The sequence below is a fragment of the Coloeus monedula genome, assembly GCF_965178545.1.
Source record: "Coloeus monedula genome assembly, chromosome: 1".
NCBI lineage: Eukaryota > Metazoa > Chordata > Aves > Passeriformes > Corvidae > Coloeus > Coloeus monedula.
Window position 1 is genome coordinate 115102089 of NC_138781.1, and position 72089 is coordinate 115174177.

At 38.0% G+C, this 72089-nt stretch overlaps 3 protein-coding genes across 3 annotated transcripts; 2 read left to right on the forward strand and 1 right to left on the reverse strand.

The window, feature by feature from the left end:
* Positions 1-3460: 3460 nt before the first annotated feature.
* Positions 3461-11099, forward strand: LOC309576358 (transthyretin; the record flags this gene model as incomplete). Its single annotated transcript, XM_082287595.1, has 4 exons — positions 3461-3529; positions 4306-4445; positions 9020-9155; positions 10992-11099. The coding sequence occupies 4 exons, from the start codon at positions 3461-3463 to the stop codon at positions 11097-11099; spliced, it is 453 nt and encodes a 150-aa protein (XP_082143721.1).
* A 2262-nt stretch (positions 11100-13361) lies between these two features.
* On the forward strand, positions 13362-19782 carry LOC309579964 (transthyretin-like; the record flags this gene model as incomplete). The annotated part of the gene is made up of 4 exons (XM_082293584.1): positions 13362-13430; positions 15134-15264; positions 17821-17956; positions 19675-19782. 4 exons carry the CDS (start codon positions 13362-13364, stop codon positions 19780-19782), a joined length of 444 nt encoding a protein of 147 aa, XP_082149710.1.
* A 5020-nt stretch (positions 19783-24802) lies between these two features.
* On the reverse strand, positions 24803-51327 carry B4GALT6 (beta-1,4-galactosyltransferase 6; the record flags this gene model as incomplete). The annotated part of the gene is made up of 9 exons (XM_082278411.1): positions 24803-24950; positions 26205-26306; positions 27091-27213; positions 29415-29602; positions 30421-30537; positions 31032-31156; positions 35272-35385; positions 35743-35859; positions 51213-51327. The coding sequence occupies 9 exons, from the start codon at positions 51325-51327 to the stop codon at positions 24803-24805; spliced, it is 1149 nt and encodes a 382-aa protein (XP_082134537.1).
* Between the last annotated feature and the right edge of the window lie 20762 nt (positions 51328-72089).

The window sequence follows — 72089 nt, forward strand, 5'->3', positions numbered from 1 at the left end:
CCAGATTACTGAATGGTTTACCATCTATCAGGCCCTTTCATTCCAGTGTCACAGGAGAAGCTTACAGGTTTTTACGGTCAAAGTCAGGTATTCCAGGCTGTCTGAGCATTTTGTCATGTTGAAGCAGTTGGCTTTCTAAAAAAAGTCAAATAGAAGGGAATGCAGCAGAGAATAAGGAGCTTATCTATGTGAAACAAGCCTAAGTGTGTGAGACTACACAGAAGAGAGAGAAAAACACTGTAGCACAGTGGGAAAAATCCCTGACATAAACAAGAGTATTAATGGGACATGTTTGCTCTTGACCTGAACACTGTAATGCTTCCAAGCAGGGAACATGCTTTCATTAGAAATAGGCATTAATCCTAATTCTTCAGAGATGAACTTCAATTGATTTGGAATTCAGATAAGCCTTAAAGCATTCACATATTTGAAGATTATCTAAATTTTTTCATAACTGGGGGTCTCACGCTTGTTGGCTTCCATAAAGCTGAGGTGATTACTGGGCACACCAGGGGCTCTTGGCCATTCTCTTCTACAGCACCCTAATCACCCTGTATGCTGGGTGACCACCTCTCTCCTGGGTTTCATGTGTCCCCTAGATCCCAGGTACTTGCACTACTTAGCCTTATACTATCTCTGTTTTAGCTACGTAACCCTACAGCATCTTCCACACCAGGATTCCTAAAAATCTCTTTCTGTTGAGTTGTCAGTAACTCTGTTTACTCTTTTCTTACAAAAGGGCATTTATGCTTCTGCTCTGTGCTAAAGCTCCGAGTTGATCACCTTTCTTGTAGCATGTATCCTGCTAGCAGTCTCTGGGAACTGCCTTCTTTCCTGCTCTTCATGGCAGCTTCCCTGCTCCTTCAGAAAGCCTTGAGTTTCCCAGCCCCACTTACATCTCAGAGCTCAGTCCCTTTTCATTTCACCTTCTCTTATTTTTTAGCCAAGTAAGTTATTCAGTTTATAAGCTTCAGAATCCCATTGTACAAAAAAGGTTTAACGACAACAACAGACAACAGTCAGCACCTGTTGGATGCTCAGCAGTTACCCATCCTCTTTCTCCTTTTCCCTCCCACAATCAAGTTTCGATTCTCTACCAAGGGAGAATCATCATTCTCAGCCAGCTGTTCTGAAGCCCTGAGCCTTCACATACATTTTATGGAAAATATTACCATACTGTGGTACTTGGTTGAGACTGACGATGGAAGGAGGAAGGTTTACCTAGCATTGCTTTCACTAGGCTGTAGTAATTTTAAATTAGGTTTACATGGGATTTTAATAGAATTCTATATAAATTCTAGATGCTTCATGATCAGAGATTTAGTAGATTTTTTTTTTCCCTTCTCGCTGAGTCCACCTGTATCTTTGAATTTATAGAAATAATCTAGTTGTGTTCAAAATGTGTGAATGGAGATTCACAAACAGACAAAGTCTAATTTCCACTCAGACTGGTGTCCCTGTTAGCAGTCAAAGAATCACTGCCTGGGTTATGTATGGGATGTTGAGAGTTGAAAAAAACAGCAAATGAAGGACAAGGGAAAAAAGTCATGTTGGGGTTAGAATTTTTCATGCTCATTTTTCAGTCTGAAAAACAGCTGCCAAAGGTCAATGTTATAAGAGGGAAGCAAAATAGATAATATGGACAGCTGAAATCTACTATCCCTGTAGACCTGATTTTTCAGAAACTGCTACTTTGCAGAGAAACCTATCAGAAGAAAATCATTATTTTTTAAGTAATTTTCCCATAGGAGAGCAATTTGTCCTGCAGACAAGTGCCAATATAATTAACTCCTTGGCATTATTTTCTTGAAGAACAGCTGACAGCAAAACACAAGACAGCCTACTTGCCCTAGAATACAGATAATTTCTCTTCCAGACGTACAAAGCTGCATTGCTTCAGAGAAATATTCACAAATAATGAGAACAAAATAATGAAGTAATGTGTTGGTGCACAGATCTAGGAGCAGTATTTAACTTTCCAGGATCTGAATACAACCCACAAGCACGAGATTGCAGCATGGCTTATCACTGCTGGGCACCTTGCACTGACTTTTAGGTGCAGACAAAGTGTGTGTAGAATGTTACCTCCCTATCAGCTTGCTTTGCTGTAAGGACAAAGGGCACTTTGATCCCAGTGCAGGAGGTTACTGTATTATAGATTTTTTTCTCAAAAACCAACTTTGCCTAGAGAGAAAAACTGCATAGCGCAGCCTGAAGGTATGAGAGTCTCTGGAGAATATCATTCATGATCTCTCTCTAAGACCTTCATCATATCCTATTCAAGTTAAGGGGGAAAAACTGCTTTTTGTTAGAATACTGTGAATTCAGTAAAAAATGAGTGCCAGCTCCTGAGAAGTGTGGGCTCGAGGTTGTTTAGGATGTGGGGACAAGGAACAGCTAAACAGGGCAGTTTCTTTGTCTCTCAGCTAGCACAAGGTACAGTATGGACAATTTATGTGATGCAGCTGGAGAAAACCAGCTATACCTTGCCATCTCCCCCAGATGTCTTCTCCCAATTTATGCTGGGGCTGGGTTCACCCCTGAAAAACCTCTGAAATGTACATTTGTACTTACAAATGTAGAAATGAAGAAATGTAGATGTAACAGTAACGTTCCCAGCATTATAGGGGTTTGGCTACTAGAACCTTAGCCAAATCTTAACAAAAGCTACCAGCCTTTGCTGGCTGCCTTGGCTCCTTCTGGGGTACACGGTGCAAAAGAGGGCTCATTCCACTTTTCTGAGACCTTTAGCTTCCCAGGGGGACACATCTCTACAGGTCTTTTCCCAGTGACTAAGAGGAGACCTCAGTGTCTAACTGAAGGTTGGGCAAGATCAATCATTAGGAACTTGGGGTGAGTGGCAGATTGTGTCAGATCCCATCTAAATTTTGTCTCAGAGACATTTCTCCTTTCCAACAAGCAGGGAGACTGATTGGGAATCCAGCACTGCTTGAGCCAGACAATGAACAAAATCCATCACCCATATACTGAGCCTGAATCTGTATGTGGGATCTGGTCCTCAGAAAGCACTGGATATATTGAGAAGACACATGGGGCAGGTGCAAAGAAAGCATTGGGGCATTATCATGCCCAACCTGAGGGCAAGGTAAAGGAGTTCTCCTAGAACTGGTTGGATTTCTGGGTAAACAAAGGTCATTTGTGTTATTTTGTGGAGGGCTTTCTATGAGTGCAATCTCCCCAGGCAAGGGTCATGTTTGTGTCCGTTACATATTTTCTTTGCTCTAGCGATCCTGCAGTCCTTCCATTGACTTCAATGGCAGTGCTATTCATGGACTGACTCTAGGATTGGGCTATTTACTAAGCAAATAATCAGAATCAGCAGTTTTGGAGTCATATGGGCACCCAATAAGCAGCCTGTTTTGTTGTTGGATTGGCTATAAAATCCCAAATCCCCTCAGCTCCTGGCTGCTGGCACCAAGGCTCACTAACAGCAAGCAGAATGGCCTTTCAGTCTGCACTCTTTGTTTTCTTAGCTGGACTGGTATTTTTCTCTGAAGCTGCACCACTGGTGAGTCTCTTTGTATTCAAACTCAATCATTACAAGAATGATAATCTAGATTTTCTAGATGACTAGCATCCCCCTCATCCATGAAATTCTGTAACAATTAGGCTTTGCCAGAATGCTATTTCTGGGTGGTTTTTTATAGTAGCATCTTCAGAATTCTTAAAACTTTTTATTTTCTTGCCATTTACCTACCTATTTTAAGGAATTATGGAAGGGTCAAGGACCCAGGTGGTGTGACCTTTCTTTCTCTTCCTTTGTGTCTGTTCATGACTCACATCCCGTATCCTCAAAAAAGAGGAAGCTTTGCCAAACAAGTGCTTCTCTGAAGCACTAAAAAATATTTTTTAAGCATGACTAAGGATTCCTTATAGTGTAATGAAGCCTAAGAGAGGGATATTCTTTCAGCCTTAGGATATCATATGTATTTCTTTGTTGGTTTCTCTAGCTAACACACTTTGTCTGCACTTACAAGAATTTATTATTTTCTTATTTGTGATCTCATTATAGAGGTATAATATTATAACATTTTCCTAGAGCCATATGCAGCTCTAAATATTGAACAAGAAGTCTGTGTGTGTGCAATAAAGTTATCAGTATAAAGCTCTAAGATGCTCTGCTTAAGAAATAGATGTTTGTAAATTAGCTTTGAATAGCATTTCACGAAGAACTTATTTTAAAGTGAACAGTAATTCCGCAATTAGAATCCATTTTTCCTTTGGGAGGAGGTTTTTGCAGGCTTGGTGGACAGCTCCTATACAACTTCTCCTCCTTTCCCCAAGGTCTCCCATGGCTCTGTTGATTCCAAATGCCCTCTTATGGTGAAAGTGCTGGATGCAGTCAGGGGAAGTCCTGCATCTGATGTAGCTGTTAAAGTTTTTAAACAGGCTGAAGATGGAAGCTGGCAGGACTTTGCTGCTGGGTAAGTTGTGTGTTCTTCTGGAGCCAATTTCAAGGTGCCTTGGCCAAACAGTTGAATTAATGGAACAGAGCTCTGATCAGAATAGCAATGTGTTTTCTGACGTGTCACACTATCAGTGTTAACAGCACATGAATTCTGATCTAAAATCCATTAGATTTAAGTGGAACTTACCCATGACATTTAAGTGGAACTTACCCATGACTGAAATGCTAATTGCAAAAATATGTTCAGGTGCTCATCTTATCTTTGTAAGGGAGTAGTTTTAACACTTAATTTTTCTCCTAACTTCAGTATTATCTTCCCTTCCTATAGAGAAAAAAAAGAAAAAGGAAAAGCCTATTTACCAGCATTTTGTAGGTAATCCAGACTAACTTATATTCATATGCAATGGATATAGAGCTTTATTTGAAGCAGTCACATACAAAATCCTCTCTGTAAGATTTGTCTGCACACATACAAATAATAAGTGCATTATTCATCTTCTGCTGTGTACCAAATGTGCTGGTTGGAAGAAACTCCTTGACCAGAAAGTTTTAGAGAGTCCCATTGTAACACAACACAGAGGCAGAATCTCAGCATTTGTTTGTGGCCATTGCTATAGCTCTGAATGTCTTTTGCTAGAATGACAGCCCAATACCTACAACTACCTAGTGTCCTTAGGACATCACAGAGGGTCAGACAATAATACCTTCGGTCTGTGAAAAGTGGATGAGTAACAGAAGAACACAGTTTACTAAAATTCAAATAGCTGAGGTATTCAGACATTTACCTTTCATTGCAACGACTTGTTGAATCAGATTTTTAAATAACTCAAGAGAAGCCTCCAGTAGCAGCAGAATATTCAAGCACTGAATGAGAAGCAAAAGAATGGACAGGAGTCAACAGCACATTTAACTGCCTTTCACTAGGATTTTCTATAGCATTATTTACATAAACCTGCAGAAAAAGAAAGAAAGAAAACTCTAGAGGAGAAGACTATAAGGAGAGATACTTTTCTCTCCATCTGAATGGTTTCTTTTTATATAATGAAAAATGAAAAACACTTTTCCCCACTGAAAAGTAGCAAGAAAATTTGCAAGATTGAAAGAGAAACAAACAACTCTGCTCCCAAATGCTGAGTGTTAACCTAGGAACAAAAGCCTCTTAAAATGGATTTATGTACTTTAACGAACAGAGAAACTCCATGAAAAATGACACATTTTTTTCAAGAGACAAGGATAATGTCTTATCCCTAGTGAGTATTTCTTTCATTATTAGGAAACCAAATTATTTCAAATGTTTCATCAAGTGCTGTGTAACATCTAATACAAAATACAATTTACAGAGGACTAAGATAAATGTAATGTCATTGTTAAATCCCCTTTATGTGGGGGGCATAACAGTGTTTTCTTGTTTAGTTTGCAATGCTGCTTTCAACAAGCCCAAGGAGACAAATCCTGTAGTTGTTGGGCAGCTTCTGTTGAAACTTTAGGTTAGTACACTCAAGAAAATCAAATCATTTCTTCTTAAATATAAATTGAGAAGATTAACCCTAGGCAAGTGAGAACCATTTTGCTGGGGGATGGCAGTGAAGGAACATTAAATCACAATTTTTATTGCAGGTAAAAATTTTGACCTTTTCCTTGACTTGCATCTTAATCAAGGCTGCTTTCCTTTCAAGTGATACCATTGACTTTAGCTGATGACTCTTGTTTGAACCAGATTTTCATATGTATTTACAATTTTATTCTTTTAGAGAAGCCAGACTTTCCCTGTGTTAAAACAGCTGAAAATATGAATGCAGTCCAGGAATGCAATATGTAAATACTCCTGTCAGGTGCATAATATTTTGAAGTTACAGTACCTAGCAGATATGTATGGGAAAGTTACATTTTGTACAAATGTCTGTTGTAGTTATTTTTTCACCTCTGTGTTTGCTTGTTTTCACTTTGCAAGCACACTTTATGGAATCAAGAAAATGTACCTGGCAACTGTTGAATTTGAGTAATGGTATTTAAGGGGCAGTGGGGGAGTTGGAATAGTAGCAGATTACTTTACTAAGAGGCTTATTTCAAAATGACTCCAGCTAAAAATATACAAGAAGAGATAACTTGAGCTGAGACACATACTGAGGAAGGGTTTAGGGCACAGAGCATGTGATTTGGATTCTATATGAGCTTCTCCCATGACTAACTTTGACCTTTCCGCTCCTCACAAGTTTTTGGAAATCTAGGTCTTATCATGTGGTTCAAGAGTTGCAGTCACCAAACATAGTTTTTATGTGACCTAGGTTACAAGTCATCAAAAAGGCTTCTGTGTATTTGAAGTGGCTCCCCAACCCTCATTTTTTTTTCTTTTAACTCCAAAATAAGAATTCATGCTCCTGAGATATTTCCTCATCAGTCTGCATCTGAGAGCACAGTTTATCTCAATGCAGTACGTGTCCTAAGAGTTAATAAACATCATTGTATAGACAGTGTAGATTTAACCTTGCCACCACATACAGCTAAGGTCCAGGTAGGCAAAAAGAGGATCAGGATTGCAGTCTAGGCTGGCACTGGAGTAACTTAACTGGAACAGCACCGCTTTTTAAACTTAACTGTCCATCTTACAGCAGATGCTGGCAGTCCACATCCTATTAAGAATAAGGAACATGTTATATTTACTCCCCCACTCAGACAGAAATACAAGTGCTGTTCAGAAGCAATCGCAGCATTTTGCTACCAGCGCTGAATGCTGAGCATCCTCTGCCTTGTGCTGATCCCCTCCAGGCTCTGAATCACACACTGTCCTGTTGGCTGTAAGTGCAGCAGTAATGCTGAAAGGTTTCCTTGTGAGACCACTTACAGTGAATGGCTACCACTTAATAACTAAAATAAAGAAAGTGCCAGTAACTTCTGGTAGTGGGCATGCCTTTTCAAGTGAGCTCTTCTTCCCAGTTTCCCAGCTGTTCTGGATGGTTAACATCTGCCACTGGGGCAGCACCCCTTAGGGAAAGAATCATTCCAGCTGCATCCACATTTTCCTCAAACTAAAACTAATTTGTCTGAACAAAGATTTTGAGACAGACACCATTTTTCCTTTTAATTGGTTTGTGTCTAGACTACCCAGCTTATAAGCAGAAGTACATGGATTGCTAACCTCTTCTGCAGCATCTCAGTAATTCTGTTTCACAGCTTCAAGGACACTCAGAAACAAATTACTTCTCCTTTTATTAAAGCAATACAGATTAAACAGGAATTACTAATTAAACTAAGAGAAAGCAGATGCACACACTTTACAAATTGACTGTGATACATGTTTCAAATAGGACGTGGATTCTCTGCAGGTTTGGTCTGCCCTGGACACAGTTGATTACACTTGTACTGGACCAGTAAGATTTTGTCAGTCTTAACAAATAAAAAAAAAAAAGAAAATTAGCGTGGGATTTTCAATCCTGTTGCCTCTTAATTTAAGCAAAAGCTCTCTCCTTCAGTCATTTTTATTTACCACCATTAACCAAAGATAACAAATACGGTGAAGGAGGAGAAAGAGACTGGGAAAGAAAATCCCAACATCACAGCTGATTCCATCTCAGATAAGCAACATGCCACTGCTTTCTCCACTTTCTCTCCTCCTCCTCCAGTTTGTTTTCTGCCTAGGCTGTTACTCCTTGCCATGAGACAAGAAAGTTCCACTAGTTCTTCCAGTCAAGGCTTTCTTTATTTTTCCTTCAACTATGTCATGTGGTTATGAAGCACTATAAATATTAAATAAACATTTTCAGAAGAAAAAGACCCAAACAAAAACAAACAAACAAACAAAAAAGATTAAAAATTCAGAAATTAAATAAAAGGAGGGGAAAGAGATAAATGGGATTTAGGAGCTAAGTATGTAAATATTTAAACAGCTGTCATACAAAGCTTGAACAACTTCCTTTTTGAACAAATAGGGTGCAATACCATCTATACTTCCTTCTTGCTGCTGGAGTTTCTTCATCCACAGATTTTTGTTACAAGCTGAGAACATAATCTCTGAGCTGGGAATTCCTATTGCTCATTTATATGGTACCCAGTGGAAGAGGCCCCTGCTCTTTGACCAAGGCATTGTAAATCAAATTATTAAAATCTCGTGATGCTAAATTGCTTTTCCAAGACATTACCACTCAGGGTCACATAAAATCACATCAGTGTATAGGAGTAAACCCCAGAGCCTCAGTGCTAATAACTGGAGAACAAAATGATTTTCCAATAAAATTTCTCTTCTCTCCTTAGTTTGGTTTTGAGATTTTGCGTCTTGCCTGTCATCATGGCAGTCCTCCTAAGACAGCAACCTTTGGTTCCAGAGAGCATTTGGTACAAGTTAACATGATACTAAAAAGAAGGACCTTAAACCAGCCAGCTTTGATTTGTGATGTATATGGGTGAGTTGGTAGCAAGGACAGAATCTGCAATATGGAAACATACACTGCATAGAGAGAAGGAACTATTTCAGATGATTGGAAACTGCTCAATGTAGAATTTGGCACCTCTACTATTTAATATTCCACACTGACTTTTCTGTTTAGCATCTAAATGACAATATAAAATATTTACATAGATATTTAATCATTACAGGAAAACCACAGAGTATGGAGAGATTCATGAGCTCACGACAGAAGAACAGTTTGTAGAGGGAAAATACATGGTGAAGTTTGAAACCAGCTCTTACTGGAAAGCGCTTGGGCTTTCTGCATTCCATGAATATGCTGATGTAAGTAGTGGCAAATATCCTTAATAACATGTACACACTGCCTGTGCAGCAGCAGCAGCTGGGAAGAACAAGCACAGCCCTTTGATACTGAAGGAGCATCATCACACAGTGAAGTGGTTCACTGCCACACAACATCGGGCAAGTAAAGGCAGTAAATGGCCAGCTGAGCCAAAGGAAGGAGCCAGCTTCCCTGCAAATGCTGACACAGCTCTTCCAAAGTGTAGCTGTGCCCATTCACCCACTCATTCCAGTAGGGAATCTTGTTCAAAAGAGCTACATTATTCAAAAGTAGAGAGTGTTCATAAAAACAAACAAGAAAAAAATGTACCGAGAAGAAGAGACTGCTTTTACTGCTGCTGAAGGAATGGAGGGATTTGAAAACCTTAATTTTATAGGAAATAAGCTATGCTTGAATCAGAGGTATTTCCCCCATATTGATCACATGAAAATCCCTGAATTCTAATATGACATGTATTTACCTGAGAAAAACAATTCTTTCTGGTGTGCCTTTTTTAAAATTATGTTCAGCACCAAAACATGCAATTAAAATAAAAAAGGTATAAAAATGTAAAGAAATAATCATAGTGGGATAGTTGACTATTTCAGTGATACTCAAATTTCATAATCAGGCCAGCAATATAATCATGTCCTGTCTCTCCCTTTGCTTTCAGCCCTACACTGATTTATTGTCTGCTCTATCCTATTGTGTTTGCTTAGCACACCCAAAAATCTGTTTAAATTCTTCAGGCTTAATCTGTCATTAAAGTTTCCCCAATTTAGTTAGTCTGGAACAGCTACTGGTACTGTTGTAGAACATTTTAAACCACAAGTTCATGGAGCTCTGTGGAAGATTAAACCCAGTGACTGAGTCCCAGGTCCATAAAAGTCTGAGGTGGTTTGGGTGATTTAGGTAAAAAAAGAACCCTCAAAAATATTCCCTAACCATTTGGATATCTGAAAGTTGTAAGGGCTACACCTCAAAAGGTGCTTAAAAATGTCTGACTGAGACTGTTCCAACTAGGCTGAAGAAGCTTTTCCTTGACATAATAGCCTACAGAACAACAAGGTAGCCTGGGAAGTGGGTAGAATTTGGTGACTGACTGTGTACAAGGTAACTGAAGCCTACAGTCCTCATGTCCCAGCAGCTTAGACTTTGGTCATAGGAGAGAACTCTCTAATCCACTTGTAGAAAGTGCATCATGGTTTAGAAAATAGATCAAATAGTAGGCTAAAGAAAGCTGGAGCTTAACCCAGGTGATGACGCTTTCCTGGGAATCAGATGTCCCAAGTCCCATTCAACTGATTTGGAGAGCAGCAGATTTGAATTTTCTTAGGGCAAGGGTCTGTCCTTTTACTGGCAAGCCTAGCCACTCAGTTCTCAATGCAAAAACTGACCCACCACCAGTGGTGTTAAAAACAGGAGGGGGCACTGAAGCACAGAAAGCAGCTTTGGGCTCCAACAGCCTGTCTTGTTTGGACACCTCACACAGGGGGTTTATTTAAATTCACCAGGTGGAATTTCACCCCTGTCTTTCTTACTGGTCATTTGAGATACCTCCCCCTCCAATTCCACATCCCAAAGCAGTTTGCCTGGCTCAGGTGTGGGTACCTCCATCCAGCTTCACCGCAGCTGAGGCTCTTTGTGAACATCGGTCCAAATCCCACAAATACCTCAGTACTTGGCAATCACAGAGTAACAGGAAGCCTTAGCCTTCAGAAGGGTAAAAGCATTGAACAAAGTGCTCTGCAGATGAAGTGAGGTGTGCTTCTTAATTGTTAATAAGGTAGCTTTGACTGTATGTTGTTGGTCATGACCACAAATTTTCTCTTTTCCAGGTGGTCTTCACTGCTAATGATTCCGGTCACCGCCACTACACCATCGCCGCTCTCCTCAGCCCTTTCTCCTACTCAACCACTGCTGTTGTCACTGATCCCAAGGAATAAACATGTTTATTTTCATGTTTGTTTCACAAACACTTTCCTCCACTGGAACTATCCTAGGCTTTTAGGAGGAAGGTTTTCCTACTGCTAATGCATAACTTTTTGCTACATTAGTTGGTTTTTTTTCCATTTTGTAACCTGGCAAACTTCCAACAAGTCAATAAAATATTACTTCTTTAAAACAATTTTTACTCCATTAGTGATTGTTTTCTAAAGTATCATGATTTGCATTGAAGTGCAAAGGATAGCTGAAAAACACATGTGGGATGACTTTTGATTTAGTTTTCTTATCTTCCTCCACTACCTTAAAGAAGTTTCTCCAAAATACATTGGCTCAAACCAGGAAATTCACATAGTTGTGTTACCTTAAAAAAATTACCAAATAAATTTACTCAAAATAAGAAAGTTATCTGTGCTTCTCCAAGTTTACACAAGAAAAGATGGTCCCACTATCAACCAGGTCACAAGGTGAATTGGTGAAATTGTGAATACCTAGCAGCAGAACAAACAATGCAGAAACCATTGAAATAAATATGTCCACAGAGCTGAAAGAGTCAAAATCTGTGTTCCTTTACTTAAAACTTCAGGTAAACCTCAACACTTTGATGTTTCAAGAGGAAAGCTGGCTGCTCAATCAATCTAGGAAGTACTGAAATAATTTCAATTAGCACATTTTTTAACACCTTTGATATTAAAGTAATTATCTGACATCACACAGCTCGCTCCCCTACACAGGTGCATTTGAGTTTAATAAGTCAAATCTGTAGCCATCATTAAAAAGAAGTCCTAAAATAGAACCATAATCTTAATATTTTCTTCATATTTTTAGAAATGGGAAAAGGTAAGCTGTAAAGTGACTGTGATTCGAATAAAGTTGCTGATAAACTGACTAAAGACTTTGAGGGCTTTAGCAGTGATTTCTGTAAACCCCTGGCCTATTGTATTTAAAATATCCTGAAGCAGAGGAATTGGTTTTTAACTGGATTAAATAAATTACAGAGAAAGAAACTGAAATCATGCCAGTCAGAAACCTTCAGCACTCATTTGCCGCTGACCTTGGAGTTTATACCCAGGGCCTGCTGGGATGACAGCATGGCAAGTGAATTCACAGGTTACAGAAGCTTGCCTTTAACATTTCACTATCTGGTTACTTTTTCACGGATTTCTAGATGGTACCATAGTTGCACAACTCTTGTAAGCAGTGCAAACAGTTTCAAAACAATGCCCATCATAAAGTATGGAGATTTCATGGGATCCTCATGTTTCTGGAGCTTGAAAACCAGTAGATTTCATTTGAAGGGTGTTATGCTAAGCCCTCAAAATAGGACATAAATTTGCTCATATAGATATACTCAGCAAAAAGCAAACAAAAAAAACCAAAAAAAAAAAAACCCCAAAACCAAAAACCAAACCAAAAAAACCCACCAACAACTACAACAATAAAAAAACTTACTCTTGCAGTCATCCATCTGGTGAGATGTAGTAAAAGAGTATATGGATATATGTCTAAGCAAAGATCAGAAAGACAAAGTTTCACTTCAATAAACAACATTTCCCTAAAATGAACTAGATGCTTCTGGTAGGAATTGACTTGCAGTTGTACAGGGAAAGTCCTGAGCTTGTACTGAAACTAAGGGACAAGTGATACAACTTAAGATACTGTTTAACTGTGCTTCAGAAGTCGGTGTGTAGGTATCTTGATGTCACGCTGAACACCAAAAGTAGTGTATTTTTCTTCCTAGGGAATGCATAAGAAAACTAAATAGCCCACAAATTATCCACCTACCTTTTATTAGAGGTGGGGAGGAGATCAACACAGAGAGAAATCTCTTAATGTATAACCATGGATGACTCAATTAAACCAAACCATAACCACAGAGAATTTCTCACTGAAATTGCTGGGTTGACAAAAAATTTGTATTTCTCTCAATTATATGAGGTCAATACAGCACCATTCCTCAATAAAAAGAGAAAAATAAAACAGAATAGATATTGTTTCCAAGAAAATTGACACTGCAGTTGAACTAGGCAATGTCCACAATCTTTCCACAGAGAAGGATAGAAAAGACTTATTTTCACAGACAAGGTTCATGTTTGTATGGGTTACTTATTTTCTCATTATTTACTAAGTAAACAGTATGAATCTGTGTGTTGAAAGTCATAAGGGTTTTCTGATAAGTAGCTTCATTTCAGAGGCCTTGATATAAAAATCATAGCTCCTACCCATTTCTGCTTGCTGACACAGGCTTTCTAGCGGCAGGCAAAATGGCTTTTCATTCTGTATTTCTGGTTTTCTTAGCTGGCCTGGCACTTTGCTCCGAAGCTGCGCCATTGGTAAGTGTCTCAGGATTGAAGTCATTCTACTGATGTAGTCTCAATGTCTTTTTTCCTTTTATTATTTTTTAATTAGTGTAAGCAAAAAAAAAAAATAAAATAGACTATTCTATTTTGTTTTGATTATTTTGATTTTACAGTATGTACAGCCTGTAGTTCTCTGCTGCTGCTCTTTTCTGGTCCTTCTTTCTCCTTCTCTAGTCATTAGTGAGAGGACTTTATGGGTAGAGAAGCAACACTTGTCATCAGGCACAGAAACTTCATGAAAAACAATGTGAGATGAGAAAGGAAAAACTATCATATTCACTAGACAAAAAACCTTGAGCATTCATAAAATAATGAACAAGATGTGTCATGATGAATTTCATCTCCTGTTGCAAAATCCATGCTGGAAAAAGGCCTTCTCTAGACTTCTGCCTTACTGCTCTACCCACTACAGCTTAACCCCATGTAAGCAAAGAACAGAGCCAAAGTCAGGATCCTTCTTCCAAAGGGCTCGTTAATCCCAGGAGAGCAAGCTGAAGACACAGATGCTTCAGCCTGAAATTCTCCTACAACAGCCTTGTCTCTCTCTCCTCAACTACTCATTTTTCCTCTCAACTCTGATCTTTGGGAAAATAATATCTGACTAACCTTTTTGAGGAATAAGACTTTCATTGAGCTCCCAGGGTGTAAAAGTCAGGAAAAATCAGCAGTGGCCTTCCTGCAAGGCCTCACTAGTGAGGAGCCCCTGCCTTCCAGAAAGGGAGCAGGAGGAATCTGGGCATAGAGGCACTACAGATACGTGCTGATTGGTATGATACCAGACATGGTTCCTGACCCAGGGAACATCCCAGACTGTAAGAGGGCATTAAAGGGAGGGCTCTTAGTTTTTAACCATCTACATCACAATTCATTTTACAATGATTAAATGGATATTAGTGACTGCTATTTTGAGACCATCCCCAATTAGCACCTTCTATAAAGCTCTGCTTTCTCACTCTTCATCTGCAGAATTAGGTAAGGTCAAAGCCCTCATTCAACTCTATTTTTGAAAAGGTAAAACATCAGGGCATAATCACTACTTGTGATGAATATGTTGGGATGAAACTATAGCCATCCTGTATTTGAAGGAAGGTTTTCCTCTCCTGTGCTTGTGTAGATGCCAAGGTTGACGAATCTGATTCAACACACTGTTAGGAGAGAGTCTGTATGTGGTGCTTATCATGTTTACAGCAGAAACGCAACTCTGTAGCAACAGAGATAACTCTATGGCAACAAGGTATCAGAGGCTTTCAAATCCAGAAAGCTGTGCTCAAACTTAAGGTCCAAAATACAGAGGAGGAGTTGGCAGATTTTTAAACATTCCTACTACCTTTAAGGATGCAATTATTTCCTGTTGAGGCCACAATTTAGTTACAACTTCATGCTGGAGATGATGTGTAGCTAAGCCATGAAAAGGAAAAATAGAAATATGGTCTCACACCTGCTGTTCCTCCCTGGTGTATATGGCTCCATGCCCAACAGCTCCTGAAATCTTCCTTCCTGGCCCAACCATATCCAGCCCCCAGAAAGCTTCAGATTATGATTCTTCAGTACACAGCAGTCTTCTCATGGAAAATATGGTCTGTACTGTAGATCTAAAGAATAGTATTCCTTGGTGTTTTATGACGTACTGTCACTTACCCTTCTTGCAACTTAAAAATTCTCTCTTCCTATTGAAGGACCCTCTTGACGCCAAGCATCCTCTTTTCGTAAAAGTTGTGGATTCAGTCCGAGGAAGTCCAGCTCCAAATGTTCCAGTTAAGTTATATAAAGAAGCAGCAGATGGATCTTGGGAACTGTTAAATTCAAAGTAAGTCACACTAAAATAATGATTGAAAGATGGGAAAGGCAATGGGAAGAGGCCGAATAGTTGAAAGACCAGTTTCACATTCTCTAATGTGAGATGTCTTTTTGCTCAGAGGAAAAATAGCATACAATTGAATTAACTTGCTGCAGACAGTCCTTTAAATGTACTACAGTTTCAACTACCAAAATGGTTTTATAATTCTTTACAGTTCCTATGAACACAAGAAAGTATTTTAAGCTATCCTTCAATTCAGTCATCGCTTCTCTCTAATTTCATTGCAAAGGTCTCTATTACTTTTTAGTACCCAGCAATGAACTGCTGCATTGTTATCAGAAGAATCAGACAGACTCTTATATTTTGAAACCAAGACTCTGGTTGAGAATCCTACCTTTACTGGCCATTTTCCATCTTTCTAAATGGATTTTCATTTCTTACAACACCACAGCTATAACAAGAAACTGTTTTGAACATATACCACATCACATTTGATAGCCTTCTTTACTTCAAGATAAAGGACTTACCCAAAAGGAGAAAATTTGGGGATAAAGATTTATCACCTCCTCCTCCACAGAGAAGAAATCACACCTCAAGTAACAAAAAGAATCTCCAGATATTTAAATATTGCCATGTCTTTTAAAAAATGTAATTGTAGAATTTCAAATGCAGATGACTTTTTTTTAATTGCCCTCTATTTTAGTACATGTTAACGCTTAAAAAAAATAAAAAGCAATCTTTATTTAAAGTATAGTCTGAGATTAAATTGGAAAAATTCTTAGGTGAAACACAGAATGAGCATTCTTTATTCACCAAGCAATATCCCACTTGCACACTTAGCTCCTTGTGATAGTTGCAAAGTCTCACCTGAGACCTTTCCATGTATGTTAACAGTCTATTCCACCCAAAAAAAAGTGAGGAAGGGCTCCCAAGGGCTAGAGCTGGTATAGCCCAGGAACTTCGACAGTGGAATCCCAGACTCAGACGCATTTCTAGAAATTCCAGTAGAAACTGTTCTCTTTGGTGTCGTGGAGCAGTGGGCTGGCACAAGCAACACTGCTCTCATATGTGTCCTTGAAAAATATAGCTACAGTGAAGGCCACACACTATTGTACAATGTGGGGAAAACAATCTATTCATGTTGTGCTACTTAAATTGCCTCACACTCTCAAGTGAGAAGACAATTTCACACATATTCTGTCACTGGAAATGCGTGAAATTTTCCAGTAAGTGTTCAGTTTACTCATCTTTACTTCTGAGCTTAGAAACTCTATATAAAGATACTCATCTAAACAGCTGGATAAGACTGAAGCCTTAAAAACACGTTTAAACTTTGAGGAAAGTAACCTCAAGATAAGGTAAGCAAAAGTCACGCTAATACGAAATCAACCTCCCCAGGCTTGATAATTTTTAAATAATTGAATGCTAGCAAGAGATCCTGTAATATTCTCAACTGAAGATGTGTTTGTTATTAACTGGAAAAGCTTATTAGAGAAGTGACCAGTTATCTAGCAATGATCAATCTATGACGAAGAAAAATAGAGAAAATTGAATGGATATAAAACTTCTGATAACTGACTACAGAGCATCTTGTAAAATATAAATGGTGTTCTATACTTTATTTTCTAAGCTATATGAAAAAAAAAATCCTAAGTAATGCACTGGACAGTGACAATATTTTTCTCTGCATGCAATTTGAGGAAAATTCAGAAAAAATTTGGTAGATAGAACAAAAGACAGTGGATTTTAGATACCAAAATCAGGCACTGGCAGATCTGTTATTTGAGGATAACCTACCTAATAAAAAAACCCTAGTAATATAAAACCAATTTCACAGAAAGATGTTTCAAAAAAAAGGGACATGTTTGAGAGACAGCATTCAATATTGCTTCTGGAGTCCTAAATGGGTTGGTGCTCAAAGATGTATGGTTTCAAACCAGTACTAGAGCTTTAGATAACACTGATAGTTTCTTCAAATCAAACAAAACCACCTGTTTGTTCAGACCAATATAAACCACAAGGAATTCCATGAGGCTACACTGCTAGTTGACCTATGGTCATTTCAAATAGCAGATCTCAAATTTCTAATAACCAACTGTAAAAAATATTTACACTGATAAAACAACTCCATACATTTAAATAAGAAAGAAAACCATGGAAAAATCAGGACATTTGATCCTGCTTAGTTGCACACTGAGTGCATCATAGAGCTTCCACATTGCTTACAGCAGTGGTGAAGTTTTCCCTCTGAGTGGGTTCATTTAATTAAGTCCAAGACTCTGCCAAGAGTCTATGAACAATAGTGCCAGTTTTTGGCTCACCCCCAAACCATGCAGAGTTAGGGTGGTGGCAGGTAGCCATCTGCTGTGGTCGCTGCAGAAGTAGCAAACGCCAAGATAAGCTTTGAAGCATCCACACTACAGATGGACGTAAGACATTCCAGATCAATAAAAGTATTCATCATATTACTTAAGCCACACATCACTCAAGTTCAGTTGCTAAAAACTGCATCTTTCTCAGGCTTTTAGCCAAACTATAAAAGTGTCTTCTTCTACCATAACACAGACAAACCAATGACAGAGGAGTGCTCCCAGAGCTTACAACTAAAGAACAATTTGTAGCAGGCATATACAAGCTTGAGCTTGATACAGCCTCTTACTGGAAGAGTATGGGTTTGAATCCCTTCTACCGTCATGCTGATGTGAGTATTCATTTTCATTTCTTCCTCTACTTCAGTTGCAAATAAAGATACTTTATATGTGTAGGCTTCAGTTACTCACTGCATATGTTGAACTTCATTTTCACTTTAAAATATTTTCACATTAACACTTAAAATCCACAGTCTCAAAGCTTTGTAGCAACATAGTCATGACAGAACCTAGTTACTAGCTCCCCCATAACTCCCAGAGCTCCTAGATGTGTTACTTATGGAGAGGTTTTCCATCCTTCTCCCTCTACTTAAGCCCATGATTGTTTCTGTACTTACTCTAAGTGTTTGAGGGACAACAAGTGAAGTACTCTTTGAAGTCTCCTGGGAAAAGCATTTACCTGCCTTTTGGAGCCAGTATTTGTACGGCTACAGACAGAGTTCATAATTTAGATTTTTAAAGACAACAAAAGTATGTACTGTGTTCTGGATGCTTGGAGCCCCAGTTAACAACAGAAAAAAAAGGTACAACGTGCCTCTTTAATTTGCATGGGACAAATAAATTGGTTAGAGGAAGGTGTTCCAGACCAGGTACCAAGTGAGGCTTGCTGAAGGATTTTAGACTCCCTGGGGACTGTCTCCTTCCCCCTCCAGAGCATCAGTGCTTTCCAATGACCTTTCAGTAGTAGCAGTTCTATATTAATTGTTGGCTGGACTGTGACAGATCTGCTCAGCTGTTCTTATTTTCTTGAAGAAAAGGTGGCAAACACCTGGATTAAATTTTCTCCCTGCCTTCCAGAGACACCTGAAATATGACATTCTTATACTAAACAATAATGAAGGTTAATGCTGGATAGCCTTGCCTTCTGTGAGAACTGAAATAAAAAAGGGAAGATGAAAGATTTACAACATGCAAGTAAATTGATTGTATATCAAGATGATGTTTGACTGGACATTAATTTAATCTACAGTGCAAGAGCCTTCTTTCTTCAAAATAAGCCTCAGTAGGGAACACATTTTTCTCAGTTCACTGGTTGTTTCATATGCATCTTTTTTATTAATGTTGAAAGGAGCACAAGCTGTGCATCACAGAATGCTATTAAACCCTCTATTTTAAAAGTTGACACCTCTCATTTCACAACACGAAATAATGTACTATGTGGAGTGAGAAATCAAAGGACAGGATGTGCTGGTCAAGGAGATGTTAATAGGGCTGTGCTAAATCACTCATATGTAAGGTTATTATGCTGTGGCCAGATAACTAATGCAGTCCTTCTCTAACTATTAGATTTTGAAGTAGAACTAAAGAAACCCATTGTTTTATACTCTGGCCTAATGATGTGTAGCACTGTTTAATTCTGTTGCTTGAAGTACAGAACATGATGAGCAACAAAAACATTCCAACACTTGAAAGAATGGGCTAGCTTTTTTTTTTTATTAATAAAGACAATGAATAGGGTTCATACTAGACCTTCATAAGGGAGGAATAAGGAAATTAGAAAAAAAGACTTGTTGCCATTTATGAGTACCAACAAGGAAATGCCAGTTTGTATAAAAAATAAATTGTATAAAGTCTTGAATAATGTGGTATTTATACTTTTAACAAATGATATTTAACCAGTGGGAAAACTGTGTGTTACAGGCAGTCACAGCTCAGAGTGAGAATATTTCTGAAGTTCCATGTGAAGTTGCACAAAATGATCACAGTGGTTCCAGCTAAGCCTTTATCTGGAGATCACTTCTCATTTGTCTCGTATTTTTCTTTTTTCCAGGTGGTTTTCACAGCTAATGATGTTGTTAATCGGCATCACACCATTGCTGTCGTCCTTAGTCCCTTCTCTTACTCAACTACAGCAGTAGTTAGTGAGCCAGTGGAATAGAAGCTGACATTAAGCATGAAAATTCGGTTGTGTAAATTAAAATTTCCATAAATGATAAGAACTTAGTATCTGACTGTATCAACAGCTTTAGATTTCATAGTAAATTGTTGCAGATAAGAAAACTTTATAAAAGGAAGGCCTTGTAAAATCATGGCCCACTTCTGCTACTTCGGCTAACTAGAAAAGGATTCTGGGTAGTGACTTAGCTGAAATAGAGGAGGAAAACAAGTTACATAACCATAGAAAACAACTTATATAACCCTCACATGTTTACATCGTGGTTTATGGTCGTTGGTTGAGCTATGGTTGTTGTGCTTTAGTGGAATGTTACTGATAAAAGCCTAATTGCTTAGAAAGGCCTGTTTTCTTGGAATAAACGAGCTCCCTTTTGCACCTGCCTGAGGACTCTGCGTCGCTTCTTACTGCAACAGTAAATCACGAAGTTTTTTATTCACTTTGTTAACTTCAGGAAGAACATGTATTGACTTTATTTTCAAATACTCTTCCTAATAAAAGTATTCTGCATTTCTGTATTGTCATATTGCCCTTCTGAGTAAGTTTGGGGGTTGAAAAAAACACATTAACCTTAGGAAAAAACTTATTGAAGTTCCACTACGGGGACTCTGAGAATAAACCAGTCTTCCATTAAGTTGATAAACTAAATTTCTTCTTGCAAAGGAATTGAACAAAACGCGTCTGTGAAAGGCGTCTCATGAAAAGCAAGCACACAGAAAAGACAACCCACCACTACCATCTCCAGCGTTTTATTAATGAAGCCCACAACCAATGAAGTCACATGGGATTACTAACTCAGGGCCCCACACAATTATCAGATAAACTCACCTCTCAATTCTGATTTTGGAGACATAGAAGTGAAAGAAGGTAAAGGTGACAGTATGGTAGAACAGCATTTAAAGATGCTAAGAAGGCTACACACACTTAAAATGCCTCCTTTCCTGTTTTCCAATATATCAGAACTGGTGACACTTTCAAAGACAGACCAGAAGCCTTTGTTTCAGAAAAGTATGTCACTCAAACATACCTGAAGAAGCTTATTCAGGTATTTGCAGAAAATTCTGCAAATAAATTTGTCCCCAGTTAAAGTACTCCCCAGAATTTCTTGCATACCTCAAACCATCAGACACTTTCATAATAGCTGTAAAATGCAAATAAAAATAAGGATAACTGATGAATCCTGAGAAAATCAGTGTCCTATTTAATACCAGGAGAAATATGGATGAATCCTTCTATTCCCATTCTAGTAATCCTTATATAGGGAAGAACCATTAGGAGATTCAACACGACAGCGACCCTGTCTTGGAAAAGTATGCAAAAAAGGTTGAGTCACTTAGCCTAATAAAACCAAAAGCTGAAAGCCTATAAATACAAAGAAAAGGAAAACACCCTGCTAGCCTAAGGCTTGATCCCATCACAGCCCAACCTGATGTATTTGGACAGGTGTGTCGCTTCCTTTTGCTGTTACTTTGGGGTACTGAGCACTAGAAAAATGAGCATTTTGTCTAGAAACAAAACACAAAGACGGAATCTTTTCCACAAAATCTCAGAATAAACGAACCAACACAATCTTTAGAACATTATATTTCATAAAAGACAATGATAAAAAAGTACAAACATTTTCATGAACAACAAAAAACCCCAAAACTATGATAGTACACAGGAAATTCCCAGCATTTGTTTCAGTGCATTTTTCATTAAGCCTATCTTACATACCACTACAAATAAAATAATCTTAAGTACACTTCCACTTGCTGATATGCAATGGATCCTTTTAATTTTTTTAAACAGCTGGCTCATTAGTAATCCACTATAACACAGTCATTAGTAAACATAACAATAGAAAAATAGAGTGCCAGGATCCAATAAAAAGGACATTTTGCACTTGCTTTTCAGTACACTGCCTATTTGCAAAATGGACTTTATATTTTATATTCTCCTACTTAAATTTGAAATATAGAAAATGGGCTTGAGAGTATCTTAGCATATTAACCAGATTCTACTCTTAATATTTCTGTAATGTTTTACTTGCTAATTTGCAAGACCTTCAGAATCTTGTAAAGCACTTCTTCTTCTCCTCCTTCTTCTCCCTCCATGTTCACTCCTTGAAGACGTCCTTTATTTGCCTTTGTCAGCAATGCAAAAGCCAATGTGATCGGCTTCTCTCTACATTTTACAAGAACCATGAGATTATCAAAAGGAATGTGCACAACTCTTAGTTCTGCATCATATTTATTTTGTTTGAAGGCACTGTCTATGTTAAAATTCACTACAGAAGAGTACTGAGTTCAAGCAGGTAGTATACAAACACTATTTTGATGTAATTTAAGATGGCAACTTCTAAAACTTCCCAACAAAGTGATAAAAGGTATTTAGAGAAGAGTGTTGGTCAACAATTCATAATTTAACATCCATCATTTTGGGGCACCAAAACGTAAACTTTTAAAGAACTCAGCTATATGTCACAATCCATTCACATACTGGTTTAATCACATTTTTCTAGGACCATATATGATCAATCACTTAAAGCTGTAAAGTTATATTAGTTCAGCCACAGCATATGTGTAATATAGTATGTATATATGTAAGTATATATACATATGTATGCATTCGATTTTTTTTTTTAATTGCACATGAATTTCACAGAATGCCTAAGAAATGGGCACAAAAGCATGCTTCAGAAAACAGTACAGACCTATGGTACCAAAGGATGTTTCATAATCTTAGGTGTGAAATTGTAGGTGAATTTGTATTGAAAACCAGAAATCACTTCAAAATTACATGAGGGACTTAAAAAATTATTCTACTGTTCTTAAAGAACCGTATTAGTCTGCTATGAAATGACTATTTTGAAGATAATTAATTTTACATAGAGTGTATTATCTCCCCTTTTTCATATGCTTCTGAATGTTCTATACACTCAGAGAAAAATCTATCAGGAGGTGATCAAACCACTTAAGCATGCTTTTGAAGGATGTTTTCTTCACTTTATGCTTTTAGTTATTTCCACTGTATTACATCATTCCTAAAGCATATTAGTTTAACTGGTAGATTTTAAGGTAATTCCAGTATGGTAAAAAATATCCCTTATAATTGTTCTCAAATACTTAAATAATAATATTTCTACTAAATACTTGGGATGCCTACAGCTATGCTCATAACATTACTGAATGATGGCTAAGAGCAAAATTTGCTGCTGGGATGCCAAAGAAATAAAACGTGTTTATGGCAAACAAACTTAAAATATACAAAGCACCACACCATCTGTGGCAGCAATTCAGGAAACCAACATACAGTAATGACTTAAAGATAGGATTCTTTGTCAACACTCTTACAGAACACTCTATGGGTAAACGATCCTTATTATAGATACTGCTTTCCATTCATTATGGGAGCAGAAGTCAGTCTTTGGTTCCTAAAGAGTTGAATAACTGTGACAAACAAAACAGTTTAGTATATCTTGGTCAATATCTTTGCATTAACATAGAAAATAAATGACCTGGTCCTTTTCCTTTGTATTAACAAGGAATGTAAAAAAATATTAAGAAAGATAATAATGCTTAGCAGTGGGATACTTACTTTCAGGTAGCATAACATTACAAGTAAAGAGAAAATAAGAAGATAAGGAAAGAGGCTAGTTACTTACACGTTTAACACCACAAAAATAGAGAAACAGACAGGACCAATCCTTAGTGGGACTGTGCAACCTCAATCTCATTGACAGTCATCGACTTGAGGATCCTCAGTGCATCATAGAAGCACTCAGCACTCTCCCAGAATCGGCCCTTAAATAGCTATATTGAATAATAGGAGTGAAATTTCAAAAAGCACTTGGGATTGGCCTGCTTTCTGTTCCACTTATGTCATCACCATCCTCATCAGCAGAACAGTGTGACCAACGCCGTGCTGCTGAAAATCCCACACGGCAAGAATTAGAACTATTAGAACTATGCTTTATTATTCTCTTAAAAATCTAACTTTAATATTCTTCCAATGAAGACACATTTTTGGCTCTTCTGATTTTGGAGGAATAAAAGTGCTGTTCACTAGAATTTAAAAAAAAAAAAAAAGGACAATACCAAAATACTGTACGCACCCAGACACATCGTTTTAGGCATGAAAATCCCTGACATTGACACTAGTGGCACACTTGGAAACAGTTAAGAGTTCCTGTAGATCATAATATGCAACAACTGCAAGATTTTCTGTAATACACATGCAATATGCATATAAATACGATTCAGATGGCAGGCAGGGTATCATACAATTTTGCTGGCAATAAATAAAATTAAAAGCTTTCTTTCTAGCAGGTTCATATAAGAAAGTGATTTTTCTATATAGATATGCAGGAGGCCTAGAGCTCAAAACTAGTATAACAGTTTACAGTCATAGCTGGCCAACAATTAATATTTCCTTCATTTCACATAAGGTATAACCTTTTTATAAGCATACTTACATTTTACACTTGTTCTTTCATGCTAATAAAAACATTCCTATAGAATTCAAACAAGAACACACTCAAATACATACTGAAGCATAAAATATTGAACAACTGAAAAGCAATATACACACATTAATTTACATCACATATTTACAAAACACATTTTAAAAAGAAAAAAAAGCATTCATTTAAATACGAGGAGGGGCAGTTCAGTATAAAAAATTCCTGGAAGAGGCCTCTGCCCTTATTTCCGGAGAAGCTACAAGTCTCATTTCTGCAGTTTATTTAGTTGAGTAGTTAAGATAGAGAGTTTGAAGAATGAAGGCTTGAACAGTAGTCTCATGCTGTAAACATCTGAGTGGTAGCTGCTGGCTTTTCTTTCAGAACAAAATGCATGGTACATACAATCACTTTACTTCTCATCCCAAATATGCATCATCAATTGGTGAAAAAACTCTAATTCTAAGCTGCTGTTTGTTGGTTTTGTTTTGTTTTACAGTGTTTATCAGTAGCTTCCAGTGTTAAAAGTTTATTCTGGTAGGATATCTTGCCATTCCACTTCCATCAATAGTCTCTAACAGGAGCGAGTTCTGGCATGAGATTAACAGTTATATTTTTATACAATCTACTGACAAGTACTTTAGGAGTATATACTAAATTGTTCAACCCATCAATATACTGACGTTCTCTGGAATACCTCAGAAGTTTGTATCTGCAGAAGGAGTTGGAAGAAGAAAAATGAGAAAGATTTGCAAGAAACAATTCAATTGATGTTAGAGACGATACTGTGACAGTCATTTAATTTTGAAATATACCTTAAATTCTGAAATTACCTTTCAAACCTTTGAAATTACCAAATAACCTACCTAAGCTTTAAAAGCAAGCTTTTAAAGATTTTTACTACAGTTAGATTTTATGGTTGCATATACAAGTTAACATTAAGACTATATAACAAAGGAGGCATTCAATATGTAAACTTTTTATGGTCCCAAACTAAATAGATTTTTAAAGATTATTCAATTTCTTCATGTTCTTTTGCTATAAAATTAAACTAAGGAGCCTAGGGAAGATTTGGGAATCTTCACTGTTCATCATTATACATTTAAATGTCTGAATTGATTTTCGTTTCACTCTTGAGACTCCTGCATGTGCAAACATCTAAATCTGAGGTGATTAAAAAACAGTTCCCATCCCCCGTATTACCCACATATACATTTTAGTTTCATAGAACAGATTTACTCATCTCTACTGCATGTGTCTATTCAAAATTATGAATAAAAGAGAAAAAGGATGTTCCCAGAAAAAGACATCCATTGATAACAGAATTGAGCAGTATTTCTAGTTACAGGAAAACATATATTATAAACCCTTTACTTTGTGTTTCACCTTCTAAGTTTTACATGTAGGTCATCTGCTGCATTCTGGTTTCTATTCAAATCCCAGGGCAGGCAGAACTTCCTGGCCAGTTTAAGTGTTTTGTAATTTTGTAGCAAAAGAAAAGAATCCCAAAAGAAAACATTTAAGTCAATGTGTGCAAGAAATGAGAAGACTTGTATCTCAGAAAAGAATAAAGTATGAAGGAAGAAACCAATCCTTGAGGAGTTCTAAAGTCTGTTTTTCATGCAGGAGTCATTTGCCCTAGCTGCATTGCTTCCTTATGCAAAATATCCAAAATAGCCAACTAATGGAGCCCTGCCAGCACTAATGCCAAAACTATTATGGAAAAATAACATTCTGGATCAAAGATTCTGATGATAATATCTTCTGACACACAAACTCAGTCTCTCTCATGGTTAAATAAAAAACATCTGAACAGCAAATATAATGTGTTTTAAAAAATAGGAATTTTAGCACCAAAGAGGAAATAACACCGATAAGAACTGACTGCTTATTCATACGTGTGGATGCAAGAAAAAAATTTTACATCTTTAGCTGTAGTATTTGAACATTCCTCTGTTTTTCTTACCGTCCCAAAAACTGGACTTCACCTCTGTGATGATGAGGAATGGATTTGTACTTCCCTAAATCGCCTTCTGGTCTTGTTACATTGTATCCAGCATAGTGAACCCTGCCATAAAATACATAAACATTTGTAAAAACATCTTCTTACAACTCACCATACAAGTTCAAGCAAAAGTGAAAAATACACATCAAATATTTTAAAACTAAGTCTTTATGTTCATTGACATTCTCTTCCTAAAAAAACCCGTAACACTCCAAACCCAATAACTGAAAAAGCTGGCAAAGTGCAAAATAATAATAATTTCATATTTAATATTTCCTGCTTGTTCCAGCATGAAAACGTGAAAATAGCAAGAAAAAAGTATAAAATTCTTCCTTTAAAAGATATCTCTTTATATAGAAACTCATTCAGAGCCTTTCAATAGCTCAGTTAGAACAGTTTAGACTCATTCACTGGGAGCAATAGGTAATGCCACGAGCAGTGCTGTCCATTGTCCAGTCTGGGACTATCAGTGTATTCACAAATTAACCTCTCTCTCAAACACTGCTCCTAAGATATGAAACTGATGCTTACTCTACATGCCTGTGGAATGGTATTTCATAATGCTAGCAGCAAAAGTGAAGCAACATGCTTAGTGTGATTACCTGTTGTTCTTTCTGTTACTTGTCACAAGGCCTAGCTTTTAAAAACCTGCTAGCTGTCCCCAGGCCAAGAAAAAGGAACATCATACTTATCCCTTCAAATGGTATATTCGGATATTTCTGAAGCAAACTATGCAGAATTTGTCCATTTAAAACAAGTTATGAAAAGGTAACAAGTGACAAGAAAACACACCCAGCTGGTCTCAAAGGGTGGATGGTACAGAAAGACCTAAGCACTCAATACTCACCTGTTCCAAAGATCATCATCTTCTCCACCCCATCCCCAGAAGGCATTGGGAAAACCATTGATCTTCTTGAATTGTTCCACTGTCAGGCCACTTACACCACCAAAGAACTCATTGTATGGAAGGCTGGAAACAAAAGATAAATTCTGTATCGTTAGCTGAACTTTGATAGGTAGCCCTCTCTTGAACAATACCTTTCCAAAAAGCAAGAGCCCCAAACTAAGGACATGAACAGAGGCTGAATGTATTCACTAAGGGAAACTGGTTCGCAGATTGCCAGCATTAAGTGACATACAGCAAGCTGAACAAAAGGTTTGCAGTAGTGTCTGATTTGCATAAAAGGTGCTCTTAAACTGTAGCTCCAAAGAGTATCACCCATAACAAACAACAGTCTACCAGGTATTTCAGATGGCTGATTTAGACCCATAGCTGAAGTGTTAAGTGAAGCCCTCAAACTATTTATGTTGACACTACTCAACTGAAAAAACCTCTTTAATCAACTGAAAAATTACAAATCAGTAACGCATCAATTAAATAATTTTAATTCTTTACTATATTCTACAGAACTGTCAAAACTTGAGAGAAACAGCTTAAGAGCACCTATTAAACAGTGAATGGCACACTGATTTAAAAAAACATTTTCCAGTTTTTTAAAGATAAACTTCTGAATCAAAAGGTTCTACATGCTTTTCTTTCAGTAAGCAACAGTAATTGCTAACATATATTATTAAGCAGTAAGCAATTGGCCAACATGAACAGCCACAATATCTATACAAAATACTATGCCCCAGCCAATGTCATTTCCAGTCCTCAAAACACTCTGTCAACCTAGAAAAAATAAATATCTATATTTACTTCCATCAATATTAACTGGCATCCTTAACCCAGAAGCTGCTACAGTAAAGCAGCTTTCTTTCAGAAGCAGCACACAATTCCATAAAACAGAAGTGTCTCAGGAGACACTTCCAAATCTGGAACCTTCAAGGAGTTAAGACTATCTACAAAAAGATTTACCATTGCTTAGGACACAATTGCCACACTGAAGGACAAATAACTCCAGAATGCAAGGGGAAAGAAAAATATAAAACCATGTAATTTCTGATCTCTGTGGAAAAACAGGATTCAACCAAATCTGAAAAGCATTTGGGGAAGGTTGCAACTATATTTGCCTTTCAACATTTAACTGAAGTAGCAAGTGTTCTAACCTCCCTCTCTCCCTCTCAGAAAAACCTCACATACATACCTCCAAAATAACCAACGAAAAACCACTGTCAACCCAAAACAAGACCACCAACCAAAACCAACTGGAATATGACAGTTAACGGGACTGTTTAGAGGTTTATTTATTTTTGTATTTTATAAATCTGGTTCATTTATACATTCATCAATTTTGTAAATACTTACCTATTCAGACATTTTATAAATGTATATATAAATACATAAAGTGTTTTATAAGTACATATAAAGATAGATGAAATCTCTTATCTATATTCATGAGCGCTAACTTTTGTATTTTTAAATACACATGAAATCTTTAAACATTTAACTGCTGATTGGTTGACAACTTGATGTCCAGACAGAGCCATGGTTTCAAGGCATTGCTTTTGATCTGTTGGTTGACCGGGTTGTCAACCTGATTAACTTCACAAGTGAAGTTCAGGATAGCAGATGCATACACATAGCAAGCAATAAGCTACAGCTTCACGTGAAATGATTCCAAGAACATCATGAGATAGCAGAGTGTTAAAAAGCAAGTGGCACATCATTAATGTAAACTGGCAGAAGAAAAGGAGGCAAGAAAACTGCAGGTCCCACTACATTCACCAAATGTAGAGACTGAAAGACAATATACAAAATGGTCCAGCAGTAAGAAAATCTTCAGTTTAAAAAGCAGTATGAAACAGAAATAAAAGTGTACATTTATGAGAAAATAAAGACAGACATTTTTCCTGTGATATTTTGCTGCAGATTATCTGCTTTTCTTTTGTAACAACCAGTACAAGGGTTTATGTAGCCAGAAAACATTTCTAGTCAGTTAGGTAGGATTTTCCCCCTTGACACACAAACCATTTTTTTTTCAAGATCAACCTCATTGCAACAAGCTCAACATTGAAAATTATAAATAATATCTTCTAATTAGTAACATATCAAATGCAGACATTAAATTTAAATCTTTATTTTAGTAACTAAATAGTCATTTCTGTAAATAGCATAACAGGAGGTCCGTTTGCTGTTTTCACCTACTGTATTTAGTGTCACAAAATTCATACACTTTTAAAATATTTCTGGGTACTTAAGAAACAATGTGAATAAAACTCTTTACTTACATGTACATGTATTTGTCCAGCTTTGCTGCAAAATGGCGTGGCATTTCTCCACATCCATAGTAATTTCTGTCATTCTCAGGTAGATGATCCACATCATGGAATATTATGCAGTCCCAGACAGCATCCTTCATTGCCTCTTTGAAGCCAACATTAAAGAGCATTGCACGATTAAAAGGTTGTGTACCTGTCTTCACACAGAAAACAAAGGAGACATTGTAAAAATCAAGGAGAGACAAAAATTTCAATACTATGAGAAAAACATACTCTAACACACACACAAAAAAAAAAAAAAAAAAAAGACAGTGATGCCTCTTTTGACTGGCTGGTCATGCTGGGTTGGATGCACCCCACGATGGGGTTTGCCCTCCTGGCTGGCAGGGCACACATTGCTGACTCCTGTGAGCCAGGACTGAGCCTGGTTCCGGCTTCCAAACAGCACCCCCAGACCCCTTTGTGCAGGGCTGCTCTCCAGTCACTACTCTCCCAGTTTACACTTGTGCCTGGCTTTACTCCATCCTAGGTGCAGAGTGCAACATTTTGACTTATTAAATTTCATCCCATTAATCAGTGCCCAATGCTCCAGTTTATCTAGATCCCTCTGTAAGGCATCACTCAAAAGTCCAACTGACACATGTGGTTGACATCATCAGAAAGTTGCTGATGGTGCACTCGGCTCCTGCATCCACTGAACGTAAGGCCCTGGAATTGAGCCCTGAGGAACACTGCTACTGACCTACTTTTTTGCCTTGAAAACTTACAATGACAATAGATTCTAAGAGGCCATGTTATTACCTACAAAATATCAGCCCATATTTGAAGAAAAGCATCATGTATCTGGCCACTGCTTAAACTGGGGAATGGAGGTGAACTTTCCTTTTCCATTTAAAGGAGAAGAAGAGTAGAGTAACAATTTTGAAATTCTGGATTCATCCAAATCTTGGTAAGAATATCAAATCCCTTTTAGTAAGGAATCTTCAGAAGTCACTTTTCAAGTAGATGCTGTTACCTGTTCAACAACATAGAAGGCGAATTCCAGCCGCTGCTTCTGCAACATAGGTATCAGATGACGGAAAAAAATTGGAAGATGCTCATGACGATTCCGAAAAGGAATAAGGATAGCCACCTTCAGGAAAAAAAAATTAAGCTATTACATCAGCATCTTAAAATGTTAAGATTTCAATAAAAATCACGTTTCCTGTGGCTTTTCAACTTCTACATTTATATTGGCTCAGTGTTTCACATGTTGGCTCCCCCTAGGAAAGCGTGTTGGAAATTTGCTCAAGTAATTAAGAAAAAAAATGTGAGTAACACATAAATAAGATTTTCATTTTATGTTCACCTGCTTCTAGTTGTACTTCAAGTAACAGACACATAGGATAGATTTGCATGCATATGATGAAATCTTTAGTAACAACAGCTAATGAACCTTTGAAAGTTCTTGATGATCCATTTCAAATTTTTCTCCTAGCTGAAGTTTCTTCTTGAGCACAGATGGCATACTACAAATACTATGAGATACTACATATATAGCACCAAAAGACTGAGTGCCTGCAATGGCAAACTATTCTTACATATCAACATGAAAAAATTAACCAAAACAGAAAATCAGCATCTCACCTTCCACCGTGGCTTACAGTCGTTTGGTTTCCAGTGTCCTCCTGGTTTAATGTCTAAATCTTTTGAAAACAGTTGCTGAATTTCATCAAAACTAATTTCACTCATATTGACATCAATAAGGCCTCCTAAAGAGAGGAAAAAACCCCTTATTTATTAATTTCAATTAAGACAACTGATCTAACACTACAAGGGATATCACAGACAAATGGCATCAGAAATTTGTAATTACACTACTACCTACAGACTAAAAAGTACCAATTTATACTATCCTCTTAATCTTTAATTTTTTACAGAATGAATTTCAGTATTTCCAAAAACAAACAATCCTTCCATAAAACCTATTAAAAAAATACTCATTTCAGAGGACACAGAACAAGCAAAGTTCTGCATCTATTACAGAAAATTTGGATTGCCTTTCATTTCAACTACCACTGTTAACAATTCTACATCATCTGCACTACTGAACCTTTACTCAAATTCTGTGTGCCTTCCTCCTCCACTTTCACGTTAAAAGAAAATGCATCATCGCTACACTCAACAAACTTCCTCAATTTAAATTTTAGATGACATGCACGTTTCATGTAGAGTCTTCATCCACTAATCCACCACTATCTGCTTCAAACCAATTCATAGCAATGGGCTGGATTTGAGAATTACCACTGGTAGAACTAATGACCCCAATGGGAAAAGCTTTTGCAAAAGGCATTAGAGTGGAATTCAGTAAGTAATTGAATAAGGACCACAATATGGTTCGAAAAAAATCAGGTTAGTACTTACTATGAGAAAATATTAACATTTAGTTGATAGCTGAAAGATGTCAGTCATTAGTTTATGCATGTGAAAAATGTCAAAACTGGAAATAATGATTCATAGTAAATACCCACAAAAGCAATAAAAAGAATCAAGAAAATCTGGGGAGAAGACTAATGTAGCAGTCATTAACCAGAAGCTCAAGTCATTCTTCAGCAACTACTACACTCTAAATCATCAAATAAAAATCTTGCAAGAAATTTCTGACAAACACTATAAAATATTATTCTTATTTTTGTCTAGAAAGTTAAGTATTTTGGTGAGGGTTGGTATTTTAAAGTCAGTCAAAAAATCACTTCGATTTTCTCCCCTGTGTCCATACCCAAAAGATCCTATTTGTGCCCAATACATTGCTTTGTGTCGCTGACTAGTTATCTAAATCTTCTGTAAATATTGACATTTTTGGAACATAGTAGGAATAACTATTGTTTTCAGAAGAAGGTAGAAGATACTGCAAGAGCTATTTTAGTTTTGGATATGATTAAATATAGTACTACTTGCAAATGAAGAAGGTAACTATTTTTTAATGTAAAATCATAGGTGAAAAATTATAAAGAACAGTACACTATGGAGCTATTTCAAGAGAAGATTTAAAGAAACCCACATTTATTTAATTATTTTAGGAAAAAAGGAAACCTGGCAGTTGCTAAAACACCTGTATAGATAGACACTAGAACAAGCTAATCCTACAGAGGTTTTTAAAAAAATTAAATAATATTTTAAAACAAAAATAATTATTTAAAAATAAGTTTAAATTATCATAATGGCTGCGTCTGAAACTCTTCAATAACCCAAGAAAGAAATCTTAAGAAATATAAATTCAAGGTCAATCAAAGGACCAGCATATAAACATGTACAAAATAAATTTAAAATAAGAAATTTAAAAAATCAATTTCAACTACCAAGAGACAGAAAAGCAACAAGAGCCTTTCACTTCAATTACAGAATCTAAAAGGAAAATAAAGATAAATGAAGGCGAATTACTACACCAGAAAGGGGAGCAAATAACACATGATGTGACTGAGATACCTCAGTCTTCTGAGAAAAGTTCAGATGTGAACAGATCCTTACAGAGTTTAAATTAGAAAAAAAACATCAAATGGTAAAACAGTATTTAGATAAAGCAGGTGCTTCTAACTTTATGGGACATAATGAAATTCCATCCAGAGTGTTTAAAAAGCAGCTTTAGTAAAACCTGAAGTATTGGTACTATCAAAAGTACACAGATGAGCGAATAGAAATCAGCATTTTTTCCCTGTCACTGGTGGGGAGCAGGAGAAGGCGTCTCTGTAAATAACTGGGCTTACTAGTCACTACTTCCATTAGTCTCTAGCAGGCTGCAATAAAACACATTTATACAACCTGCAAAATAAGAGAGCTGAGAAAGCAAAAAGCATTTTGAAGAAGAAAATCAGAAAAAAAAAATTGTTTCAACAAATCAGATACAGAAACCAATAAAGTAAAATTAATTAAAAAAAAAAAGAATGGCTTGTTACTCAAGGAAAAAATGAAGCATGCACAGCAAAACAAGCAATACCTGGCTTTGCTGCAGTATGTAGAGAGACAGTTTTACAGTTTGTAATGGATTGCACATTAATATGAGCCAATGCAATGCACTTGTACAAAAATAGAAAATCTCATCCTGGAATGTATTAAGTGCTGCTATGAGAAAAAAAAAGAGAAGTTTTACAAAACTAACTTGTTTTGTAACCAGGATTTAAGCCAGTTATGATGATTTACAAAGAAATCAAATCTAAGACAGTCTACGGTGCAAAAAGATCAAGAGTGACAAGAGCTTTAGAAACTATACAGTCTAGAAAGGCTGGGATTATCAATTTATCTACAAAGGAAGAGACAGACAGATTCTTGTACTGCTTCTATCTCAGAGGAGATTTGCTTATGAATTAGAACAGCATTGCTCAACCAGTGGGTTATAACCTGTAAGGCTGAGTCACACAGAAAAGGCAATAGCTGCTCCTATTTTAAGAGCATATGTACTTGGGACCAAATATGATTTTACCATACCCCTTTCATGACATAAATTTGGCAAGTTGATGTAAAGAAGAAAAGCTGGCTTCTATAATAACCTTAGACCAATTAAGCATGTCAAAGTATACACGATTCAACACTCTTTCTTCCCTGGCTATCTCACACTTCCTACAACATTTCATTAAATTAAATGATCTTCAGAGATGCTTTATTTAGACTATAATTAGAAAGAGATGATGATTAAAATGGTATACATGAAAACCAAAAAGTGAAACACATACCCCTTTGTTGAAAAGTAACTTATCCAGTGAATAATTTTCTATTAAAATTATTTCTCTATTAAATTAAAGAGGACAGAAGAAGCACAAAGCAATTACTAACAAAAAAAAACAACAACAAAAACAAAATGGTAAAAGGAAAGCAGCATCAAGGAGATCTATTGAGAGATTACTGGTAGAATTACTTAGTTTTCAGCTAATCTGACAGAATTCCAACAGCCAGATCCCTTGAAAATGCCATTAAAAATACTAATTTATATGCATTTTTCAGTCAGCAAAATCATCACTCTTGTTTCTCTGATTATCCAGATTTGATATTCACTGAAATTTTTGTTTCCAAAAGTAGCTAAAATATTTACTATTGCAATAATTTGGTTTTATTTGTTTATATGTTCAATATTATATAAAAATATGATTTTGAAAGTGAAACCCTATGTCTGGAGGGAAAGAGGCTGAAAAAAGGATATTATCACACCATGGGGCTAATTACTACCTGGCTTAAGACAGTTTTCTATATGATTTAGTTTCACAAGCAACAGCAACTGATCTATACTTTTGGCTCCATGTCTGTATATTTAAAATATAAGAAACAAAGCTTAGAAACTGGCATTATTGAAAAAAAACACAGATAACATGCACTGTTTCTGTTTTCTTCAACAAATAAACTTCTCAGCTGAGATTTTTAGAAAGGTTATAATGGAATCTAGATTATCCTAATAAAATCCACTATTTCTCTTCGAAGAAAAATTGATCAGAATTCAGTTTAGCTGTCAGCAACAATTTTTGGCATGATATGGATCTGAACTGCTCTATTGAATGTTTAATTACTTGCTCATGCTGAATGACAGCCCACAGATTAAGTCAGGTGTCTAAAAGACAAGAGGTTAGAATTCTGGAATGCATCACAAGTAACTTCAGAAACTATGTGAAATTTTCTCTCCTACAAATCAGTAGTTTAATTACTTGATTTCAAATTAGTAAAGGTGATTAGTAAAGAGACCAAAACTTCAGTAACACATTAGTTACAGGCAAACTTCTGTCCATTATCAGATGTATGTTATTTCATTACTCCTTATAATTATATTTTATATTAAAATAACTGTGTTTTGTTTAAAATACAATTTAACTTACTAGATAAACATTAAGGTCAGTTTAAAACTTACTCATGTAAGGCAGCTTCTCTGGACAAGGCTGGTAAGGAGAGTAGGTGAAGTTCTCTGGAAGATACATTGTTGTTTGGGCAACACAGTCACTAGAATTGTTTCCTTCAGGATAATCTTAAAAAGAAGAATTGATTTTTGTAAAAACCTATATTATCCACTATAATTGTAACATATCATCATGCAGGTCAGAGCATTAATTTTTAGTTAACAAATTCCTAGAAGCATGATTTAAAAAGCATTTTATTGCACTAGAGGAATAATAATTAAATAGAAATATCTTTGTTACAGCTGCCACATATATTTCCTATTAAAGTGAACTGATAAATAGTATCAACTATTTGACCTTCACTCCAATTACAGAGAAGTAGGATTTGGGTCAACATTTTCATAATCAAGTTATGTCATTAATGATTGGCTTTTTTTTTTTAAAAAAAAAAGGCCTTTTAAAAATTAAGTAAGAAATATTCTTACCTGTGCCATTCAGTGTAGTATTTTTATTAGTGTACAATCTTATCATGTGTCCTATCGTTTTTACATTTTCTCTCAACATTATACCACGAGCTTGCACCATAAAGAGATATGTGTTTGCTGGTAAAACAAAAAGCAATTTTGAATTTGTATTAAAATAATGTATTTCCAAGTTATTCTAACATACATCTACAATGTGTTCAACATTTTTTACTCTGTCTGAATCCATGGTCAGTGAACAATAGTTCTTTGAGATGAAGGTCCACACAATGAAACCTAACAGCAACAATAGAAAAGACTAAAATGGATTCATAACCATGGCTCTATACAAAACCAAAAACTACAGAATGTCAATAGAAATTTTATATGACACTTTCATTTCTCTTTAACTTACAAAAAGCAGCTGAGGGTGACAAGAAAATTTAATTTACCAATAAAAAGATTTTCTTATGTAAATACATCTCATCATTGAAATATAGGATAAAAAAAAAGTCAAAAAAACCATTTAGTCCCATATAATGGTCCCTTTTTTTACTCACTATTTAACACAACTTTCAGTCAAAATGCACTGCTATTCATTCACTCCGAACAGCTGCTTTGTTATACAACTGCTACAAATCACTGCCAATCTCAAAGTATTAATGTTTTATAATTATACATGAAATATTTATTATAGGCATCAAGGGTGAGTAAATCAACATTCTGAGTAATTAAGTGGCTCACTAACAACAACAGCATGAAATATTTCTGTTTCAATCTTGCACCCCAAGCCCCAAATGTGATCTCAAGATATTTCTTTGCATTAAGCAGAAGTTAGTAAGGTAGAAATGAAGCTGCATTTGTATCTGAGTGAGCAAATGCCTACCCAAAACTCAAAGACCTAAAAGAATATTGGAAAGGGAAGGATAAATTTCCTTTACAGAAGGCAGCAAAGAGGGTCAAAGGGATCATCTGCCACTTCACCAACATTAAGCACCCAGTTGTCTGGGGGATATTTGGCTCCCCGTAACTAGTAACCACCCTAACAAAAAAAAAAAAAAATGCTCTGCGTCTTTGTAGGAAAGAACTAAACATATCAGGAGTGAAAAATAAATAAAGATATTAAAGAAAAGTTAGAAAATTATCTCAGGAACTCCATCAGATGACCCACCACCAGTGGCATGACACAAGTAACTCCAGATCAACTGGTAACTTCTTCCAGCCCAACAGAGAGAGTCTAGAGCTACAGAGAACTGTGTGTAACGGACTGGGGGCATTTCCAGAGGAAAATACAGTAACTCATTCCACCACATTAGCAAACAGTACTACCAACACCTACAGAGATAAAAACACCAGCATAATATTTCAAAGAATACTATTTCAAAGCCCTAAAACAACGACTTTATTTTTTAAAATAATTAATGGAGGGGTTCTCCTGGCTTTCAAAGAGCTCCTTATTAAAACAAGGAATATTAACAGCCAAAAGAGAGGCTCTGAACATGCCAGGTGCCATGCATGGCATGTAATTTTCAAACCCTTGGACAGCATGACTAGCTGTGTTGGTTAACAAGAGTTTACATGAGTATAAAAGTTACTCAGCTGCTAGGATCCTGAAATTGTCTCAACACCTTCTGGCCACTAAAGAGAAGCAAAACAAAACAAAAACCTACAACTTTGGCCTGATGACAGAGGTAGGAAATCCCACAAGAAAGATTCTTATCAGGATTTAAGACAACAGATAACATTCAGATTTCCCTACAGAAAAACTACACAAAAAGTTCTCAAAATTTTAACCCAATTCACATAAAGTAATGATGTGGTTCCTATTATTTAATTACATTTGTAGTTTTCCATTCAAATACTGGGATTTTTAGGGTGTCTCTACTAAGCATTTCAAGGAATCTGCGCAATTTGTGAACTCATATATGAAGTTACCTACTAAAGAAACCTCCTCCTTTAGGAATCAACATAAAGGCAATTAGATCTGTTCCTCCAAGAACAATTCTTTACCTTCAAACAAACAATTTCAAAATTCAAGGCTTTCCTGAAAGTAAAACATGTGTATCTTTGCTTTCCAAATAGGACAAAATATTCCTAATTAACAAAAAATTTCTTTCTTCAAACGTTAACATATTTTAAGTTGGTATCAACCTTTCTTTTTCCCCATAAAAGTTTTTTTTCTCCCATAGGTACAGCTCTTCTCTTCAATACCTTCCTATTCCAATACTAAAATAAAGTGGGGTTTTTAATATAAATACGTTAGTAAATACTGATTTCAGAGATAACCTCTGGAAGACTGTGTGCTTTATTCTCCTTTTTAATGTGATACCAAAAGCCCAAGTCACTTGAATTTTTAACTCTGCAGAAGGTTTATAGAGCTTTCAGCAGGTTTATAGAAGTATAACCTTAGTTCACATAAACCAAATGTGGTAGGTTGATATGGCTAACAGCTAAGTCCTCACCGTTGCTTGCTCACAGCCCTGAAGTGAGATGGAGGAAACAATATGAAAGGCAAAAGTTTTAGGAACCTGATGTGGTAAAGAACTGAGAGTTAGATTTTCAAACAAGTCCACAACAAAGTCAAGAGAGCCATGTAAATGTTAATTTTTATGGGAAATGTTACTGAAGTCCAGATAATGTAGACATAAACGTTGGAAAAACAAGATTTTCTGCAAAAGCACATATATCTTCCCTTTCGTGAAGTAAAGCTTACTCCTTCTGACATAGAGGAGAAAAATTTGAACAAACACACAAGACCTTTGTGAGAAAGTTAGAAAAGGCATTTGTCTCAAAAATAGACATCACAAAAAGATGTAATTGAAAAAAAAAACCCAACCAGGTAAAGTCTGCTGCCACCTTGAATACTCTTAAGAATTCAAGAGCTGCTCTTGCTACCAGGAAGATCTAACCTTGCCACGTTTTTATCAAGTAATTCTTTTAGTCTACCTCCTCTTTCTGGCTGAGCTGCTTGTCAACTCACTATCCAACTCTACTGAAAGACATAAGCAAAATAAAACATTCTCCCTTTGTGGGCAGTCTGTGTCCCTGGGTGTCTGGCACAACCACAGTTACAAGGAATACAGATCTGCTCAGTTTATTCCACTATCATTCAGCAGCTGCTTAGGTAGCAGCAGGTGCTCGAGCAGCCAATTAATTACGTCAGAAGCTAAAACATCAGGCAAAAATCAAAGATATTAATTTAGTTCTAAAAATAAATCTCATCTCCTGTCAAAGACCTGTGAGAAAGAGCACAGTTCACATGTCACATCAACCAGCAGCAACAGCAACAAAGTATTCAAGCCACACAGGCCAGAAGTGCAACAGAGAAATACAGTTTTCCTTCTAGGGGGTGGGGGATGACCAATAGCAGAAGGCAGCCAGATAAAACTCCAGAAGGAGTACACTGATGGCAACTTCCTGACACAAGTGCTAGAGCCAGTGAGAGGAAGTGACCTGCAGAACCTCATACTTACCAAGGAGAAAAGGTTCACTGGGGATAGGAAGACCAAAGGCAGCCTTGGCTGCAGAGATCATGAGATGGTAGAGTTCAGGATCCTAGAGGCAGGAAGAAGCAAAAGAAAGCTCACAACTCTGGACTTCAAGAGAGAAGACTTTGGTGTCTTCAAATATCTGTGTGGTGGAGTCTTATGGGATGCGGCCCTTAAATGATGATAGGGTCAAGAAAGCTGGGTAATATTCAGGAATAATCTCCTTCAAGCTTATGAGAGATCCATCTCAATGAATATGAAAAGAGACAAAACGCCAGGAGGCCATGGATGAACAAGGACCTCCTGGAAAAAAAAAAAAAAATCAAACACAAACATAATACAGTGGGAGGAAACAAGCCCAGGTAATGCAGGAGGAATATAGAAACGATATCTGAGTATCCAGGGAGACAGTTAGGAAAGCTAAAGCCCAAATGGAACTAAGTCTGGCCAGGGAGGTCAAAGACAACAAGAAGCATTTCTGTAAGTACACAGGTGACAAGAAGAAAACTCAGGAGAATGCGAACCCACTGCTCAACAAGAAAGACGCATGGGTAAGTCTGCCATATTGAATGTCACCTGTCTCTCAGACTTTATTAACAAGGCCAGTCTTCAGGAAGTCCAAGTCCCTGAGACCAGTCTGGAACAAGGAAATTGTACCCTTGCCCTCAGTGGAAGACTTCAGCAAACAGGACATGGGTTAAGTCCATGGGCCCTTACAGGATGTATCAAGTGCTAAGGGAGCTGGCAGATGTCATTGCACAGCCACTCTTGACCATCTTTGATCAATCATGATGAGTGGCAGAAGTGCCTGAGGACTAGAGGAAAGCAAATGTCACTCCTGTCTTCAAGAAGGAGGACCCAGGGAAGTACAGGCTGATCAGTCTCAGCTTGGTCCCTGGGAAGGTGATGGAGCAGCTAAACCTGGAAACCATTCTTCAGGTACATGAATGACAAGAAAATCATCAGGAACAGTCAACCATCTGGATAACCTTCTATGACGAAAGATAGATAAGGAAAGAGCAGGGGGCATTGTCTACCAGGACTTCAATAAGACCTTTCACCCTGTATCCCATAAGATCGTCATGGACAAACTGTTGATGTACAGGCTAGCTGAGCAAACGGTGAACTGGATCAAAAGCTGACTGACCAAGCCCAAAGGGTGAGGTCAGTGACCAGTGATGTACACCAGGGGTCAATAGTGGGTTCAGTCTCTTTTAACACCTTCATTAGTCATCTGGTTGACAGGCAGAACATAACCTCACAAAGTTTATTTATGACACAAAAATGGTAGCTGATATGCCAAAGGGACATGCTGCCATCCAGAGGTACCTCAGCAGGCTGGAGAAATGTGCTGACAGGAACTTCATGAAGTTCACAAGGAGCAGTGCAAATTTCTGCATCCGGAGAGGAACAACCTTGTGCACCAAAATATGCTTAGCGAATCCAATGGGAAAGCTTTTTGACAGAAGAGTCTTTGGAGGTCCTGGTGGACATCAAGTGGAACATGAGCCAGCAATGTGCTGCAAAGAAGGCCAACAGCACCATGGGATGCATTAGGAAGAATGTTGCCAGCAGGTCAAGGTGATCCTTCAAAGCCTTCACTCAGCAGTGGTGAAACCACACCTGGAATAGTGTCCAGTTCTGAGCTCCACAGTGGAATAGAGAACATGGACATCCTGGAGCGCATCCAACAACAGGTCATGAAAAAAACAAAGGGACTGAAGCATTGCTCCTGTGAGGAAACGCTGAGAGAGCTGGGATTGTTCAGCCTGAAGAGAAAGTTCAGGGGGCCACATTAATGTGTAAAAAGGGTGGGTATATATGTATACAATGTATTTGAAGGGAAGGTGCAAAAAAAAGAGCCAGGCACTTTTCAGTGGTGCCCAGGGACAGAACCAGAGGCAGTGGGCACACACTGAAACACAGGATGTTCCACCTGAACACCAGGAAACAGTTCTATACTGTGAGGGGGATGGAGCACTGGCACAGGTTGCTCACAGTGGTTGTAGAGAACATCCTCAGAAATACTCTAAAGCCTTCTGGACACAGTCCTGGGCAAATGGCTCCAGGTGGCACTTCTTGAGCACTTCTTGGAGGTTGGACCAGATAACCTCCAGAGACTCCTTCCAACCTCAACTATTCTGTGATTTTCTTCTACTTTTGTCTTTCTGCATTTGTACTAACCATCACTGTCACAGTGCAAGGCAAAGCACAAACCGGGAAGGCAAAATTTCAGGTGTAACCAAAAAAAACATCTAACCATGTAAATACCTAGAAGCAATTTTATTCATATGCTTCTTATTTCACTGTACATGGTTCATAATAAGTAAGGAAGAGAACTTCTGACTCAAGGAACATAGAATCCAGGCTGTCATACAGTTTACAAGGTAATCAGATGGAAAGTGCAGGGAGGAATATAAAACAACACATCCATATAGGGTACCTTGGAATCAATACCATACTCAGTGTTCCATCTCAAGCACCTGCAAGTGTGAGCTCAGAGCTCATAACTAATTCAGATGACGTTTTCCTATGAATTGATCCAAATCTGCATCAGCAATCATAAACACACAGCCACATGTCAGTCATCAAAAGTCCTGGGTTTAGGGCATTATTTAAAACTCATTCTGATAAAGCACATTAGGGCATTAAAGGGATCATCCTGTATTTCAGAGGACACATTAAAAATATCAGATGGATCATTTTTTGTCTCGAGTTTCTATAGCTCACTAGTTATTAATAGTTTTGTGTGTTAGACTCCTGGGGGGGCAATGTATTAATTCTAAAAGTACAAAAATATCTGTAAAAATGGTTCCATATTTTATATCAGGTAGCTTTCTGTTATTTAAATATTCACTTGAAGACTATTTGCACCTTTTTTAAAGAAAATGGTCTCATTCACAGATCCTTCTCCATTAGGGAATCATGCTCCTTCCAAGCAGTACAATAAAAATCAAAGCACTTCTCACAATACTGCATTAGTTTATCATCCCACAAATTCACAGGAAAAGCACAAGACTCATTTTTATATAGAAACTTAGTAAGTTATCATGCTGTACTCATACACCAAAGCAAAGCCAAAAAAATATGCCACGCACTTAGAAGCAATCAATGTAGTATAATACACAACAGAAGAAGTGAAGTTGAAACTGGGTCAGTGACTGACATTCTGAACAAGACTAGGAAGTTAGAAATGTGATTATTTTAAAAACAAAGAAGTACTAATTATTACCAAAAATGTTTTTTTAAATGCCAAACAAAAGATGAACAAACTTGGAGGTCACAGATCTGATTTTAAAATGCAGCTTTTATTCTGCCAAGGAAAAACCAAAAAAACAACAAAAAAAAATATCCCAAACATAGAAAAAGCATTATGTCAAGAATATTTTCAAAGCAATTAGCAAAAAGTTAACACGCCCGGACCTTAAAAAAAAAAAAGGAGATCTATCATCAGAGCAGTTGTAGCAACATTATACACTGATCTTTCTGGGGAAAAAAATTGCTGAAAAACTCAGATAGGAAATACTTTGTAGAGAATCCACGGATTCTGCAAGAGTCAAATGCAGTAAACCAAGCTTCACAGAGAATAGGTCTTGACAAATGACGATTGCCCCTGAAGTTACTCATCTGCTAGTCAACACCAGTCTTCACAGGACTTCTGAACAGCACATTCAACATATTGCATAAGAATTGGTATGGATTCAAACAGGTTAACAGCAAGTTCTCCACTAGTAATTGTAAATGGGGAATCATCTCATGGGGGCATTTCTAGAACAAGTCCCACAGGGATCTCTTCTTATCTCAAAGTTATATGATATTGTTCTCAGCAATACTAGAGTTAGAAATACATTATTTGTAGAGTTCATGCATGGCATGAACAGAGAAGTGTTAAATATTAAATTCTATTATTAATCTAAATATACAGTAAATAGAGGTCAGATGAAGATTGCTTCTGAAACATCACAGTTACAATTCTAGGAGCTAGAATATTTCCACAACTACAGGATAGTGACTTTAGTCTGTAAAACTGATGCATTAAACAATTCAGCAGTGAAGGACAATATGCCAAGTAATGTAAGACTGCTGTAAACTGGTTCCTATTCAAAAATGGAAATTTACAACAAACATCAATAAATACTATTGTAAGTGTTCAACTTCCTTAGTATTGTATTTATTTTTATACATTTGTTATTAACCAGAAGTTGTCTTTAAAACAGATACAACAAGCATGAAATAAAGAAAAAAACTGTGCCTTGAAATATATTCTTTCTTGATTTGTTTTTGTATATTCAATGGCAGTTTTGCACTATTTGTAAAATAATAATAAATCCAAATTTATTTCACAGGGATAGTGAGACTGCATTTGAGTCTGTATATGTATACCTCCCTGCAAGAAAAACATGTTAGAAAGACATAGATCACCTCAATCTATTGATAAAAACAAAAGCTACCAGTGTTTCTGGAGGCTAACAGTGATCATTGGGATGGTGCAGATGGACAAATCTGAATCAGCTGCAACAGAGAAGCTTCAAAATTGTTTTAATACTTCAAACAGCCTCTGTATACTCACTGCAACAATGGATATGCCAAATGGATGAGTCCTCTGACTGCAAGTCTGAGGAATTGGATAAATGTCAGTTCACTGTTTATTGGGAGACAGTAAATGAGGAGATCTCCATTTACAGTGAAAAAAAAATCGAATCAAATTTTCTGTCCCTAGCAGTAGTTTTAAGCATGATAAAGGATACAATTTCAATATAATTTTCAACATATCTGATACTATTTTATCCTCTCAGGCTATTAGTTGATTAGACAGTAAGCCGTGGAATAATTCAATAAATGCACAATGAACTGAAGGTAAAGAAGGACAACTGCAAATCTAAGAAAGTGAACTGACCATTGGCAATACCTTGCAAAAAATCATCTTTTGTATTTTAAAGTCCTGAAACCAATCTCTGCACTGTGTTCACGGGGATCTAGCACTGGATCCCACACAAAGCATAATCATTTCATGCTGTTCCCCATAATATCATTGCATAATTTGAATACAAAAGATTACCTAGGACTAAGAGCCATAGAAAAGCAAGCAAAGATAGTCACTTGTAGAAATAGTCTTATTAATGAAAAGCCAGTAGATAAGCTATCTTTCACCACAGATGGATGTGGAAATGGTTAAAGCTTTGGCCACGTCAGTAAAGCATCACAGTTCAGATAAATGTCTCCAGGGTACACAATCTCTCCTTCTCAACCCACGAGAAGAATGCATTCAAATAACTGGCTGGATTAAGTGAAAACTCACTTCACATGAGGTCTCATAATTACTTTGTCCTTGTGAAGTTAGCTGTACACCATAAGTACCTGGGGTTTTTTCTGTTTTCTGACTAAGAACATCACAAAATGAATACTGATTGAAATCTTATGCAGGCAAATTCCCTGACTAATAAGTACTAACACCCAAGGGCTTTAGGAAAACGATCAGAAAAAAATGCAAAACTGATTCAGAAATAAATATACATGTTTATTCAAAGTTAATTTGTTGGTAAAAGTGAGAGACAGTCATGAACGACAGGACTACAGTAATTTATTCCTCATCAGGTGCTAGGAATGACTGTGCTGGGCCAACATAATGGAAAAGTCTTTGCACCTCCCAGAACAAGGCAGGAAACTTACCCATGATACTGCCCGAGTTAAGTGGGCTCATTGAGCTCAAGCATTTCAGAATGCTGAGGAACGTTTGATCACTGGAAATCAGAGATCAAGCAGAGAGTGTTTAAACCCCATTTTCCCCTTTGCACAAGAGAAAAAGGAAGGTCCCTATTAATCAGAAAGTTGACTACAATTTCACAGGTAAAGGATTTGATGATAATTCGTGGAACTGACATACAAAACTGCAATGCAAGCAAGAAGAAGACCTCTGCAGCTAATAAAAATACTGCTGCCTCCAAATGAAGCCTTTAATAACAGGTGAACTTTAATAATGGAATATAGCTGAAAATAGCTCCCAAACAACAATCAGTTCTGTAATACAGACATTTCCCTGCAGAAATTATGAAACAATGGGACAGACAAGTCTCATTTACTCAAGAAACTTGTAAGAGTCCCATGAGAATAATTCCCTAGAAAGGAATAAAAGAAGGCAGTAAAGGGGGAAGGGGAGGGGGGAAATTCAAGCATGAACATCTACCACATCCTGCAAAACTCATCAGACTTTTATCAGATACTGCCACACAGCACGAGAAACAAGCAAATTGTCTTAGTCCTCTTTCACTGCAGCCCTTGAGCTGCAGTAGACCTACACACAGGCTCTATTACAAAACCCCCAGACAAGTCATTTACCAGCCACCTATCATTGTGGCAAACACAGTCAACAGTATCCTGCCCTGTATTGGCAACAGTATAACCAGCAAAACGATAGGAGCAACTGCTGTCTCTTCAGCAGCTTGTGAAACCGTATTTGGGGTGAAACCGTATTTAGGGTACCATGTCCAGTTTGGGGATCCCACCAAGACACAAACATTAACATACCAGAGCAAGCCCAGAGGAAACCTTCCAAAATCAAGCATATTATGTACAAGCAGAAACTAAAAGAAATGGGTTTGTTCAGTCTTAAATAGAAATGGCTAAGAGGAGGATGCATTTCTTTGCTGTCTTCAGCAATATAGTACTGTTGTATAGAGAAGACTAAACTGAACACTTGAAAGTACACAGTGAAAAGACACAAGGCAATGAACATAAGGTGGGATACTATGATTACATATTACAATTTTCTCACAGTTGTCTGACACTGGAACAGGTTTCCCAGAGAGACAGCAAAATCTTCATCCCCGGATTTATTCAAAACTCAACTGGACAGGACTCTGAGCAATTCGATCCAGTAAGATCTGCTTTCAGCAGACGGCTGGATCAGGTGACTTCCAGGTGCCCCTGCCAATCTAAATTAATTCTATAATCAAAAAACAAGTCTTTAGAAATACCACAACTGCCACAGATGCCAGGAACAAGGAATATCAGCACAAAGGCTGTGCCCATATTTATGGGCTCAGCATCTGGAAGCACTGGCAAATGGTTATCTTGCTGACCGCATTTTCAGCACTCTCCTCCATTTCTGCACAAGTTCAAAAAGTCATTCTTTCCTATCAGGAAAACTACTTCCTAGTAACAGAACAGGAAATGGATTTATAAGAATTGTGAGCTAAAACCAATAGAGATGTTTCCAAGTTCTATGTAGGCTGCACAGGTGCCTTTTCGTTAGGACTGACAAAGAAGGAGCAAGGTTTTAATAAAAGAAGCAAGAGACCATAAGAGAGAAAATATTAGCTGTTTTTTTCTCCTCAATCTCATTTCACCATTCAGGATTCTTAGTTACTGATGTCAAAGCAGACTGCATCTTCTTTGATCACTGCACTGTTTCATAGCTAGTTCTTATTTGAACTGCATAGGTCATCATGTCCAAGGTAGACAAGCTAGAACCACAAAATATGCTGAGCTGGGAAGGACCCACCAGGACCATCAAGTGCAACTACTGATCCTGCACAGGACCCCCCTAAGAATGTCACCATGTGCCTGAGAATGTTGCCCAAACACTTCTTGAACTCTGTCAAGCTTGATGCTGTGACCTCTTCCCTGGAGAGCTTGTTCCAGCACTCAAGAACCCTCTGGCTGAAAAACTAGACCACAATTGACTACAATATGGAGAACTCTAAGGTACTCTTCCACCCAGTCTGGCAAAGGTTCTCTGCTGGAATAAGACAGAAAGGAATAACCCAGGGACGAATAAGAGGTCATTTTCTGAGACCTGTTAGGTCATCCAATGTAATTTCAGTTATAATGCTGAGAGCAAATGGGAAAAGCAAGGAAAAAAGAAAAAAATGTCTCCTGTAATACTCAGGTTGCTTTGGCAGTGAAACTGGACCAGCAAATGCTCTCCCTTGGTCATCATTGCCTTGTTAATTTGTCTCATTCTCCTAATCTTTGGATGCTTTCCACCTGTAAACTTGAACCTTCATATGGGTTCTGGATAGCTGTCAGGACTAGACATAGATTACTTGAGTCCCTTTTATTACTACTGTTATCTACAACACTGAAAAAAACCCCCATATTGGTGCCAAATATTCCTGCTCTCAGCTAGCTTCTTCAGCGTTTATCTAATACATTAATATTTACAACTTTCAATGAAATTTCAGAATCACAGGCTATTAATTCAAGATCAGAAATTTCAGTTTCTGCTTTTACCAGAGGAGCACCAAATGAAGTACTGTCACAAAAGTGGTCATTCTGGAGAAGCAGCACCTCTTATCTGCTTTCACAGAACATTTGAGACTATCACACAGAAGTATCATTAAACATTTAAATGAAATTTTTAAATTTTAAACATTTGAAATTTTTTTGACTATTTTAACGTGCCACCCTATCCCTCAAGGCTTTCCTCCAAAACATCCATTCAATTAAACAGGAAAAACTAAAATTAGAAAAATAGTTGTCTTCTCTAATTAATAGTTAGAAATCAATCTGCTCTTCTTTTTCAGCTCCTCTGACTATCAAAAGACCAGCAGGGTGCTGAGGTAGGGTTGCAACCACCTCTACCACATCCAATCACCTGTGCTTACAGAAAAGGGAAAAGCAGGCACATGAACAATCCCAACATAGTGCATTAATTCTTCTCTACCACTTAAATCCTATATTTTTATATTATTTGCAATATTATATGTCTTAGTCTCAAAACACAGAACCATGTCCGAAAACATGAAATGCGTTTTTCCTCCCCTCATATTCTGAAATACATGGAATAATAAAAGCTTCCATTTCCCAAAGAATTAACATTCTGAGAGGTCTCTTCAAAAAACAAACAAAGCCAAACAAAACAACAAAAAAAGCAGTGATATTATTGCAATATCTGTAATTATGGTGCAAATGAAAACATTTCATTATTAGACAGAAATAATTAAATATCTTAAAAGTAATTAAGATTTCTTTCCTCTAATCAAAATGTCAATATTTCAAGTTGACCTAAACTGCATTTGTTACAAAATTTGCAGTTTTGTCAAAAAAAAAATGCAGTAACTCTATTTTCTAAATAGTGTGAGGGACAGAGGTGTGATAGAGACCTCTGAGAATACTTCCAGTGCTAACAGCTTACTTGTGCAGACATCTTTTCCCTTCGATAACCCAGGAATTCCTTGGTAAGGGGGAATCCCACTCCAGTAGCCCATAAGAATTCAAAATTTCAATCAACTTTGACATCTCAAGAAACCATTCTGCTGCATAACTCACTCAATTTTTCCTCTTCCACCTTCCAGTACACTGCTGCTCCGTAAAACATTTGGGAGTCCAACTTCTCCCTCTCTTTTCAGTTCCTCTGACCACCACAAAGAGAAGCCAGCCAGGGAGCAGCTCCACTTCCCTACAACACAATTAGAAATTTCTTCCTCTCTGACACTGTGCCTTGTAGCTTGTTGAGCAAGAAAATGTTCTGGTGAACTAAAATATCTTCAGTAAAACATATCTGCATACATAAATTATGACAGATCCCAGTGATTGCATGAAAAGCTGCTAACAGGTAAGGTGGCTGAGCTTCAATAGGCAATCTTAAGCCCTCCTCCTCTCCACACACACAATCAGCCTTGACTTAGATACATCAATTTCATTACACTCAGTAAAAAGGAGCAAGTACAGTGAAATATTCTATCACAATATGCAAGTGCCATGACCAAACAGCATAGAATTATTAGATGAATCATCTGCCTGTAAACTTGGGTGCTCCTGAGTGCTTTGAAAATCTTCTGTTCTTACAACTTCTATTTTCGCCATGAATACTGCCAGGAAGCTTGTTGGTTTTGAGATAATATCTGACCTTCTTTCTTTCCATTCCACACAGTAACATTTTAAGGAGCAAATTCCTGGGAAATCAGCATCACATCTGCAGGCTGATAGGCTGAGACATAAAACTTTCCTACTGCCCTTCCCTTTACCATTTCCTATATTCTCTTCCCCAGGATCCTTCAGACCAGCACAGCACAGTAGTGTTTCAAGCTGGACCTAAGAAGTGCCACAGACAAGGAATAAGTTCAATATTGCAGGGTTTTGGCTTAAGCTGGATGAGTTCACAACATAACTGGATACAGTTAGGGCAGCACAGCATTGATCAGTAGCTGGAAAGAGCTGTAATCTCATAAACTCATGTAACTACCCAAGATTTTTGCATTGTTAAACCACATCTTGAAAGGGCCAACTACAATATTTGTGTCTGAGATAGCAAGAGAGACTAGTTTGAGTATGATTCTTGAGAGACTAGGTTGAGTATGATCAACCCTCAAGGTTGATCAGACCTAACTAACCTACCCCAAGAACAGTTTTGAGGTACCTACTGTTGATTTAATTTCATTCCTGGTACAAAGGAAAGTGAACACACACGTAATTCCCAATAGCTGAGCAGAAAGATGAAGTCAGAAATTAAAAGTTTCATCACTAAAGGCTCTGATTCTGAACAAGATACTGCATAAACCTTGTTTAGTGAGACAGTGTACTTCCTAAGAAGATACCCATTGGGAAGAAGCATTTAAATAACAAAGTAAAACTGCAGCTGCATACATTACGTAAGATGTTATACGTTTCACTTACAAAGATGTAGAAACTGTACTCTGCTATTTAAATCATATACCAATTACTTGCAATTAAAGTCTACTTTATGTATGTATCCTGCACAAGCATCTCAAAGACCTAAGATGTCTAAACGGGCATCAGCATCATTCTCACTTGGAAGACTACATCACATCCCTTTCAGCAGGGAAACACTGACAGACAAGAAAGTTCAGGACTCCAATGCATTATATATTTCCTAATATTTTTTTGTATTTATTTGAACTAGAAGAGTAATTGGCAGACTTGTCAATAATGTAGGAAGTACATAAGTAAAGGGAGACCTATAAAACAGTAAGTGAACTATATAGAACTATTTAAGCATAGAAGCAGCAATTGCACCTTGAAAGTATTTACAAGTTAAACAGATGGTGAACAAGAGGGAGCCGAACAGCATAAAGACACAATCAACAGGAAACAATTCATCAGTGTGGACTTTTTGTAGTAATGACTGCAGAGAAGAGTTTTAAGCACTAAGGACAAAGAGAGAGACGATTTTGCAAGTATTTAGGTAGCACCTGGTAAGACAGGAGTTGTACAGAAAAACATGGCAACGTTCCCTGGAAAAAAAGGAAAACATTCCCTAATCAAGAGACACCCGACACAGTGAAATCTCACACAGCACCATACAGGATACCACTGGCTTTAGCTATGGGGTAATGCTAACCAGTTCCAAAAGGATGATCTATTGAGAAAAAGCCTGATGGTCTCCCAGTAACAGCAGAAGAGTGAACTAAGGAAACCAGCACATTTTTTTTGGCCTGTTTTAGACACAAACTTGCACAGTTTTTTTATGAAGCTTCTTCTAAGTCAATGGTTTGTCTCCCTCTGAAGTGGTTCCTTCAGAAGTGGAAGTTACCAAACTGTAAAACCTGTGAAGAGGGAGAGATCCCACTAACGGAAGTAAAAAACAAATATTCAAACTGGTTCCTAATTTTGTTCACACGGGCTTTATTATTAATGCAGTTACTAACAATTTGAAAGATTAATACATTCAAGTGACTCCAGCAGTTTTGCAGTTCTTTCCCGGTTCCTACCATTGTGACACGACGAAACGCTGAGCCGCTTTAGTGCCTCTCTTTGCCAGCCTGAGAAGCAAGGGCAGCATCCACCTACCTCGCGATGGCAGATGAACCTTCTAGAGCGTTTGAAAGCAGCAGAACAAAGATGCGGCATCCGCGCACGTTACCGCCGCCCCCGCCGGCCGCCCCGACCCTTCCTGAGCGGGTGGGATCGCGTTCCGACAGCCGAGCCACCCCTCGCCCGGCGCCGCCCGTGCCCTCCCCGCCGAGGTGACAGCCCGGGGGAGGCGGGCGCGCCCCCCACCACCGCCTTCACCCCCACTCCCCGAGGGGGCGGCTCCGGACTCACCGATCCCGGGGGCCACATAGATGAAGTAGAGGCAGGATGAGGAAAAGGAGAAGAAGAAGATGAAGGCGAGCATGGAGCGGTTGGAGACGCGCAGCGCCTTCCGCAGCAGTGGCATCCTCCCGCCGCGCCGGCCGCCGGCCGCTCCGCTCAGTCCCGGCGAGCCGCGGCGGCACTTCCTAGGGGGAGGCGGCCCGCTCCTCCCATGGATCGGGCGGCGAGAAGGTGACGAGGGGGCGATCGGGGCCCCCTCCCTCCCTCCCTCCCTCCCCGGGAGCGGGGCTGGCAGGGGCAGCGCCGCGGCGTGCGGAGGAGGGCGGGCGGCGGCGCTTTGTGGCCGGTCCTGCTCTCCTCACGGGCGGCTGGAGAGGGGATGCCCGCCCGCCTCCGCGCGGGCTGAACCGCCGCCGGAGGGAGGGGCCCCCTTAGCGCTGCCGCGGGGCTCGGGGAGCGCTCCCGCCGCTGCTCACATGCCGCCGGGCGCCCCGGCCACCCGCTCTCCTGCCTGCTGTCCCCTTACTAGCGGCGGCGGCGGCCGCAGCAGGAGCAGCATCCCCGCTGCGGGCGAGCAGAGTCACCTCCGCGTTGCGCCCAGCCCGGCCCGGCCCGGCCCCGCCGCTCCCACGTCGCCCCGCACCGGGAGGAGCCGCCCCGCACCGGGAGGAGCCGCCCCGCACCGGGAGGAGCCGCCCCGCACCGGGAGGAGCCGCCCCGCCGAGCCCCGCGGCCGCTGCGGCGGTTGTGGCGCGCGCGAGCCCCGGCGCGGCGGCGGCGGCACTGCGGGACTGCAGCGGGCGGGCGGGCGGGCGCGCGCGTGGCTGCCCCGCCCCCGCGCCGCCGCGGACCAATGGGAGGCGAGGGAGAAGCGAGCCCGCCGCCGCCGATTGGCTGGGGCGCGCGCGAGCGTCGGTACCAGCGGGCTGCGGGAAGGGGGCAGGGAGCGGCTGAGGCCGCTCGCCCGGGCTGCGAGTCCCGCTCCGCTCCGCTTGCCAGGTGCTCCCGCTGTGCCCGGCCGGCGGGCCTGGGTGCCTTTTCCGTGCCCAGGCACCTCGGCCTTGTTCAGAACACGTCGCGGCGGGGCCGGTTTCCTGTCCCGCCGGTGCCCGCTTTCCAGCGCCGGTGCCTGTCCTTCCCCTCCCCTCTTCAGCCGGCGCTGCCCCTGTGCCACGGTTGTGCTTCCAGCTGTTTTAATGCAGAGCAATTGGAAACGGGAGTCAGGGCTGGCAGCATGGTATGAGGAGAGGCTGCGGGAGCTGGGCCTGCTTAGTCTAGAGATGAGAAGTCTGAGAAGAACTCATTAGTGCATACAAACATCTCAAAGGTGGCTCTTAATAGAATGGTACCAGGCTCTTCCCAGTGGTGCCCAGAGACAGGACAAGGAGTAATGGCCATAAACTAAAACAGAAGTTTCACCTCAACATGTAAATAGGAGGAACCTCTTTACACTGAGGGTGGCCCAACACTGGAACAGGTGCCCAGGGAGGTCATGGAGTCTCCCTCTCCAGAGACTTGTTCAAAACCCACCTGGATGTATTCCTGTGTAACCTGCTCTAGGCGACCCTGCCTTGGAAGAAGGTCCCTTCAAACACTAACAATTATGTGATTCCGTCTTTCTGTTACCCAACAGTTCTCCATAGAGCAGAATAGGAGGCATTGCCTGAAGGTTTGGCTACACTTCTGCTTTAGGATTTGCTGAATTCAGATATGGTAATCTACACACTCCATTACCAGTTCACTCCCAAGGCTGTTGCTTTAAAAAGGTATTTTTTAAAAGCTGGCAACCTTAGCTCCACATTGACTTGCTGCTCTTTCTTGCTTTGGCAATGAACTTGGCTGCCACAAGTTGCTGGGTGATAGGGTTAAGCCAGTAATTGCTCTGTTCCACTGGAGAATGCTGTCACAGCAATGTGTGCCAAGGGGTTGGCAGCAGGCCAGATCATGCCTGGGCACACTTGATGTGGCAGCAGGATCCATTTGCACAAGAATCCAGGTCTGCGTTGTTGATGTGTGTGGAGTTCAGTCAGACACAGGGCAAAAAGAATGGAGACACAGAATTGCCCCACTCCCCACAATACAATTTTGTCTCAGTTGCTATACTTGCACTATGGTTTTTATGCAATAGATATTACTGATAGCTTCATCTTGTTTCAGTAATCATGAAAGAACCATAGAATGGTTTTGGTTGGAAGGGACCTTAAAGACCATCTTGTTTCAACCGCCCTGGCATGGGCAGAGACACCTTTCACCGGACCAGGTTGCTCAGAGCCCCATCCAGCCTGGCCTTGAACACTTCCAGGGGTGGAGCATTCACAACTTCAGTGCACAACCTCTTCCAGTGCCCCACCACACTAAAATGACTTTTTTCTAATATCTGATCTAAACCTGCTCTCTTTCAGTTTGAGGCCATTCCCCCTTGTCCTGTCACTACATGCTCTTCATCTTGTTTCAGTAATAACAGAGACAAATTATTTTGTTCACCGGCACAGCTCATGGTCAAGTAGAGTTTATCCTTTAAACTGACGAGGTAACTATATCACTTCCTTCAGTCACAGGCAAACTGCTTCCAAACACTCTGCAGGCTAACATATCAGTATTTTTGTACCACAAATGTAAAAAGCACGAGTCAGTTGACATATAAACATCAGGGCTAGAAATGCAAAATGGTTGGTTAATCAGTGAAGTAGTGATGCAAATAACTGATAGTAATAATAAAATCAAATGCTTACTTAGTCAAAATCTTGCTGGATGCTGAAAATTTCTCTGTGCAGTGAAAAACAGTACACACGATAACAATCTATAGCCACATCATGAGCTTCTCTGATGATCACTTTGATGCAGAGCATAGACAAGGATTTCTGAGTAAGGGTTTTCATAGAAGAGAGAGAAATTCTATTCCTTCAGCTCTGAAACAGAGACTTGTCATGTATATTTTGATGGATGTTATTGCAATGGGTATCTGTGCTGGTTTTGGCCAGGGTGGAGTTAATTTTCTTCACAGTAGCTGGTACGGGGCTGTGTTTTGGATTTGTGCTAAACACGGGGTTGATAATATAGAGATGTGTTTGTTATTGCTGAGCAGGGTTTACACAGATCCAAGGCCTTTTCTACTTTTCATACTGCTACCACGGTGAGGGGACATGGGAGCTTGGGAGGAGACAGCTGGGACAGGTGACCCCAGTTGAACAAAGGGATATGTCAGACCACATGACATCATACCCAGTATACAAAGTTAAGGGAAGAAGGAGAAAGTGAGGGACATTTGGGGTGATGGTGTTTGTCTTCCCGAGTAACCTTTACATGATGGAGCCCTGCTGTCCTGGAGATGACTGAACACCTGCCTGCCCATGGGAAGCAGTGAATAAATTCCCTTTTTTTGCTTTGCTTGTGTGCATGGTGTTTGCTTTCCCTACTAAACTGTCTATCTCAGCCCAGGAATTTTCTGGCTTCTACTCTTCCGATTCTCCCCCCGATCCTGCTGGGGGGAGGATGAGAGAGCATCCTTGGCTTGGTGGTTGGGTGGGGTTAAACCACTACAGCATCAGATAGAGGGATAGTCTGTGTGATATATTTTGTCACAAAATTGTTTCTGAATTGCCAGTAACAGCTATGTAACTTGATATATGTCATTTATTTTATTGAGCAGAGTGCAAAACTAGTTACAGAAATACAACAGTGAACTGTTATTTACATATATGATTTAAAGTTAAAGCTTTAGCTGGCAGTAATATAGGACATGAACTTGGGTTTATTAAGGAAAAATCTACTGTATCTTTATGTCTTGTTGCTATATCACATTAAAGTAAAATTTATTTTATATGTGATGCAGCGTTATTGCTACTTTATTTTTATGTATTAAAGCTATTGATTTACTCTGCTAACTGGAATAACTGAGTATTAATTGGCACCTGATTCTCCCACATTCCACTTTTATTAGAGTTTTTGATACAGTTTTAGAACTGTTTCTATGCTGTAAACATAGGGAAGGATATTGGAAGATCAATACGATGACAACTCACAGAATCTTGTCAGACACAGGAGTGAGATCCATGGTACAAGAAATCTTAAGACTGGCCTTAAGTTTTGTGTGGAGGAACATAAAGTGGTGCCCTACCCAGGCCTGTCTCTGCATAAGTAAAGGCAGATGCCATGTCTCCATCAACATTAAATTTGGTTTAATCACTTGGACTGTTAGGTGCACTTTTGTAAGAGTTTCAGTGACTACCGTGATGAGCATGAGACAACGTATGGAATAATATATTAACTTGTATATATAGAAATGTTTGTGGAAGCATAAAAAAGGGGAATTTTGGAAGATAGATGTGTCATGTTTAATTGAATCTCCAGCAGGAGGACACTGCAAGAGCAGCAGCATAACTCACAGTTGTGGCAGATGACTTCATGCAGATATCTGATCTGATGATAATACTTGAAGCCTCTTCTTTAAATATTACTTTCTTCAGTAAAAAGATGACTGCACAATATGTAGATCACTTCTTTGAATGAGCAACAATGTTGCACTTCATTATTATTGTGAGAAGAAATTGCATTGGATGTGCATTGCTCTGCTGTGTTTCCTCCTGCAATGGAATTTCTTCAGAAAGTTCTTAAACAATTATAGGTTATTCTGGAAGAAGATGAGAATTCCTTCTTCATTCATTCTTTTTTTCAATCTAAGCATCCAAAAGTGAGTCTTCGATGGATCAGCAAACACAAAATCAAACAAGATCTCATCAGAGCAACAGCTGCAAAACCACCTAAGCTACTATAAAAAACACATCTGTCAGTCATTCCAAAATTCATATGTTTCATGAATTCCAACAAGTGCTGCCATAGAAAGTGCATGTGTGAAATTAACACGTTTCCCATCCTGCACGGGCACAATTGTGCATGACGATGTTCTGTTAACATAACCAAGACAGTGTTCTGCTGGAGAAAAGTAACAGCAATTTTTTTTGTATAGGGGAGGAGAGAGAGGTTTAATGATTTTTCATCTGGTCCCTTCTGGAATCCATTCGCAAGAGTAACACCTCAAACATTGTGGCTTTATAATTGTGGACATAGGGTGCTGTAAGACAACAGGCAGGAGGGAATGCCAGAACACCTTGAGGGAGCAAAAGTATCTTGAACTACTGTCATCACCAAGTGTAAGAACTGAACCTGATACAAGCATCATTGAAGCTGTGTCAGAGGTTCCACTATCCAAGGAGGTAGAGAGTGGTATGTTGCTTAGATCATTTCTTAGAGCTGGTTGTTAAAAGAATACACACATGAATGTGCTGCCTATGTAATATCCAGTTTGGCAGTCTGCAATACTAAATTAAAATCTCACATTGTGTTCCCCAGGTAATCTACTGCCACACGTTCATGTTAATTCTTATTGCTCATACCCAGTCTTTGAATCAGCTGTAGTAAACTCTTGTTTAGCTAGCTGGTTTTTATCTTCCGTAATGATCTATCTCAAGTTTGTCTCTCCTTCAGTCAATATTCCTACACACATTGCCAAATTTCACCTGGCTGCCTCCATGGTCTGTGTAGCTTTGGCAGAAAGGCAGCTAGATTTTGTCACAATGTTTGTCATTTATCTGTTTAAAACACTTTTTATCAACAATAAAGTACTAAAGTACCTTTTCAATCTTGAAACTTTTGTATTGTCTTCTTTTTTACTGCAAGTTTAACCATTAGTACCAACATCGTTCTGTCTTCCTTACACCCTATCTTTACATTCTAGTACTGTCAAGCCAGGTCTATTTGCTCTCTGGTTGCTGACTGTCACTTTTTCTTCACTTTTAGCTAAGCCAGCCCAACTGCCTTATTTAGGCTGTAAATGACAGCCCAGGAAAGCAGAATGATTCTTTGTCTTTTTTTTACAAGAGCTCTTTCCTACTCACACCACCTGTCCCCAAACAAACCCAGTGAACTGCAGTCAAGGCACAACCCTCCTTTAGATCCAAGCAACCCACTTGGAGCCACAGGCAAAATTTTGTGATCAGCTTTCTCCTCACTACAGAGAACTACATGAAATATTCCCTGTGGTTTTGCTTAAATCTTTTGCCATTACTGCTTCAGCTTTCCTCCTTGCCTGTTCTGTTTCCCTTAATGGTAGTAATAAAAATTGATAAATGAGCGTAACAGGGTTTCATTATTAATCCTACGTGTAGCAATTACTTCGTTGGTATTTTTTGTAAATACCTTTGGTTTCTCTTTTATTTGGATTTAGCAGCATGATTTTTATTAGTCACACTTTATTATACAGGGCAGCAGCATTCCAGGATCCTGCACAATAACTTTTAAGTAACCCTTCTTGTAAGGTCAACGAGGAGTTAAAATGCCTGGAGTTAAAAAGCTCAGGATAGGAAGCATGAGAACACGCCTGACAATTCCAAGAAAATGCATGGTCTGTGTAAGATTTTTAAAGATTAAGATTAATATGATTAAAGATTAAATCAAATTTTGTCAGGGTGATCAGGGAAAGTTAGTGTTCCTCAGTGTGTAGCACAAACACATAAAACACCAATAAATAATGAGAAATATAACAACATACTTAAGTTTTGGGTCATATGACCTAACCTCATTACATCCATTATAATCTCATTATTAAATATAATGTCAGATTGGCAGTATTTTGAGAAAGTTTGGGGGTTTTTTGTATGACAACTTCAGGCCTGAAACCTATTTCACTCTCAGGCACATGGTGTGATTCTTGGGGCTGTCATGTGCAGGGCCAGAAGCTGGACTTTGATAATCCCTGTGAGTGCCTCTGACCTCAGAATTACCTATGATTCTATGGTTCTATGATTATAATCTTGAGATTAGGCAATTTGTAATTTTTTCTGTGTCATGAATAGAACTATTTGCTATGCCATACTATCATAAGCATCTTATGTGGAAAAGACAGTATCTTGCATTAGATCATGTTCATATTCCTTTAAAATGGTACATGCACACTTGTTCGAAATCTACATAGCAAGGATAATGTGCCAGTAAAAAATATTTTTATCACTGTGTAAGTGCAGTGTGAAGAAGGATTGATACAAAAGTAGTTTTGGGAACCATGGTGGTTATTTCACTGTAACTTGTGCAGGTGAAAAATAAATGCAGAGGGAGACATAATCATCATTAACTAATATCAAATACTATTATTACAGAAATCAGAATTTAAATGGCCTGAATAACTTACATCAGAACTACTCTGAAGCCTCTATTTCCTGCATTTGGATTAATATCTGTTCCTTAGAATGTTTTTGGAAAAGGAGAGTGACTAAGAAATACTAAGAGACAACTGCAGGATAAGCTGACACTCTTGGACTCCTTCCCTAACCTCACTTCTAAAAATGTCATTCAAGCCTTAAAATCCAGAGCACAAAACTAAATCATGCAGTTTGGCTGGTAATCACTTCAGTGGTGGAATAAATTGATAGAAGAGTTTCTGGAAGGCTTGAGGACTTTTGCTTTGCTTTGTCTTTTGTGGTTAAAATCTTATCCTCAGAGATGCAATTCCTTTGCATATATAAATAGAAACAATCTGGTCCCACTAGTTCTGCTGCAATTAGGAAAAAGCAATCAGAGTTTGTTAAACAGACTTCAGAGGAAGAAGAATCTTACATCTTAGAAGACAGATGTTTTCTGATTAAGCTTTCTGTCACAGCCTCATTTAAGTTGCATAAGTCACAGATAACTTTGGCAAAGGTTACAGTTGTTGGAATTCCACTGTTTTGTTCAGTTCTCAGTACCAGCTTTGTTTAGCTTGTAAGGTAGTGTTTAAATAATTTGAACGTCCTTAAGAGCTGAAGCAATGTTTCTGTCCTCAGAAAAACTCTTCAGTGTATTGCAAACCTAAATAATAATCTAAAGTTTTCCTAAAGAATCATCTTGCTACTTTTCTGCTTATGCTGTGAAAAAAGGGAGTGCTAAAAATTATTAAGTGTATTTTCATTAATACAACCCCATTTATGCAAAGGGTCATGTAGTGACAGTTGTGTTGACATAGTGATGCTGCCATAATTGTTGTTGCTTATACTTCTCACTACAAACTTTACATTTATTTGGCTATCCTTTAAGTAACCATTAATTTGTTCAGTTTAAAAAAAATTCTATGTAAAGTGGTTTTCCTAAGATGAGCTTTTCCCAAACCTAGGAAAAATTTCTCTGTGTAGGAAAAAACAAAAACCAAACAAACAAAACCCAAAAAAAGAGAAAGCAAAAATCCTCCAAATTCTCCACATCTCTTGGTCCTTGAGAGAAAAAGAGCAAGACCATTCATAATTGAATTTACCTATATTTTGAAAGAGAAGTAGTGGCCTTTAATATTATCTGTTTTCTCAATCATGGGCATGAGCACCTTCCCAAATATTGCTGATGCAGCTGATTTCTTAGAACAAGTGAAATTCTAAAGATTCTGTCCTGACCAAGCACTTGCCAGTCCCTCAGAATTTCAAGAACTGGCAGTAAATATACGTTTTGCAAAAAAAACCATCAAATATTATAAGAGTGTCGCAGTTACTCCTTGGAGTAGTAAGCTGCTCTGGCATGAAAGAGTGTTATACATATTATGCCAGATACCAAAAACACACAGACTGAAATTCTAGAAATATTTACAAACTCCAGTGAATTTTCCAGACAACATATAAAGAATTCAAAACTTGAAGGGTTGTCGGATTTTTCTGTTTAGTTTTTGTTTGGTTTTGTTGGTTTTGTTGCATTTTTTTAAATCTTATTAAGTGTTAGATTTAAAGTAGATTTTGAATCATAGTTTTAGGCTATCTCTCTTAGGGTTAGCTAAAACTCCTTCCTTCAGTGGGTAGCTTCCCTTGCAGTGTGTTTCTAAGTGTGTTTGTAGATTAGTAGTGATCTGGTGCATTGTGCCACAAGACCTTTCCAGTCTCCAGGCCACAGCATCAGTTACAAAAATTAAGGCTGAAAAAGGCAAAAATAACCTTTGGCATAACCTACATCAATCTGAGACTGTAGCACTATCTGAGGGCCTTTGAAGCTCAAGAGGTTGATTTTTCCTGCTAGTTCACTTCCTATCCCAAAGACAGCAAAGAACAAGTATCCTACAAAATTCTAGGGCAGCCTTAGGATAGCCATCTATTCACATTACTTATAGTTGGTATCAGTACCTATAGGTCCCAGTCACAGAAGAGAACCCAACTCCTATGGTCTGTATAAAGGAAAAAATGAAAAGAATCCCTACAGCAGGAATTTATGTCTGTCCTCCATTCAGCATCTGCTGATTCAATTGTAGGGATGTAGAAACATGCTCATATGTCTGCATCTTGCAAAAACGTGAGTCTTTTAATTTACTTCTCAATGCTGATAATTTATCTTGATCTGAAGCAAAATGACAAAAATTAAGTTCATGGAGCTCCATACACTTAATAAGAACAACTTTAAACTGCTGTGGAAATCAGTCTGCCAAAATCTAATTAGGTGCTCTAATTGTGTATTGTTGCTCAGAGAGTTTTTCACAAGTGAAAACTTGTTAAGATTAATTTTTCCATGTGCTTGTGGCAAAACCAGTAATAAATATTGAATTCTTATGAGCTGTGGTTATGAAATCATTTTTTGTGTTCTCAATATAACAAAACCACTAAGGTCTTAAATGTTTAAATTTATTTAGGAATAAATATTATAACAAGCAAACAAAAATAAAACCACTGAAGCACCAACAGCATCTTGGATCTGAACATTTTCTGCCAAGGGTCTAATTTTTTCTCCCAAGATTTTTTGACAGAATACATGGCGAGTATTTAATGCAAACTGAAATGAAGAGACAATGAAAAAAATGCAAGGGAAATGGGTTCTGCTTCAGAATGCTTTTGGAGAGAATCAACAGATCGATGAATGGGTGTGAAATTATATTTAAATTGAGGATTAGTGACACATAACCAAAGGCACATAAAGTCAGATGCAGGCAATCTGGAAAATAATTTTTGTGTTAGGGAGAGGTTTTTTTATTTATAATACCTTCTATATATGAAAGTAAGTGTTCTCTCTAGCTTACTTAGCATCTATTTTCTAACACGTATTAGAAGAGAAATCTGAATTTTAGTGATGGTAGGGAATAGGACTTGAAAGCCTAGGAGGGCAAGATTACCTATCAAGTTACTGTGTACTGCACTGAAAGGCTAACATCCTTCTGTTCTGTCTTTTTTCTATTGTACTGGGGATAAATTGGTTATTTTATTTACTTTGGAGTTAGCATTTTCTTTCTCTGTTTGTCATGAGGATTTCTACAGCTGCCCTTTTATACCACTGGGTACCCTCCCCGTAGATCCCAGCTGTTTACCTAAACAAAGTTTCCAAAGTTTGTCACTGAAATAAAACAACAATAAAGGTAACAAAGGGAAAAAATATTGCAACTCAACTTCTGTGGAAAGCAAAGAAAAATTCACATGACAAACTTCATATTGGAGAAACTGTGCACAAAGTGACCAACCAATACTGACACAATTATCCAACATCTACATGGCCTGTAACTTAAATTTCTAGTCCTCTCTGTTTTCTTTGTTTCATCTTTCTTTTTCCTATATTGTCTTTTTAGTAAATACAGAAGTTCATAAAAAACTAGGTAAACAAATAAAGGATTTGAAAATATATAGTCCTGTAACAAAACACAAAATTATTAATTTATATTGTTTGTGGTTCAACAGAAAATACTTTCTTGCTTTAATTTCCTGAAAATCATATGATCATTTTAGTTATTCCTGCATTTGGTTTGGCTTAGTTCGAAATTCTTAGCTGATGATTTTAGAGCTCCTTACGTTCAGCTAAGTCTAGAAAGAGTTTAAATGACCCAAATGCTTTAAGAGTCAACACTAAACTATCCAATTTCCAGGGCTGTTCTCATTATCCTAGGGACATGGGGAATTTGCAGAAAGAGGGAGATTAAAATATCCAGAAAATATTCTGTTGCAGTCCTGCAGTGAATTTATGTTGTTTGCATGCACACAAGTTTTACTGCTAGATCAGGAATTAAGTCAGAAATATATTTTTTATGTGTTTTATAAAAAGACTCCCCTTTTAAAATGAATAAATTCATGGTTGCGGTTCTGATAATTGCACCTCCAAAATATATAATTTTTTAAAAGTACAAGAAGAAGTGAAATAAAGATAGGCAGATCTGTGGGTGGCTTTTGTACAAAGGAAACTAAATGTGTCAGAATTCTTCATTTTGGAAACTAACAGCTAGGAGAAGGCAATTAGTGTGTGATTATTCCTCCTTTTTTTTCCCTCCAAATGCAGAAACTGGGAATCCTCCAAACAAACGATCAAACTGCAGTTTTAATGCATACAAAAAGAAGTACATTTTCATGCACTGAAAAATTAAATGTTGAGAAAAATTAGTCAGAGCCAGAGGAGATACATTTAATAATTACTGATGGACTCAACGGTTTGGTCTGAATTTGTGTTTCTAGTAATCCCCAACCTGCTGACCACAGAAATTGAGTCATGCAGAAGGAAATGCATCCCCCCTCTTTCTTGACATAGCTTCTCTGTCTGGGACAGTGCAGTGAGCTAGGTGAATCCAGACTACTTGGGGCATTTCAACACTTTGTAGAATAAGCAACCACGGCAAGATAATCAAGCAAATAAACACTCGGTTAATTGAATACAGTAAAATAATATTTTAGCTCTGAAAAAAAATTTATGAAATATTTACTGGCTTGGGCATAGTAGAGAAGATCTTTCCACAAAGAGGAGCTACATCATGAATCTGTTGTGCCACATGGATCTGGAATATGGAGAGCTCAAATTTCAGTGGAAGTTATCAGACAACCTGCACCCAGAAGCCGAAAAGTAAGGATGAAGTCCTACATTTTGAGGCAGCACTAAGTAACTCACAGAATTTTTACCCAGCATTATTTATGCTCTTGGATTCCATCAGCCATGTTGTGACTTCTGTGATTAGATCAGTCCTATGCTCATTTTTAAATACTTTTATTTTGAAGGATTAGCAACTAATAACCCGTATTACCCAGGGTTATAATTATTATAGTTGTACTGGATATAAATAGAGGTTAAAGATTACAGTTCAGATTGAACAATTATGTTCAGCAGACACAACAAAACAATGTGTAAGTAATCAATTCAAAAGATGAGGTTGCTTGTGAAAGAATAGCTTTAAAAGGGAAGCTGTGGCTAAGGCTCAGACTTCCAATCCACATGATTTTGCAACTGGCTGGACATTAGGAGGACTTACCCTGACTGAGTATATTCTAAGGGCATTCTTAGACCCAGCAAATGGAAAATGCTCAGTATGGTTGCATAAGAAGTCTAAATCAAGGCATAGGATTGTCACTGCCTGCTCTTGCTCAATGTTCTGTGCAGCATTTTATTGTTCAGAAATCGTTTGGGGTGCCAGAGCTCAAATTCGTGGTTTCCCTCTTACTCTTGGGTCACCTCTGTGTTGAAAGTCTGCTCCTTCTTTCAAGTCTACTGGTATACCCCAGTCTGTACGTCAGAGTGATGCAGAGAAAGAAAAGTGGCATCTGTTTTTTCTAAGGAATGGGGAGCAGCAGTAAAAAACCTCCAAAACCCTGTCACAAAAGACTTTGTCCCTCTCCACTTCCAATTCTCTTCTTTTGTCTCTTATGAAAAAAAAAGATGTTTCGACTGCCTCTCCTGTTAACACAGTTTCTGGACACTCTGTCTCTTCTTTCCTATAGATTTGCAGGTCTGCTAAATCACCTTTGTAAAGGCCACACACAGCAATAGGATGCAGGTATCTACAGCATACAGGTATCTGTTCTGCTAAGCTGCTGCAGATGCAATCATCTTTTGCCTGAGCCTGAACAAGTACAACGACTTTCCAGACAAAACTGTGGTTAGTTTTCCAAACCTCCTTAAAATAACAGAGGAACTTCCCATACTGATACAGAAATGCCAGTGATACAGTGGCATTAAATAGTTAAATTATTAAAATTAAAAATTAAATTTTAAAAAAAATAGGTTTTCAATGCCTGCTTTTTGATTCAGGAGGATCTTCTGACTCTTTTGATAGTGTGTTTTTGTTTGTGCTTAGGATCTCTGGTTAGAGTAGTACGCTGTAAGGTGGTTGCTCTACCACCATCACAACCACAGACAAGAAAAGACCTTCCTCACCTTTACCCTTTCTCTCCCTATCCTGCTAGTTCATTAGTCATGACCATGCTTCCAAACCTTTATTCAGATATCTATTGATATAAATACTTCTGTACACTGCTATCTCTCCCTCTTTAAAAACAGGATTGTGTTACACTAATGGGGAAATGAAAAGTTTGTCACTGAAATAAAGTGATGATAAGGGAGGGGTTTTTAATCATTTTTGGAGTTATCAGCTCTCAAGTTTCACTTCTAATGCATTCAGATTTCCTTACACAGGTAAAAAGTGAGTATGTTGGCCTGGCTGGTGATTTAAGTCTCATCTATTCTGCTCCAGATGGCCTGTCCAGGCAAGGAAAGGACAGATGGCTTCTGACATTTCAGTGGTGGGAAGTAGAAAGAGAGCAGATTTTTTCCTGCATGTGTTTTTCCTTTCTGAATTTTCTTTTTCCTGGAAACAATTTTTGTTGCTGCAAGAGCAGTTAGGTGATAGTGAGTGTTCATTTAGTCCATTTCCCTTATAGTGGACAGACTTGAGGTCTCAGATAATGGTTGAAATGTCTACAACCATCTCAGTCTCTCAGATTCAGTTTTTTATTCTCTGACAAAATTATATTCCAGTCATTAAAAAGGCACACATGGAGCAGAAGAAACAAACATATTGATCTCAGATTATTATGTTTTTCTTTTTAAATCCTACTACCCAATCAACTTTTCCTGCCAGAAATGCAATCTTATCTGTGGCAGTGAACTCAGAGAGCCTACCACTTCTAAAAGTTATTCTTCAATTCTTATTCATAAAAATTTGCAGAACTAAGAAGGGCTTAAGGGCTTCTCTTTAATGATTTCACCACCATCCCACCAAAAAGTAAAAAATAAACCAAGATTTTCCTTTTACTTTTATTACAATAGATCCCAGCCAGAATTCAACTGTGATTTTTTTTCTGTTAAAAAACAATGAAATCTGGAATTTTGTTCCCAACAAGCAAACTTGAAGTGCTGTGAAACTGCACATCAAAGTTTGAATTACAACTGTCACATCTTCATGATTCAACAAAACTTTAAATCTGTTCCTCAGACACTAATTACAGGGAAATTAGTTAATCCTTGAATGGGTAATTTAGCCTTCACTGGGTCCTTTTGCAGGCCACCAGATCCTGGCCTGCAAAATGGATATCATGGCATTGCTATAACACACGTGGAGGTGGGCGTGGCATTACCTTATATTTATAAATGTTTTATTAGATGCTGTTTAGCTGTCATTACCTAAATTATATGATAAGTGTTGAATTATATTCTGCAAACATTGCTTTTTGGGATGTTTCCTAGACATATGGCATTAGCTTTGCTGACAGGAAACCAGAAACCACTGTCGAGAATGTCTTGGCTGCTGTGCAGTGTCAGAGTTCCAGTAACACAAAGATCAATCAGCCTATTTAGCAGATTATAGAAGACAAACAGAAATTCACTCTTTAGCAAGGGTCAATATTTGCTGTTGCCTCTGTTTGTAAAATGATAAAATGTCATAAAGTCTGAATAGAAGGGAATGACCTTTAAAAATAAAAAGAGGGAAGGAACAAAATTAATAATCTTTATTACAGAATGCTTCCCAGTGAGAAAGAACAAAACCTGAGATAGAGACTATACATATTAGGAAGAAAGAAGAAAAAAAAAAGGTATTGTGCAGCAAAAGGAGGGTGGATTCTAAAATAGCACCTTGTTAATATACTGTTGTATTTTCCAGCAGAGATAAAAAAGAGCATTTTTCTGCAAAGTATCAAGACAAATGTGATATCCAGCTTTCAATCTATGGAAAGAGACTGTGTTCTTAAATTGAAATATTGTATAAATAGTACACAACCAGCAAAAGTATAGAATATAAATCCCTTTTTTTTACTGGAGAGCTGAAAATAGAGTAGAAGGAGAGAGAAGTACCTCATTTCTCCAGGATGCTAAAAGCTAGAAATTATTTAGTAGTGAATAATCAGTGTGAAACCAGCAGTGTGTCTCCATTACCTTATGCCATGTAGGTCAACAGGAAGGACAGACAGAGAGAGAGAAGTATTGAAATGAAAGATTATTTTCATTCAGCTTGCATAAATGCAAATCATACCTATGTTATTTGCCTCTTCCATGAACAGGGAAATGAAGTTTCATATTTCTCCCTTTAGAATCTTTAAATATTTTAAATATCTAACTTAGAATGAGTAAGTAGTCTTCAAGAAATGTTTTGAGGTTTTTTCTCTCTCCATCTTTCTACACACTGCAAAGCCAGACAGCTTATTAAAACATTAGGAATTTAACAATATCTTCAGAGTTTAGGATTTTTACATCTGAAATTTTTACTTTCCTAATAAATGGCCGGAGAACATCAGACCCTTCTGAAAGAGCAAGGTAAGGATGAAAGGAGACTAAAATTGGTCAAAATAAATTTTGTGTGTAATAGTTGGCAATGGCTGCACATTGACTGAAGCTCATTGTAGAGCCAGTCCTATCAACAGAATGAGGATTTTCTTTCACAGCATATTCTTCCGATCCTAACATCTCCATTGTTTGCTTTCAGATGGCATTTCCCACCTATTCCCATACTTCAGAACCATTTCTAAAAGGGTGTTTTATTTGCCATGTGTATTTTGTTGCATTTCAATTTCATGTCACAGAGATCCTGTGAAAGAACATTGAGTTCATTGTCACAGGTCTCTATTCACAACTTCAACACACTCTTTAACAAACTACATGGTTTAAGCACAAACTCTTATTTTAAGGACTAAAGCATAAAAGACACACTTAAAGCACTCTATGGCTCTTGCAGCAAGCCCCAGTTGTTAAAGACTCAACACAAAATGTCATTTTGATTCCACGTATCAATGACCCATTGTAACCTAGGTAACTCATTTTAATTACACTTGCTAGAACAGAAATCCCAGTCTTTAAAATTAACTAGAAAGGTGGCATTCTTAGTAATAAACCAACCTAAAAATTGACTATTAATTCCAATAACAGAAAACTGACCTGAAAGTTTGGGCCATCTACTTTAACTGTATGTTAAATATCCTTTTGTAGTCTGTCCTTATTATAATCCATAAAAAAAAAAAAAAACCCCAAGCAAAATTATTAAGAGATAATGGATGCATCATCACTTAAAATTGTAGGATCGTATTTTTTCTTATTTTATTTAATAAGATATAGGCCAGATTTTTTCTTTTAAAATCTCAAATACATGGTTTGGAAGGTTTGAGTCCTTTGAAATATTGTAAATTATTAAATGGTAGGAAAGGATGTCATTTAAATTTAATTGCAAAAGAATAATGCAGGTTTCCTTGTAGGCTGACTGAAAAATTATACCTTATAAGTATTTATTAGAATCATGTTGCTAATTTTGACTCCATGGATCTTTATGCAACTTTTAGAACTCTTACCTTATTTGGCACTTGGCTGTCATTGCATTAAAATGTGCTTATACATCCACCGACATGTATATTTGTTTTTAGCAAAAATCAAGTAAGTAACAGAAGATAATGCATACTCTGAGAAGTAAGCAAGTGATTAAATTCCCTAAGTTAGCCCCAAATCTACAAGTCTGGTCTTTTGTACTTCATAGTGTTAAGGAAGTAAAAGACCAATTTATCAGGGCTATCCTATTTATTGTGTTATTATCAAAAGGAAATTGAATTGTCATCACAATAGTCATTTTCATATGCAATGCAGGAAAGAGAATTTGCCTCGAAGAATTTTTTGTGTAATATGAAGGACCTTATTGATGCCCTCCAGTGTCAAAAGGAAGTTAATTAAGTCCCAAATATTCCAGTCTTCTCTTTTCCCTTCAGAAAAGAATGATAAAATACCGTACTGTACTTTCTCTTGTCTATCTTTTGATATTTTCAAAAAAACCCCTTTTCTGCACCATTCAGAGGGAGGAAAATCTCCCAAAAATTGTTCAGCAAAATCATTTCATGAAGAAAACACCTCCATAAACAGCTGAAAACCAAAGCAATGTTATTTCTGTTTTACAAAGAGAAAAGGCAGAGCAGATCAGAAGTATATGAAATATTCAAAAAATAGCCCACATATAAGTTCATTCTTCCTTTTGATGCCTTAAAAAACTTCTATCTACTGACAAAGTATATTGTTCTCAATGCTTTTGTACAATCCCATTTATAAATAAATGGGGTTTGCTCCTTTTTTCCCAAAACAACAGACTGGAGTAAATTCCCAAAATACAAATAATTTGGTTTCTGGATTTGATTGTTCCAAAACAAACATGTTCCATGTTGTGTGTGAACTCTTTAAATGTAAAATCAGTAGTACTACAAATGAATTCCCTACTTTTCAGGTAATTGTTATCTTTTTCTGACAGGTGAGACCATTTATTTCTGGAAAAGTTGCTGCATGCTTGAGTTTGGCAAGGATGAGTTTATCTCAGCTTCAAAGAGGACACAGGTAAACTTTTAATTTAAAAGTATGTAAGGTGTATGGCCAAATGTGGAAAGTGTGACAAAAAGCTCTGAACTTGTTCATTAGCAGGTGAATTCCTGTGAAAAAAATTCACCTGTGGCATTGGGACTAGACATGGAGAAAAGCACTGGTTCCATTAGGTGCAACATTTTTTTTCAGATTTCTGTTGTTAGATGAAGCTGTTGAAAGGTAGTGAGGGTGCAGTGCTTAACCTGAGCCCCAGCACTCCTGAAATGTGTAACACAACAGGTACAATAGAGAAGATTTCAAAATGGCACAGACACTTTGATGGCCAAGGTAATGAACAGCAAAAACACTGGTTATTATATGAGAGTGGAATGTGCAATTAATGTTCCAGTGGCATAGAACAATTCTGGTAATTGAGAAAATCCCTCTGTGGTTTTAAGGCATGGTGCCAAATGTACTAATACCTTTCTTGTCTAGGAAGTTAATCTGGCATGTTGCTTGCATGTTGTCCAAAACTTGGCTACTGGGCACTAAAAGGCTTCTGGTTTAGACTCCCTGAGTTTCCCAGGTTCAAAGTTTAGAGTGTTGCTTGTTTTGAAGGTGTAGAACTTGTGCAGAGCCAACAGTCCTCCAAAAATCCATAAGCTCCTTCAGGTTCAGGGTCCCCAGTATCACCCCAGGCAAAGGGGTGGGTGAATCTGTGAATAGTTCAGAAGATCACTGAAGTCATAAACCTCTTTTTCACTCAGTTTAACCAGTTATTCAGATTAACCCTGCAATGAAAATATAACACTAGCATTTCTAGCATTTTCCAGCTATGAAAGGGATCAGATAACTCTTCTCTAGTCATCCATGGAAACCCTGAGAAGACCAGCAATATAATTTCCCAGTCATGTGTACTTAATTTGGTTACCCTTTCTGCAAATTCAGGCAGAACAAAAAAAATTAGTCTGCCTGCTTAGAAGATTGAACGTTACTTATAAAGGAACTTGTCAGCCACTAATTCAAAACACTTTTGCAAAGGTATTGCACATAGCAAAAGATGACGCAGTGGTTACACAGCTGGGGCATTAGGAAAATTAGGGAGTTTTTAACATGCTTGCTTGAGGGTATTTTCAAATTACCGAAACAGATACAAAATTAGGTTCCATAAAAAGATATATTCCTACTCTTTTGTATTTTCCAAGTGCAAATCAGCAAGAAGAGCTGTGGAGAAGTAATAATAACTCCCTCCAAGTGAAGTGGATATATTTAACCTCTGAAGCAAGGTCCATTTCAGCTGACTTTGGGAAGGGAACCAGGTTCTGTCACCCTGCTTGCACAATCTTCCTCCTCTCTTCAGTCGGCAGCCAGTGAGCAATTAGGCCACACATGGAATGAGGTGGAATTATTGCACAAGTTGATTGGTACATGGACAAACACACCCTCACATATTAGAAAGAAGAAAATTAATTCACATCAAAGGCTAATCAACTGTAGCCTTGAAATAAAACAGAAAATAAAGTTTTTTAACTGACAAATTTTATAAGATGTGTTTTACAACAGTCACACATTGCAAACTCTTAAGCATAATTATATATGCCCATCTGTTTTTAGGGGACTTAAAACTTCAGTGTCTCCTGAGCTTGAACATTCACTCAGGAGCAGTATATCCCATAGCAATCAACCCTCAATATTAGTGTATGAGACAAAAAATGAACTTCAACTACAGATACCCAACTGGAACATGAGCTGTTCCTCAGTGTTTTCTCTTAGCAGCAGTTCACTTCAGAAAAAAAATTCTATAAAAATCAATTCCAGCTTTTCTATGTTTTTCTGCATCTTTCTAGGTTTATATGACTTCTCTTACCATCTCAACAATACTCCAGCAATTAAATCAGCACAGAACGCTTATTTTACTGCATGCAAGTGACGCAAGCAGAAAAGACCACTTTCTAGAAAAGTGGGGTGTTTTTGCAAAAGCTGCTTTTCTCCATTCAGCTACTTCACCTTGTTCTCAGCTTCATCTTTTTCAAGGTTTTATATTTCTTTTGAGGAGGAAAGGGGTAGCCAGGGCTATTTTTAGAAGCACTGATTCACAGTCTTTTATGTTTCCCTATTCCCATCAGGCTGAGTGCTGGTTATTAGTGGAGTACAATGTCTGGCAAACACCACAACAACGTTCAGACTTTCAGCATCACCTGAAATTACCCATGACATTTTCCAAAGCAAAAAGACCTACGTTTTTAATTAGAATGTTGTGGTTTCTTTTTAACAAATTAGACTCATAATTTGGAGCTTATTTTAAATAAGTGTTTAGTACGTTCTTTCCTTCCAGGTTACAGATATTATAATTTGTGTCTGAAAGGACTCTCCTAATCACTTGCATATCATGAGTTAGCTTTCTCAATAACCTCAACCAGTGTGAAAACAGCAGAAGAAGAGGAAAGAAAGAGGCACTGAAGCAGAAGTTATTTCTTGGTCTGCAGTATTCATTAATACTTTGATTCACTTTTGTTCTCAGCCAGTCAAGTAGAATACATTTTATTTTTATATGGCTTCTTATGGCACAAACCTCTCTCTCTGAATTTCACTTATGCTTAATTTATAACATCTAAACCAGGTTCTTTCACATTCATCTTGTGCTGGGAGGCTCCATTAATTTCTATGGAATTACTTCCAATTCCAAGGGAAAGAAGAATACATCCTCCCTTCATTCCCTCTCCATTAGAGCAGAGAGTGAGCTGAGATGTGCTCCTGCTCATGCTCTGCAGGGAAACATCTTCCAATTCCATCTGACATAGCAGGGTAGATATGAGATACCAGCAGTAGTGCAAGGTGTTGCTTGCTTTACTAAAAGTACATTTCTCCTTGCCATGGGAAGTGGGAATATGATACTTAGAACAGTTCACTCCACTTACCAAAGCAAGGGAATCTAACCTTACCTCCCTTATATCCATAGTCCACAAGAGAATCAGTATTTCCCAGCTGAAGTTTGCTCGTTTAGTATCCATCACCTGTCAAAGGCAGTACAAGAGCTAATTCCATTATCAGATTTAAGGAAAGCTGCCAGCTCCAGTGATTCTCTTTAAGTAGCTGGCTTACAGATCTTGATTATATCTAAATGATGCAACCTTGCAAAAGGATTGCTCCTAGTCAGTGTATGGAAATAAAACACATTCAGTTCCCTGTCACTTTGGACTCCACTATTTTTCAATAAAACCAATCTGACTTAAAAATCAGATATGAGGGGATGAACACACTTCATGGAGAGTGACAGGTTCTACTACATCTGTATATCAGTTAAGAAATGCCACAACATACCTAGACAAATTAAAGGAGAAAAAAAGAGGACAGAAATTATACTTCTTCTAATGTATTTGTTGTACCTACAGG